At 36.4% G+C, this 66,629-nt stretch overlaps 4 protein-coding genes and 2 pseudogenes across 4 annotated transcripts in view; 3 read left to right on the top strand and 3 right to left on the bottom strand.

Moving 5' to 3' along the window:
• The window catches only part of LOC132308505 (universal stress protein PHOS32-like), a 7,544-nt gene extending 3,421 nt beyond the window's left edge, over window positions 1-4,123 (top strand). The window contains exons 2-3 of the mRNA XM_059806599.1: window positions 3,397-3,442; window positions 3,863-4,123. Of these exons, the coding sequence (XP_059662582.1) occupies window positions 3,397-3,404 (8 nt within the window). The 3' untranslated portion in view covers window positions 3,405-3,442; window positions 3,863-4,123. The remainder of the gene's footprint in view (window positions 1-3,396; window positions 3,443-3,862) is intronic.
• Window positions 4,124-8,205: 4,082 nt separating this feature from the next.
• On the bottom strand, window positions 8,206-9,268 carry LOC132308504 (zinc finger protein CONSTANS-LIKE 4-like). The gene has a single exon (XM_059806597.1). It carries the CDS (start codon window positions 9,108-9,110, stop codon window positions 8,502-8,504), a length of 609 nt encoding a protein of 202 aa, XP_059662580.1. The 5' UTR covers window positions 9,111-9,268; the 3' UTR covers window positions 8,206-8,501.
• A 2,467-nt stretch (window positions 9,269-11,735) lies between these two features.
• Window positions 11,736-12,638, bottom strand: LOC132310474 (calcium-binding protein PBP1-like). Its single transcript, XM_059808646.1, has one exon. The coding sequence runs from the start codon at window positions 12,385-12,387 to the stop codon at window positions 12,043-12,045; it is 345 nt and encodes a 114-aa protein (XP_059664629.1). The 5' UTR covers window positions 12,388-12,638; the 3' UTR covers window positions 11,736-12,042.
• A 17,208-nt stretch (window positions 12,639-29,846) lies between these two features.
• Window positions 29,847-36,679, top strand: LOC132308501 (G-type lectin S-receptor-like serine/threonine-protein kinase At4g27290; annotated as a pseudogene).
• Window positions 36,680-46,298: 9,619 nt separating this feature from the next.
• On the bottom strand, window positions 46,299-50,319 carry LOC132308500 (G-type lectin S-receptor-like serine/threonine-protein kinase At4g27290; annotated as a pseudogene).
• A 4,290-nt stretch (window positions 50,320-54,609) lies between these two features.
• On the top strand, window positions 54,610-57,950 carry LOC132308499 (G-type lectin S-receptor-like serine/threonine-protein kinase At4g27290). Its single transcript, XM_059806592.1, has 7 exons — window positions 54,610-56,026; window positions 56,131-56,259; window positions 56,359-56,468; window positions 56,546-56,756; window positions 56,921-57,155; window positions 57,235-57,385; window positions 57,471-57,950. The coding sequence occupies exons 1-7, from the start codon at window positions 54,748-54,750 to the stop codon at window positions 57,780-57,782; spliced, it is 2,427 nt and encodes an 808-aa protein (XP_059662575.1). The 5' UTR covers window positions 54,610-54,747; the 3' UTR covers window positions 57,783-57,950.
• The last annotated feature ends 8,679 nt before the right edge of the window (window positions 57,951-66,629 follow it).

Below are 66,629 nucleotides of genomic sequence, written 5' to 3'. Positions count from 1 at the left end.
AAAAAATGACTTATGTAGTTATGTAGCACAAACACATTTTAGAAGAAACAATGTCCTATAATCCTGAAATCAATATGAGCAAACTCAAAAGTGTCAAATCTTTCTTATTCTAAGAAAAATGGAAATTGTATGCATGACGGTGACAAGTAAAAATGCAATGGACACTTCTTAAGAATCTAATCGTAAAAATATAGCATGAGAGTGGCTGTGGAAATTTAATATTATAACCTTTATGATATTTCTTTAGTCTAATCATTAACTCTATAAATTATATTATTCAAAATTATATTGTTCTCTTATTCAATAAATGTATATACACAGAAATTTATATTTATATATCGCTGTATCCATGCCGTGTCCATATCCTAACATTTTAGGATCTGCTGTATTGACGCATCTGTTTGTATTGTGTGCATATTTTGTTTCTGTGTCTTTGGCACTCAATTTAGAGCCTGTTTAGAACTTATACCTTGGGAGAACAGAAGTGATCACAACAAAATATTTATACAATGCCATGTCCACATCGAGTCCATATCTTTTTTTCTTTAGGATTGCTGCATCAACATACCCGTTTTGTATTTTGTGCACATGCCATTTCTAATTTTTTGTGCTTTTGCTACATAGTTCAGTCTTTGTTGATAACTTATACCTAAAGAGAGAAGTGTACTGCAATCAATATTTTTCATAAGGGTGCCTGCAGTTATCATAAGTATGCTTTTACACATACCTACATGCTTGAAAGTATACTAGAAATTTGTATACATGTACAAACATCTTTGCGTACATGTATATAATAGAAAAGCATAATACATATCTATATATTCCTGTCCTTGCTGTACGCGTGTCCTCTTGTTTTAAGAATGTGCTGTGTTTGGTTGACTGTATAATATTGTTTCTGTGGCTTGACTCCTATCATGCAGCAATATCAATGGTCTAAAAGACTGATATTTTTTCTATTACAACATGATGAAACTACGCAAGTAAAAATGTCTGCTAGACGAATCATGCACTTTGTAGCCTTATTCATTGAAGGTACATGGCTTTGATTTCAAATCTGTTGGTCTTGTTTTATGGCATTGGATAGTGATAGCTGGACCAGAACTCATACTTAGATATTATGGCTAGGTGTGGTTTGGAGTGAACAGCTACATATCTGTTGAGGGTGGCAGATTATTGGCACTTGTTGTAAATGCCTCCATCATGTAACTAGGGAGCATTTTGCTTCGGAAATGGAGAGGAATGTTCTTCCGTTGAGAGTGGTCAATTGATTGTACTTGTTGTAACTACATCCATTCCATTACCAGTATGCATTATGTATGCAACTCTAGAAATCACATTATGTAAGCTACTTCCATCATATTGTAGAACTCTCTTGTATCACATTTTACCCAAAATTTGCAACTCGGAAAAACTATTTTGGAAACTTCAGACAAATGAGATGAGGATAAGTTCACTGTCTAAAGCGTGATAATTGACCAAAAGAAAGGCTTTTATTTTGTAATTTAAGATCGGGTAAAGTATAGAAAATACCCTTTATAGTATGCTTATAGTGTGTAATGTGTATCACACCCCTCGTGTGCGGAAAACACCCCTAAGGTATCATATTGTGCAAATAAGTTCTACCTGACACATTTAAGGTAGAGTATGCCTAAATTGTCCTTACATACGCATTATACATATTATTTTAAAAAACATGATTTTGTGAAATGACGGAAAAGGGTACACACGGTCACACACAGTGTGTGTATACGAACACAGTCACCTCATTGCCTTCGTCCTCACAGTTGGCGCTGAACCAGTCACACAGTGTGTGTGTATATGTATATTTTTGTTATTATTTTAGTACAAGGATTAACCCTAAGGCCAAATCCTATTACCCTGTTTGATGGTTATGCCCGCGTCTCGTCCGTCTTGCTTGCGGTGTCGCAGGGCTTTCGGCTGGAATGACGATTGGACTCGATGGTGATGCTGGTATTGGGTAGTGGCTGCCTACATATATCTTCCTTTTCTATTGATGTACTTCATTGTTTTAGTTATAATCTATTTTAAACCCTAAGACCGTTTTTTAAGGAAAATGAAATTAGATAACATTAGATACACCCAATACCACTCTAAACCCAATAATCCACCAAAATAAAAATCAAACGGAAAAGTGACCAATACGCAATGATGAGATGACATCAATATGAATATGCCTATTGGTCACACAAATCAAATTTAGTAGTGATTTATAAGTATTTCTGAACCATTTGAAGGTCCAGAGAGCACAATTTTGGCCTTTGCATTAATCCCTCCATGCAGAATCTTCCCAATCTTGATCCTCTGTTCTCTCAAAAACCCATTAAGATCTTGGCCGCCGAACCCATCAACCACATTGAATACCTTCCCATTCGAATTGTGCTTTTCTGAAATCTTATCAAACGAAATGAAATGGACGACGATGAAAAGGACCTCCGTTGAGCCGACTCGACTGAGCTCCTCGGTGGCGCTGTGGTGGCGGCTTATGTTGGATTGTGTTATCGTGCACATAACACCCCTCTACTATGAAATTATTATCATACACACTTCCTTGGGCATTTTCGGAAGAGTAAAAGGGCAAAATGGACATTACAACATGACCTTATGTCAGATCTTTGCAAAACGTAATTTGAGGGGTGATTCCGCTCAATTTTTAAAGAGTAAGGGGGTTAATAATACTTTTTAAAATAGGAGGTGAAAGTACTATGTGGAGTATACTTTAGGAATGTTTTCTTCACTTTACCCTTTAAGATCTGAAGCATTAGGAGCTAGGCAGAATACAGCTTAATGTTTTAGTTCTGTTTGTTATTTTCAAAAGCAAATTGGCAATGGAATGGGTACTTTATAGTGCTTTGATCCGAGAAAATCAGCCATGAGTGTGTAAATTGACTTGTTTACGTAAATCATGGTATCTTTAATATTTCTATGAGAAATTAAACATGTCCTGCGTTGGGAGTCCTAACTGCAAGTTGAACTCTTGAGACTTCTTAGCAAGTATTTTCTGATCTTCCGTATTTGTTTCTTGCATCATTTTTTTTTTTTGAATTGTAATTGGAGTCTTTTATCTATTTTTTGTTTATTTTTTTTCTCTTTATTTATTTATTTTTATTTGATAAAGTAGAACAGGGTCACTTAAAAAATTGAAACACAAGCACATGTTTCTTAAACTTCCTTATAAAAACTAACCAAAAATGTAGCATTTATATATGTTGGAATTGTTATCGTATGCATATCATTATTACAACAACGGTTTGATTTTTTTGAAATTGATTTAGTGTTGCTTCTCAGGATTATGGTTGGAGGCTAGATTAATTTGTTTCTATTTGGTTCACCTCCTTTTAAAGTGACTTTATTGTATGTTTATTCTTTTTGTGGCAGAAACCTAGCTGAAACTTGGGGTCGGGGTGTGTTCTCGTAATTGCAGGTATGCATTTTAGTAAGATCTATTCTATTATGAGCGCACTTTCACAGTGAGCTCATGACCTCAGCAGCTGAGTGTAATATCATAGCATTCTCGATCTAGCTGCTGAGCGTGCGAGATCATGTGAAAGTGCCTACTCACTAATGATTCGCGTTTTCCTTCTATATTTGAAATCCTGCTCCTTCCTTGCAACTGTCTCCTAAATTGTTTTAGCAGTCCCTCCTAATTAGATATTTAGATCTTGACAGCCCATTAGTTTTTCTTGCCTTAGACTCGAAATTTAACTACCATAGAAACAACACGCAAGCACACTGCAAGCCACATAACGCAACCATCTGTTATAAATTTATGTCTCTAATCATGTGGCAGTTGACTCCATGTCTTTGAAACTCTTATGATGTTTCTGGCCTTTTGCTGCTGTAGGTGTAGACGGCGTTGGAGTCTGCAAACCTAAAATGACTTGTTTGAGAACTGATTAGTCAATCTTGATTGTTGGATTTATGTCATGTATATGAACAATGTACTCACTTATGAATGTCAACTCTGGGAAGTTGTATCTTGTATGGTTGATGAGTTTTTGTTATATTCATAATTCACCAGGTCTACCAAAAACATCATACTTAATCTGTGATATGTTGGATCAATCCATTTTATTTAATATGTACTTGATGCTCGGTTCTGTTTTGTTTTGCAATGTTCTTGATCTAGCCAATTAGGACCTTCTATGGTCCATATAGATAGTGGCTTAGGCTAATTAAGATTCAACATGTGTGTAAATATTTGTCTTCAAAATTTGATTTTTTTATTTTTTTTTATTTTTTTTTACCTAGTATGGAAAATGAATTTGAACGTTCAGGTAATAATATATGCATGAATATCGGTTGGTCCGTGTTAACCATGTAGGGCGATAAATGGATGATCTGTATCATGGAATAATTATAGTCAATGTATAATTATAGTTGTTGCATTAAAAACTTCAGATTTGTAATATCAATTTTTAATATGACATAATCTTTTATATATCAGTGTGTGTATATATATATGGGTAAATTGCATTAACACCCTCTGGGATTTTGGTTAATGTCACTCATATGCGGGTCAACAATTTTTTTTAACAATAGCTCTTTTGTTATCAAAAGTCATAATTCACAAAATATCAATCATGTTAATTGACAAAACTATCCTCATCATTAAGCTTATTTCTCTATTTTAATTTTTAACTCTTTTTTTTGGTTCATTTTAGTAGTAGCAAAATACGATCCCTGTTATGGGGGTGGCTAAATGATTTTGGGGGCAGTGATGGGGATTAATATTGAAGATTCCCATGGTTATGGGATAGGGTAGGATGGGGAAAGATCAACCCCCGATTATAGTGATAAATTACAATTTTGTATTTATACTTTATTTTATATTCAATAATAGAATTATTACTCTCTCGGTGGATGTAAAAAAAATTGACTTGAAGGTTCAGTTAAATTCATATTTACCAAATTTCTAATATATACATACATAAAACCAAACATCTAATATATACGTACATAAAACTTTCGTATACAACATATCGAATCTATAAAAATGACCCAAAACGGAAAGAATTATAAGAAAAGATGGAGATATATATATATATATAGAGAGAGAGAAATATATATACATATACATTATATATTTGCTAATTTTGTTTTGATTGCTTTGATTTCCTTAGCACATATTTGTATATATATAAAGAGAACGGTGAAAAAAAAAAAAAAAAACAGAATAGAGCCTTAGTCACTTTTTTTTTTCGGTTCAATCCTTCTCCTTAAAATTTAAGGTTTGGGGAGTAAGATTTAGTTTGTGGTGCATACTTATCAATAAAAAAAATAAAAAGTAAAAAAGATTTAGTTTGTGGTGTAAGAATTAAAGTTGTTTAATTCGATCGATCGTAAATAGGTTTCGAAATTTTCGATTTGGAAAAGTTTTGAGAATCGAGTAATTTTGATCAATTTTTATGGTAGGGATATAGTAACCCTAATAATCTATATATGATTTATTTTTCTTTATAAGTAGCATGTTTTGTATACATATTTTAAACTTGTAACAGTTTTTCATTAATTTTTAGGTTTCTAGCATTACAGTTTTTTTCCTTTTTTATTTTCCGAAAAAGGATATATATATATATAAATGAGCTTTGATATATACTCCGTGTGTGTGTGTATATATATGTAGAAAAAGGAGCGTTGACTATTTTAATTAGTTGGTGGTGATTTATTTCCTTATTTTTTTATACAGTAAAATATAAATTGAAGAAACAGTATGGTGATATGGGAAAAAAATAGAAGAGAGATTAGTACTGTATATAATAAGAGAGAGGGACGTAGAGCCGAAAAAATTAAGAGAGAGACGGAGAGAATAAGACAGAAGAGAGAGAAAAAAAAAAGTAGGGGTGCAATTTTGGTTGGAAAACTAGAACTCAACTCGAGTTTAGTCCGATTTTTAGCGAGTTTGGACAATTATTTTTACAATTAGAGTTAGGTTTGGGTTAAAAATTTTCAACCCGAATTATAATATTATTTTCATATATATTTTTACCTTAAAATACATTATATATAATATTTAAACTATGATCACATTTTTTCTTTTCAACTTCTTTTGTTAAATCTTAACTTATTGTATGTTAACATTTAGGAGAATTAATTTTTTAAGAATTTGTTTGTAATTTGTTAAAATTTTACAAAAAGTCTTTCAACTTTTTCTTGTTTAAGAGTAATTTAATCTAAAAATAATTCAAGATCATATTGAATTTTCGGTGTGAAGATTAGTCATATAAGTAATCCGAATTAACTTGAAGTTTTAACAAGAAATCTAAACCCGAGTTACAAGCTCGAATTTAAAAATAAAAGGATGGGTTAGGCTTGGGTTGAGTAATTTGGATTGAAGATAAGGTTAGAGTTGGGCTTGAATTTAACATTTTATATGATGGGTTGGGTTCAAGTTATACCTCAAACTCGTTCAACCCACCCGAGTTGCAGCCCTATTAAAAAGGAAGGAGAGAGAGTCGGACAGAAACAAGAAAGAAAAGGGAAAATATTAGGTAGTCCAGGGACTGGAATAGATGAGGGAGAAGAAGGGTAGAAAGAGAACTAATGGTTGTTTGGTGATCAGATAAAGATTATTGTTGAAAATAAATATTTAATATTTAATTGGACTAATTTAAATAGGGTTATGAAATATATTTATATGTATAATAAAATTATATTACTATTTTATTATCGTAATTTTGTTGTGTTCGTGTATTATTTTTTATTTTTTATAAATTTATATGTGTAGGAAGTTGAAGAGTGAGGGGGGGAAGATAGAGAGTTATCACAGGTAGGGATGACAATTTTCTCCAACTCGGCGGGTTTCCACCGTTTCCACGGCCTGCTCCTGATGGGGCAGGTTTGGTAATAATTAAATACCGAAGCGGGTTTGGAGCCGGTGCGAATTTAGTGATGAACACGCCTCGCCCTGATTATATATAACTTTAAAAATTTTATGTATATATAAAATATAAATTTAATATATTAAAGAATTGTGTTATTTTGTTGGAAGTGTCCACTTAATATATTAATATATATTCACTACGTAGTAATTTAAAACTTAAGTCAGCTTATTTATTAGCAAAATTTGAGCACATTTGGTTATTTTATTTTTGTTACTAAATAATAAAAATGGCATAACCCGTCCCACCCAGCCCCCGCTCTGTAATTAAACGGAGTACACGGGGTGGAGTTAGTACTTTGTCTGCCGAAATAGGGGTTGGACGGAATTTGAGCACATTTGGTTATTTTATTTTTGTTACTAAATAATAAAAATGACATAACCCGTCCCACCTCGCTCCCACTCTGTAATTAAACGAAGTACACGGGGCGGAGTTAGTACTTTGTCTGTCGAAATAGGGACTGGACGAAAATGATATATCAATTATAAATCCGTTCCAGAATAAAAGCATAGTTGGTATGACAAATTTTCTAATGGGGTGAAATAGAGTTTCGCTAACTCCACTTGTTGACATCCCTGATCACATGAAAAAATAAAAAGAAAGCAGAGAGGAGAGAGATAAAAAAAAGGGGGAAGACAGAGAGAAAATAGAGAAAAAAAAAAGCGGGAAAGAGAGAGAATATAGAGGAGAGAGAAAAATGGTTTCACTTTTTATCCATTACTGACCCACTTATTTAAATTTGGATGGGTGTCCAGATAATTTAATTGTAGTGTCCGATCTTGAACAGTTTATTAGATTTAGACATAAATTACTACTCTTAATATAATATTAAACAAATTCTAATTGATTCTATTTCAATCACTTAAATATCCCCACACGTTGTTTTTAGAGTCATCCGTAGTTGTTACACATTTACAAAACAATTTGTTACCTCCATCTTCAAGCAACTTCTAAAGAAAAAAAGTTGGGGAGTTTATGGAACCTAGTAACTCTAGTTGTTGAAAACGACGTGTACATACATTATAAATTTATTAATATATTCACAATGTTGAGCGCAAATAATTTTTTTGGAGGAGTGTGTGAGCTAACAAAGAATTATTATTATTTATTTATTAGTGTGTGTGTATATTCTCTTCTCTTAATCTAACGTGAGTGAGAATCGAGGAGCTAAATGGTCCCAAATGGGTTCCACGTTCAGCATCCAAGTTGATGAATTGCTGTATATGGATAAAATTTATTGTGGGGTGGTTTTTTCTATTTTAATCCTCTATTTCCTAATCATGCAGCAGTTAATTGGAGGAATTAATGGATATTTAAACAGGAATTAAGTGCATTATTAAAATAGTCTGTTGCTTGAATTGTACAATGGAAGACCAACACGGCTTAGAGTTAGAGAGGTGCAAAACAAAATAAGAGGGATGAGGTTTGGGATCGGGATTAATGGAAACGAAATCATGCAGTTGCAGTATTTTTGCATAGATATTGCATATGTACATGATGCTTGCCGATGCGTCGTCCTTTCCGGTGCTTATGCTTTGCTGCTGGTGTCTTTTGACTTCACAAACACTAACTATGGTCGCCGCAGTCCTAGAGTAGTCTGCTTCATCTGGTTGAATCATTTGGTTTGTTCTTCTTATCTTCTTCAGAGGGAGAGAGATTACTGACTTGGCAATTGGGATGTGCATTCTCACACACAGGTGCAGCCGAGAATGATGTGCAGGAAGAGAGCTGATGTTCTTCGTCACTTGGGGAAGAAGAAGTGGCGAGAGGAGTGGAGGACCAAGGAACTACTTGATTCTCTCCTTGGTCTTCCAATTCCTCCTCATCATCTCCATCAGACTCTACCTCACTATCTTCGTACTCCTCCTCGTCATATTCAGTACTAGTTTCGTCGTCGTCTTCATTTAGTAGCGGTGGAGTCTGTTGTGTGCCGCCGATGTTGTCATGTTGTGTAGTAGTAGTAGTAGTAGTAGAGTAGTAGTTATGAACACAAGTGTGACATACAGATAGAGTAGTAGTTGGGGTAAGCTTAGGTCCGGAAGCTTTCCATGGGGTGGGAGATTGACAGACATGACACACAAGATTCCTGGAGTGCTTGGCCACCAGGAAGTTTGCACTATGAACTTTCTCGTCACACCCCCAACACAGACTGGCTCCATCTGCGTCGCAGTACATCCTCGCCGGAAATCTACACAGCTCGCACCCCTTCATCGCTTCGCTCTCTAGAATTTCGTCACCGGCTGTATTGGCAAGGGGATGAAGTATGCTTGTTACTTGAGCTTGAGTGGGTTAGGTAGCATGTGAATAGATATAGATGGGGTGTGGGAATTTTATCACTACACCAAATTGACACTTGTCCTTGGTTGAAGGTTTGATCCTATTCTTTTTTGTTCATCTACTTGTATGCCACGTATATTGGAGACGGTGTTTAGGTTCGTCGTTTTACCAACACACTCATATTTTCTAGAGGAGCCGCATTTGTTGATGACTGCTCAGAGACATGGTCCATTTTCAACCTTGGCCTACATGGCAATCTCTTGTCCACGTAAAGCCGTGAGCCACGTGATGCCCGCATGAAGGATGTTCCATTATGCATATGACTTGGCACTTGACCCCACACTTACATGTGTCTCGCCCCTTTTTATATTCTATAATTATCCATATCCATACTGTTACAGTACTACATCACTTTAGTGTGGATAAGATCAACAAAACCAAATAGATGTAATGTATGGGAGGGATGAGTTTGGAAAAATAAAAAAATAGTATGGGCTCCATTGGTTGGTGTACCCACGTGAATACATTCCATTTGGCACCCTACAATCCATTGTTTTAGCATATATGATGATGTTACTCACGTGGGGTGATATGTCCTCGCTAAAGCCACAACTTATGTTTGACACAGACACAGACACAGACGGGTACTCTGTATGAAGACCGGTGAAGGAAGGGAGAAGGTTCGACGTACACAGAATGGGATGTGAGCCCCACTCACCTAAAACCCCATCTCAACGCGGAACAATGATAATGCACAAAACAAACATAACCCCTAAAACCCAACAAGTGTTAGAAAGATGCACGTTAACGTGCATCTAATGACTGATTCAATATTTCAAAACACAATGACGAAGTAATTGACACTTTGAAAATGTTGGGTTCAATATATGGTTTATATACAATTTTAAAAGAATGAGATTCTAATGCTTATCAATTATTAATTGGTGTGGTAAGATGACCTGTAACTGTCTAACATCTGTTTATAGAATTCGCTCGTATTGCCAAAAAAAAACAAGTAAAAAGCAACTAGTGTTGGGCTTTGGCAAGGACTACATGAAAATGGGCCAGTCCAATTACATCAAATATACCCATTTCGTTGAAATCACGGGCTGCAATGTGGCTGGTCCAGGAGATTTCCATAGAAGACCATCCCATCCCTCCATCTATGAAAGCAAAAACAAAAAGAAGCTGATACCGTAGACATATTCCAACTCTACGACCAGTGATGGAATAGCTCCTATCTCATGAAGGGTTTCACGACCGATGATCAAATTTTAGTTTATTATTATTATTTTTATTACCAATCTTGAAAATGATTTGCACAAAAATTGGTACCTTTAGAAACAAAAATGGTACAACCTCATTGAAAATAGTAAAAATAGTTTGGGAAACATCAACAATCTTTCTTCATATTCACATTTGACTTTCAAACGGTGTATATATATATATATATATATATATATACCTTGACTCTATATTACAATTTAACCTTGCATCAATTAAAGAGTAGGGTCGTGAATTCGGTGGGTTTGTGTAGTGCTGCATCTAATGATCAAAAGCATTCGGACACGTGATCCACGGCTCATCGAATCCACTTTTAACACCATTATTGGATAACCAGTGCGCGCGGATCAATAATTAATTTATGTACCCTTTTTGTCCCTTTAGAGAGGAGAGCTTTCTTCCTCAATATGGTAGGTTAAGTGGAGAAATGTACCACCATATTGAGGATGTAGGTTAAGAAGAAAAGAAAAAAACACAAGACAGTATGCTGAAATTTCATGAAATCCACTGCGCTTCACAAGAGTACCCTCAAATTATGCCTTTCAAAGATGAAAACCAACAAGCATATCAAATTTTTTTTAGTACTACTTGATATACCTTTGATCAAAAGAATCTTTAAATTTTCGTCCATTTTGAGAAGTTTGAAGAAAGTTTGATTTTTTTTTTTTTTTTTTTTTTTTTTTTTTTTTTTTTTTCATAAGTTAGAGCAATTCACTCACGCACTTCTGAGACTTGAAATTCCTTATCTCCATTTAAAAAATAAGGTTTTGGTATCGCTAGGTTATTGATAAATTTGAAGAAAGTTTAATTTCAAAATTATGTAATTCAAAAATAAGCTTGTGTAAACCTTAATTTTGGATCCTTAAAGCAGTTGAATCAGAAGAATATCTTTTATGTAAAGATGATACATAGTCAAGATATTTATAAAATCAATACAATAAAAATCTTTGGTTCCCCCAACTTTTCCTGTCTGTGTAATGAGTGTTGGAAAATCAATAAAATAAAATTTTCTGCACATGCACAAATTACCAAAAGAAAAAAAAAGTGCACACATTCCAAAATGATCCGAGGGAGCCATGCAACACTCATTACCCGGAAGGTTCTCATGTCACGGGAAAGAAATACGTACGCAAACGAAACGACCTTAGGTTAACAGCACCAACATGCATGAAAGATAGATCGATGCAATGGTTTCAACTAATTAATATAATTGATAAAAGTGTTTCTTACAAGTTAAAACTATATTATATTAACAATGGTTTGAAATCGCTTCTCTACTACAATTCGTACGGCTAGCTTTCGACAATACCAGACTGGTAAAAGAGTAATACCATCATGAAATCTGAATTGGTAGCAGCATCAAAAGTTATGATGACACTTCAACACACCTACAGAGTGTGCACACTATGATCTCTATCTAATTACATGTCTAGTTATGCTAGTCCAAAATCACAAAAAAATGCACCATACTGAAAAGTTAAAAAGCATCTTTTATTTCAACCCAAATTCTGAAAGTTGAGATTAAAAATAGTACATGATGAGAGATCACAAATACATATATGATCAATTTACACGTACAGAGTTACACCAATACACCCATCTCGTCCATCCATCTATGGGATCCGTCCATCAACCCGGGACTCAACCTGAACATGAGAATGCAGAACTCCATCTGATTCAGAGCTCCGTCTCCATCCAAGTCTCCTTCTCTCAGCATGTACACAATCTCGTCATCTCCCATCTCATTCAATCCCAGCAGAAATGTGCATCTCCTCAAGCTCTCGAATGTGATCAGTCCCTTCTCCACATCCATCAGCAGACAAAACCCATTGCATAGCTCCCCCATGAACCCATCCGAACCCAATCTCTCGATCATCGATGGAAAGTAGTCTTCAAACAGAAATGGATCATCATGAAAAGCTGCCATTGTTAGTACTCGACCTTGCTTTAATAATATGTTACTTCCACCAAAGAGTACGTAGTGTGTAACTGTGTAAGCTAGTAGCTAGTGTAAAATGTTTTTGAAAAAGAGATAGAGATGGTGATTAAATAAGAGATCGAGGAGAGTAGGTATTGAAGCTAACAAAAGATCGAAATATATAAGAAAATTAAACAGGGTTTGTTGTGAGCTTCGGGCAACTTCCTTTGGTTGCATTCCGGTCGGACGATCACTTTCCTCGAAATTGCATGGCTTTGAGAATCTTCATTCTATATAAATAAATAAACTCAGCCTAGTCAATAATTACATAAAAGCCATAACTCGTGGATGTCATGGTAGCTAGCTAGAAAGGGACGTGCATCTTCTCCGATACTCTTTTTCTCCGATGATCTCAAGGACTACATTTAAGAGCGAGGACGGAGCTAGGGGCCAGGGCCCCATGCTTTTTGAATTTTTTTAATACTATTCCTTAAATATTAATTAATTTATAAATATTACTCTTAAATATCATTAAAAATTTCAATTGGCCCTCCAATTTTTTCAAAACAATTACCCAAAGTAGAGAGTTTGAAAATTAACCTCCAAAGAGAGAGTTCAAAAATAAATTTAGTATGTGTCTTATTAAAATTTAAAAAAAAATTCTACTTGAAACTTTTTAACCATGCTTTTAAAAACTCTAATATTGTAAAGAAATTCGTTATTATTATTGTTGTTATTATAACACGTTGTTAATTTATTTACATACAATATCTATAATATTAATTCAAGAGAGGAAAAAAATGGATAAAAATCAATAATGTTCCATCATGTTTAATAAAAAAGCTTTAAGCATTTTTTGTCAAACATTTTTGTACAATGATAACTACAAGAAAAATATCTAAAATTATATAACAATCGTTATTGACATTTTGTTTAATTTAAAATTATTTTATTTAGTTAAAATTAATTATTTTTTTCTAATCTTTCATCTAGGTATATATTTCCCAAGTGAAATCAAAGTACTTAAAATTTTTCTTGCAAAAATTAGATTTTGAAAAACTGAAACAATTGATAAAGAAATTTTGATCATCTAATAATACTTATTTATGTACATCTTATCTTTTTAATTGTAACTCATCTATTTTTCTCTATATTTTCCTTTCTAATATCAATTTTTCGTCTATTATTAAGTTTTATTTTTCTCATTTTTAAATCTTCTCAAAGTATATATACTATGACTAGCATTTATAAAAAATCATATTACAATTGATTTATAAAATTTTCAAACTTTAGTTACATAGTACAAATCCGACCTCCAACTTAAAATTTTTGGCTCTGATTCCTTGTTTAAGAGTAATGTTATCATGAATGTCCTCATATGATAAACACTCACATCTTTATTTAACTATTGAATTGAGAGAGATTTATAAAAAATCAAATGAATCATTTAATAAGTGAGTTAATTCATTAGTTCAGAAATTTTAAGACTCTCATGTATAAGTGTAATCTAAATGTCATAAAAAATATCACATAATTATTTTTGTTTGTACGTAACACAGTGAATACACTTACATTTTTTTTTTTTTTCCCCACCCTGTGAATACAGTTACACAAATGATAATATGACACTCACTTCGTTTTTTTCCTATCATTGAAAATGCATTGGATAAAGGCATTGAAGAGGATCCAGATTCAAATCCAAACCATGATTCTATATGTGTATATATATTTATGTTGTTTATTTTATGTTTCATTAATGGTTGGTCTTTATAAAAGACCCTCTTCACTATCACGATATTCGGCCAATGTGATTATCTCGCCTCTTCAAAAAGAACTCTGCTATATAAGCCGAGGAATTCGCTCGGCTTCTAAGTCCATACAATTGCATCTAACAATTGAAAAATAACATTCAGGAGAATCATTTTTTCTATAAAAAAAAAAAGAAAAAAAGAAAAAAAGTTAGAAGCTTTATATCTTCAGCATGTGAAATGAGTGGCGAACTAATTAATCAGTCTATCAATCTAATCCGAAAAAGACACTACCAATTGATACTTTACTGGGATCAAAATTTCAAAGTATTAGATCCCAAAGCCGCATTTATTGGACTTTTGTTCCATGGGAATTGAATCCAGTTGTAGTTGATATATCCTGTAACTTATACAAAATTTAGCTGGATCTCTCTTATCACTTGAGTACAAATTTTACCTGCACGTACGTACCCCCCCGTACTATACTGTCAATTTGATTAATATCCTCCTATTCGATCTGTTCTATTTATTATTATGACATGCTGTCTACTCAAACAAATCAATAAACCTAACTTCCTAAATCAATGAAATTACATCATTATCTTTCAATCACAAGTAGGTGCTGGTCTCAAACTCAGCAATTATTTCTAAAAATGCCCTTAAACTTCAATTCTGATGAGTCATTATGCCATTTTGTTTTATTTGTATAAGAAAAGAAAAAAAAAAAAAAAAAAATCAAATGAGTAAACGATCGAGTTCAAATATCACTTTCTTTTTCCACTAATTTGGGGCACACATCTAGCCCTCCTTCACCAGTCTTTTTTATGATAATTTAGGTTCGAGGAAGCTTCTTGAGTGAGGTAACATAACAATCAGCAGCAGTATTTTTTTTTTTATTTTTTCATTAAAAACGTTAAAAGTGAAGAATCTGTGAAGGTGAAGGTGTGGGAACTGAAAAATATTTGGTTGGTGTTTTGTCGCATATCTTGGACAAGAGGAAATTTCAGTGCAGTTTCCTCCCTCAGTATAAGTACACATACAATCATCATCGTATGTGCTATCTTATAAGCAAGTACATACTTGAGTGAATTAATTTTGAAGAATAAAGAAGCACGAGACCTACACTGATGTGATGTAACTAGTAGATCGATGTTGATGTGTTTGTGTTTTGTGAATCTAAATCTAAAGTTGTAGCTTCATACATAAATCCAATACCATATATATCTAACATATATCTGATCACTATGCACTGAAAACCTTGATCATTCTCATCTTCAAATTTACGTAGCTAAACCAGCTCTATCGATCTCCAAAGAAAAAAAAAAAGAAAAAAAGAAAAAAGAAAAAAGAGAGGGTAAATTTAAGATGCAATCTTGGCCCTAGTGTTTGGCCACATGCAAAATGCTTGTACATGGGACACTGGATCGTATCTGATGCTTTACCATATTATTAGACACTGTCAAACGGGGAAGTGTAATTGCTCTCTATCTTGAGGAAGATTAGTGTAATTGTGCTGCATGTGTCACCGTTTAATTTCTCTCATAGTTTCTGCCATGCAAACCATGAAATACTATAAATTTAATAATTATATACAGAGAATGAAAAATTATTATTCAGAAAATGCAGAAGCTTCAAATTGTTGGCCTATCAGAGTGCTATATACATATATATATATGCAGCTTAGGACACTGTGTATCTTGCTCTACCCTGAACTAACACTAGTTAAACCATAATTAAGGTGGATTGTAAATGTCCCTCAACTAATTAAGGCAGCGGATTCCTCAAATGCAAAATTTCGAAAGCAAGAACTGAACCTTACATTTGGGGATACTTCAAAATACATAATATTACAGAATCAATGTTATATGAGTCTCACTGTGTTATGTTGAATACATGGATTTTGTAATATTCTGTAATACTAAGCATACAAACAACTCTAAGGTAGCAAATAAACTTGGGGAAGGAGGGTTTGATTCCTTAATTATAAAAGGCGACAAATGTCTATGTAAATTATAGAAAAATAAAAAATAAGAATCCAGTAGTGGTTTCCATTATGGATGGGATGAAATATGATACTCGAATATCAACTAACTCATCACCGGCCCATTGATATTCTGGGAAAATTCCAAATGGACAGGACAGTAAAGAAACTATTATCTGGACAATGATTCCATTGATATTCTAGGGAAATTCCAAATGGACAGGACAGTGAAGAAACTATATATTATCTGGACAACGATTATTGTTGGAGTTTGAAAATGAGGTTATTCATTCCAAATTTCAACATAGGAAACTTTCAAAAACAAAAAAAAAAAAAAATATAATAATCAACATAGGAACCTTGTTAGACTTCTGGAGTACTACTACTAGTATAGATTGAAGAATAAATAAAAATGGTTTCAATTTATGAATACATGCCATGCCTAGCAAAAGAGCCATGATAGGAAGTTGGCTTCCAAATAATTTTGCCTAGCTTTAGATGCATGCATTCTTTGTTTTGTTAATTTCTTGATAATAAAGACTGATTTGTGCCTCGATCTGCTTGTTAACAAAGTCAGCATTTCCGAAAAATGTCTTGCAGATCCAACCAAAACAAGTGCTGTTAAATCTTTGAAAGTTTTTCAAGGGCATGATCAAGGACTTCACTGCTATTATCTGTTAGACATCGTAGGTACAAAATATCACCTAAAAAAACAGATCCTTTCTATTTTCACTCCTCCTTTTATTTATATAGTTCCTTACCTTTCTTGTCCTAGTTCCTTTTTTGACTTCCAGGTGTTGGGTTTCATGGGCTCAATTCCATTCGGGCCTAATTCCTCGCATATCTAGCATGGGCCCAGATGGCCTCTTCTTAGACCTGGTCTCTTTTTTGGGCTGGACAGTGACAATGGGCTTGGAAGAATTCTCTCTTATTGGGCCTGATGGATCTGCCCCTTCAGATATATTGTAATATAAAGAAGGAGAGGAATGAAAAGTTTACGGTTGAAATACCAAACATTCATAAAGAGTTGTACATATTCATGAATAGTCATATTCATACTCTATAAAATGGGTATTTGGTTCGGAAATTATGTACAACATGATATATAATTCTCTCTCTATATCTCTTTGAGTGTTACTATTTTTAGTCATATTTATAAACAGTTCATTTAATGGAATTCTTTAGTATTGCTAATTGCAGATTCCTGTTTTGTTAATTGTATCATGAAGGTGTTTTGCTATGAAACTTGATAGCAAACTTAATTAGAGTGTGGAAAAATAACACCTTAAGAAAAGTGATTACACGTCTAAAAACCACTATTACCTTTGTCAAGCCGGTGCATTTGCCTCAACGTTATCGGTAAAGAATTATCTGTGAGTGTGATCTCAAAGATAGCAACATTTTTTCAGATGATCAGCCCCCAAAATCTTGGGGAGGACCAGAAAATTGTACTCAGTTTATTTGTCATGGGCTGGGCCAATCCTCTCTTGGGCCACTTTCATTTGGTTTTTGGGGATTTTAACTAAGTAGTGGGCCTAGGACAATTGCATTGGAAAATAGAAGATCATCCTACCACAAAGTGGAAAGTGAAGTATGGAGCAATAGAGAAGCTAGGAATTGTGTTTGGCATGAATTAAGCATTGTCCATTGCCATTTCTGGTTTTCCATTCAGTCCATTCCAAGCGATACATGAGATTTCTCAGAATGGTGGACTGAAATTTGACTGAAGGGTAGTAGTTCTAGGTGTTGAAGAAGATGAGTGGTAAATTCTTTCAATTGGGCCACAGTAGATCATAAATAGGAAAAAAATAAAATAAAAATGGACCAACTTCTTATGGCTCTACGTTGCTAATTCATGAACTCGACAACTTTAAAATAGTTTCAAATTTCAAAGAATTTGCACACTCTCAAGAAACATAAAAGAGTTATAGACAAGGAAGCCTAGGTCCTTATAATTAACGTTCAATTGTCATTTTGAAATCAATGTAGGAGCAAAAATGCTGTGAATTGTGATAAGAATAGGGGCTTTTTGATGCAAATCCCAACTCCCAACTAAGGAGTGTAGTAAATTTTCAGTGACTTTAAAATAATTTTTATCTCAAAAGATGTTTTACGGAATTATTATTTTTAAATTAAATACAGTAATTTGATCAGGATGAGAAAGTAAAACCCTTTCTAAAACTAATAAAAAGGCTAAGGAAATTTCTTGGGGGTGTCAGTGTGAATCAGAGCGCCCTAACACTGACTACAAAAATGTGAAGTATGTTGAGTTGCAGACTCTCAACATTCGGGTACAATGTATAAAACTTGTATCTACCATCTAACATTGTTATAGTTACCACATTCTTTGATTGACATTCTTCCTTGTATGGATCAACGGAATCACTTTCTGCGAAGATCGAAACCCAGTTGTTTAGGCTGAGGTAAATGTAAATACAGCTGATGACATTGCTGACTTGTTTTATAGGAGTTTTTGAAAACATAGTAACCCCACTTGAACACTTGAGAGAGAGAACTAGAGGTACTGACATCAGGGGAGCCAGGATTCGACTTCAGGGGCCGGGGTTTTTTTTAAAAAAAAATAAGAATAAGAAGGAAAAAAAGAAAAGAAAAAGAAAAATGAATTTTGTAAGAGTATGATTAAATAAGGAAAATTTAACTTTTTTAAAAAAGTGATTAAAAAATTTAAAGACAAAAAGATAATATATATATATATATATATATATAAAAGAAAAAAAAAATTTTAAAAAAATTTAAAGAAAAAAAGAGAAAAAAAAAATATATATATATATATAAAAGAAAAAAAAAATTAAAACTATATATTTACATAGGGCGGGTAAGGCCGGCCCCACCCCTAATTGACATACTCTAGAAGGTTAAGATGGTGATTTAGATGAGAAAAAAAAAAAAAGTACACCCATGAATTCGAAATTATTTATTGTTAAATGTAAATGTTCAAAACTTACATCCGCCAATCATGTTACAAAGAAAGTCTTGCGATTTATTGAAGAATCAAGTGTAAAAAACTCTGTTGATATATAGATTTTATGCAAAATTAGTATTTATTTTTTGAAATTACGTATGCAAGTTTTTAAAATTTAAAAAAAATACAAATAAGTTCCTCTAACTACTATTCAATCAAAATTGAAATAAAATAAAATTTGAAACCCTAATTTACCCTCCCTTCCTATTATGCCCTTTTCTAAAGGGCTCCCGGCCGCCACATCACTGCTCCACCACCCCCACACCCAAGCCATCACTGGTTGCATTTTTATTTATCCAAAAAAAAATAAATAAATAAAAACAAAAAAAAAAAAGGGAGAGAGAGTGAAACTGGGTTTGATCCAACAATCCCTCCGGCGATGCGCAACGTCGGCGAGCAAGGAATCTGATCGGCAGTGATGCAGGACGGAACGACGGGCAAGGACGGCGGTGCTCTGATCTTACCGGCGTTCCTCGCCGAGCTCCTCCTTGTTAGCCGGAAGCTCACTATAACAAGCACTTGCTCATGGGATATCCAGACCCGGTTCCTCGCCTTCCTCCGCCGTAGATCGACGCCGTTAAGAGACAGTTCCCGTCGGCCTTCACCATCCTCATCACTGCCGGACTCCTTGCATCGCCGTTTCTTACCGCCACCGTGCCGTACCCAAAATCGGATCACCGTCACCACTGCGCGTAGATCTAACGCGCTTTTCACGCTCGCGCGCGCGCCACCTTCTTCTTCAGCAATTCCCAGTCTTCCTCGGCAACCATAACCCTTCACCGCCGCAGAGATGATTGCCTTGCACAGAGGAGATGATCCGTAGTCATTTGATGTAGTTGCCTATACAAATCCTAAAAGCCCAAACCCATTTTGTTGAAATTCTGTTGAGAAGAGTAACAGTAACAAAAATTCAAACAAGCCTTTTTGAGGTTCTTCAGAACAGAGAGTTCCATCTGTGCTCACACACAATCTCTTTAGCGAATGGGTAAATATCACCAAACTCAAATCCTATTAAATGAAGAACAAAACTTGATACAAAAAGTATTTTGTAGAATCAAACCATTACATTGAAATACTTCTTCAACAGAACCAAGAGATGGGGGTTGGTGGTGATGTGAAGTGGAGCGGCGCCCACTCTTGATTTGCTGAGAATTCTGTAAAGAGGAGAATGATCACCAACCTCAAATTCAAATATGATGATATTTATGGCTGGGAATGTTACCTATTCTTTCATCAGATAATGAGGATTGCCCTTGAGAAGCCGACGATGCGTGGCTGCCTGAATTTTGTGGGTGAGTTTGGAAATTGTATATCTATAGAGGGTATTAATGTCTTTTATTTAAACAGATTATTTGCACCAAATTAATAATATAAATTAATAATATAGGAGAATTTTTTTACCACATAAAAATTGATATATCCTACACCAATAGTAGGGATTAAATTTTTTTTTTTTTTTTTTTTAGCACTTAACCCTTTATTGAATCATTGTCAAGCCAGAAGCTAGCACTACTGATGTAATGGGTTATCATTTTGGTTCATTTTCTTGGTTTGAATTTTCAGACTGTTCAAATCGGCTTTTTCTTTGTATAAAACACATGGAGTGCTACATTGCATTTTTGGAATAATTTTTTTCATTTTAAATCTATGATATATTTTACATAAATAATTTTAAAAGAATTAAACTATATTGCGCGCATTGTACAAATGTTATAAAGGAGCACCTAATTAAGGCCTTTTTGCAGCAATGATCCTCTCATAAGCCTCTCTGTTAGTGGTTTTATTAGTTTTAATTAACCTCTTTAAGAAGAATCTAGGAATATTCATTAATATTGAGTTCTATTTGAAATAAAAACACAAAATACTAAATTAGAATTATCAAAACTACCAAGTTAAGTTTAGTTAGAGAGCCTTTAAGCCAACACTTGCGATGAAAGTAAAAAAATTGTATATCCATAAAATGAATGTTGCAGCAAGAAAATAAAGAAATACCATATTTATTTTTTTATCCCAAATTGAAGTGTCCTTTTCTAAAAACTTATCTGTAACGACTCAAAACTAATACTTTTAAATAAAAAAATTCGGCATAACCTTCCCTAAAAATGAACCTACCGCAACCTATTTAAATGCATAATTAACCTGTCATGCAACTAATTTCCGAATTCACGACAACAAAAGATAATGATACAACTTACTAATCTAGACAATGCTTCAAGCTAGGATTATCCTTACATTCATCAACAAGTTACATATCATCAAGTTCGCATCCCATATGTCATCAAGTATCATAAGTGTATTACATGATCATGGTTCTTCAAAAGAAATTTACATCATTACACCTTTGGAATTTTACAAAAATGAGGGATGAACAAAGGAGTAGTCTATTACAAAATAACAAGAAAAATGCTCCTCTAGCAACTTTCAAAGTTGGGGTGGATTGTCGTCCACCGGTTCTTTTCCAAGACCTGAAAATATATATATATATATATATAGATATAGGGGTGAGCATATAGCTCAACAGAGACACTTAAGACACAATTCTTGTGTCCTAGTGAATCCAATCAAAGCATAGGCCAATGGGAGATAGGGATCATACAACATAGGGGATCAAATACAACATACAAGTCAATTCCAAGTATAAACAATGCAACGCAATGAAATGAAATGCAATGCATGTCAATAACACTCCCCATTCTCATTCTCAAAATCATCACTTTCAAACGTTAATACAGTCCGCCCTTTGGTAACCCCGCCGCGACACGAGAGGAGGATTGGCTAGTGTCCCTGACCCTTGGTAACCCCGCTGCGTCATTATGGGGCCCAGCTAGCTCAACCACGCTATGGCGACTTCCAAGTCCCCTCTAGGCTATATTAACCTCCGGCCCGTTGGTAACCCCGCAGCGACCGAGTTTATCAAAACCAATTTTTCCAAACACATCACCCAAAATTCCCATTTTTATTTTCAAACACCAACATCCCTTCCTATGCAACCCAATAAAATGTATGTATCTCACATGATGTCAATACAATGATAAATGGGAATTTAACACTCTACAACAAGTACCATTTTATACAACATTATAGCATGCTTGTAAAATAATAATCATGATAGAAACTCACTATATAAATGTGCTATCCATTCAATCAAGTAACATATATTCACATAACATGGCATATTCTCAAATATCTCAGTTTAAACAAGAATCGAAGCAATCAAACATGCTGTAACACAATTAGAAAAGCATGATTCAATATGGAACAAGATTCCATGGCTTAAGATGTCCCTACCTCAAGATTGCACCAAAACCCTAGAAAATGGGTCCTCAAATTCGAGCTCCCAAAGAGGACCAAAAGCTGGAATTTCTGATACTGGCACGTAGGGCTCGTCGTGCTCGTCGTTTTGCCTCAAACGGCACCTAAATCCGGCAAGGATTGAGAGAGTAATCAAGGGTTAAAGCTTGAAGTGAAAAAAAGAAAAAAAAAGAAAGAGAAGGAGCCGAGAGACAAACAGAGAGATGGACGCGAGAGAGAGAAGATGGGGTTACAGTGAAAAAAAACATGGTCTTAACATTTGTGGGTCCCACTTTTTTTTTTTTTTTTTTAATATTTCTTTTCTTTTTTTCTTTTTTTTTTTTCTTAATACACACCGCACACACAGACATATATATATATATATATATATATATATATATATATATATATATATATAAAAAGGCACAAACATTATACTCTCCCCAACTTTAAAAGATTTCGTCCCCGAAATCAAGACATACCTGAGGAAGAAAACAACTCTAGATACTTGGAGCGAACCTCCTGTTCAAGCTCCCAAGTAGCTTCCTCGACTCCGTGGTGTCTCCAAAGGATTTTCACCATTGGTATCGTCTTGTTCCTCAACACCTTCTGTTGTGTGTCAAGAATCTGAACTGGTCCTTCCTCGTAGGAAACATCCTCATCAATGTCCACATCTACCCAACTCAAAATGTGAGATGGATCTGGTTCGTACTTCCGTAACATCGATACATGGAAAATATTGTGGACCCTATCCAACTGTGGTGACAAAGCAAGCCTGTAGGCAACCTATCCTACTCGGTCCAAAATCTCAAACGGTCCAATAAATCGTGGCGACAACTTGCCACTTTTTCCGAATCTCATCAATCCCTTCCGTGGAGAAACCTGTAGAAAAACGTGGTCTCCCACCTCAAAGGATAACGATCGTCTCCGCTTATCCGCATAGCTCTTCTGTCGGCTCTGAGCTATAAGTGACCTCTGTCTTATCAACTTAATCTTCTCAGTAGTCTCGAGTACAATGTCGGGTCCTAAGGCAGTTGTCTCACCTACCTGAGTCCAACAAACAGGAGACCTACAAGGTCTACCATACAACGCCTCAAATGGAGCCATCTGGATACTCGCTTGATAACTGTTGTTGTAGGCAAACTCAATAAGTGGAAGGTGATCCTCCCAACTACCTCCCAAATCAAGTACACATGTCCAAAGCATATCCTCCAAAATCTGGATAGTACGCTCCGACTGACCGTCCGTCTGTGGATGGAATGCCGTACTAAGATGCAACGCTGAACCAAACGCTACTTGAAGTCCTTCCCAGAACTTCGAAGTGAACTTAGCATCCCTATCTGACACAATGGTTACAGGAACTCCATGCAACCTTACAATCTCCTTCACATAAAGAACACCAAGCTTCTCTGCATCATCTGTTGCCTTAATAGGCAAAAAGTGAGCCGTCTTGGTCAATCTGTCAATGATGACCCATACGGCCTCATTGCCCCTTCTTGACCTTGGAAAACCTGTCACAAAATCCATAGCAATATGCTCCCATTTCCATTGCGCTACAGGTAATAGTTGCAACAAACCAGCTGGCCTCTGATGCTCGGCCTTCACCTGCTGACAGGTAAGGCATCTAGCCACAAACTATGCAACATCTTTCTTCATCCCGTTCCACCAATACTGACGTCTTAAATTGTGATACATCTTGGTACCACCTGGATGAACTGCAAAACGGGAAGTATGAAACTCCCGTAAGACGTCCTCACGACAAACCGTAGGAACCACTAACAAACCCCTGAACCGTAGACCCCCATCTGCATGCAAGGCCCAATCTTTCACTGTCTCACCACTAGAGATCAAAGCGTGGATGGCATCTAAGTCCGGGTCCTGTCTCTGTGACTCAATCACTCGTACAACAAGAGTAGGCTGAGCCACAAGACTAAATAAGAATGCCGACTCACTACAACCATCATCATCACAACACTGTAATCCCATCTCTGCCAGATCTTCAAGTATCTTCCACTTCCGAATAGCTAAGCTGGCCAAAGTTCCACGAGATTTTCGGCTTAAGGCATCAGCTACAACATTTGCCTTGCCCGGATGATACTGCAAATCAAAGTTGTAGTCCTCCAAGAATTCGACCTATCGCCTCTGTCTGTTGTTCAAGTCCTTTTAGGAGAAAAGGTACTTGAGACTTTTGTGATCTGAAAATACCTCGAATCTCTCACCATACAAGTAATGTCTCCAACACTTTAAGGCAAATACAACTGCCGCTAACTCCAGATCATAAGTAGGGTAGTTAAGCTCGTGAGTCTTCAACTGTCGAGACCCATAAGCCACTACTCTACCATCCTGCATCAACACACATCCCAACCCGTCACGTGAAGCATCACAATAGATCACATAACCCAAGCCATGCTCAGGTATCACTAACACTGGAGCTGTAGTCAATCTCGTCTTCAACTCCTAAAAAGATGAATCATAGGCCTCATTCCAGACAAACTTGACCCCTTTCCGGGTCAAACGGGTCACAGGAGCTGCCAAATGGGAGAAATCCTTCACAAATCTCCGATAGTGACCCGCTAAACCAAGGAAACTGCGGATCTCAAACACATTCTTGGGTCGCTCCCAAGTCAAAACTGCTTCAACCTTTGATGGATCAACTGATACTCCACCTTCTGAAACAACATGCCCCAAAAACTTCACCTCCTGTAGCCAAAACTCACATTTCTCGTATTTGGCATACAATCGGTGCTCTCGCAAAATCTGTAAAACAATACTCAAATGGACCTCGTGATCTTCCCGAGTCCGTGAGTACACAAGAATGTCATCCACGAAAACTACCACAAACTGGTCCAAGTAATCGTGAAAGACGCGGTTCATCAAGTCCATGAATGCCGCTGGCGCATTAGTTAAGCCAAAAGGCATAACAAGGAACTCATAGTGTCCATACCGTGTACGGAATGCTGTCTTCGGGATATCCTCATCCCTAACCCGCAACTGATAATAGCCAGACCTCAAGTCAATTTTCGAGAAACAACTGGCTCCCCTCAACTGATCAAATAAATCATCTATCCTTGGCAAAGGATACTTGTTCTTGATGGTGGTATGATTTAACTTCCGATAATCGATGCACAACCTCAAAGAACCATCTTTCTTCTTAGCAAACAAGACCGGTGCGCCCCATGGTGACACACTCGGTCGGATGAAGCCTTTCATCCTCAAATCATCAAGCTGTCTTTTTAATTCCTCCAATTCAACTGGTGCCATACGATACGGTGCCATAGAAATCGGCGCGATACCTGGCATTAAATCAATAGAGAACTCCACTCCTCGGTGTGGAGGCAACTCTGTCAAATCCTCCGTAAACACGTCCAGAAAATCACAAACAACCGCAGGATAATCCTCTTTCCCAACATCATCTTCTTCGGCTATAAGGCTAGCCAAGAAGTAATCACCATGACTTCGTCCACAAACTCCATAAATCGATGAAATGTGGGAATCACTCCGATCTCCCACGAAAAAGAAATAGTTTCCTTCTGGAGTGCAAACTGTAATTCTCCCTTTGAAACAATCGATCGTGGCATGAAAGAAGGCCAGCCAATCCATCCCAAGAATGACATCAAAGTTAGTCATCTCTAGGAGGATAAGGTCAAACATAAAGGTCCGCCCGGCTATCACAATGGAGCAATCCCGCACAACTCGGCTCAATGACATTGAAACCCCAACTGGCGTATCAACACATAATGCCCGATCCATGAAACTAACCTCTAACCCCGATGCAAGTGCAAATGATGATGAAATGAAAGAATGAGATGCACCAGAGTCAAACAAAACATGGGCCCAACAACCAAACACTGGAAATATACCTTGAAGAACTGACGGTCCAGAATATGCATCGGTCTATGCCAGTGCAAAAACACGTCCCTGTGGTACTTGTGCCTGAGGACTGCCAACTTGAACACCTGACTGCTGCACTGACATAGTAGGAGTATCCCTCCTAACTGATCGTGAACCATGTGAAGACATAGTAGGCTGTGGTGGTGGTGGTCTGAAACCTGACTGAACTGTAGCCGATTGTGACGGCCTCTGCTGTGACCCTCTGCCACTAATGATGCCTGCTCTCTGACTCAGACAATCACGAATCAAGTGACCCTGCTGGCCACACCCATAACAAGCCTTCGGAGCTGACGAAACTGAAGACGATCTCATCGGACAACTGGACTTGTAATGTCCGGGCTGCTGACACTGATAACAAACAACTGCACTCCTGTCAGATCCAGCTGACATAGGAGTGGTAGGAGCAGATCTTGTAGACTGTTGCCCCTGAAACTGAGATGGACTGCCCTTGTTCCTTTTCCAAGAAGATCCCTCTGAGGATGGCCCTGCACCCCTCTTTTGCTTCAATTGCTCTCTTCTTGCATCATTTTCTCTATTGTCAGCCTCCAGCATCAAAGCCCTTTCCACTGCTTCAGAGTAAACCTTAATAAACTGTGCCGTGAACAACGGCCTCATTCGATCATTAAGACCCGAGACAAACTTCCGAGTCTTGTTAGCTTCATCTCTCACCACTTCTGGAGCAAAACGGCAGAGTGAGGTGAACTTGTTCTCATACTCCGCCACTGACATGTTCCCTTGAATAAGATTATGAAACTGGTCTTGTAACTCCCATCTTTTGGAAAGTGGAAAGTACTTCTCATAAAACAGTTCCTTGAACCTGTCCCAACTCATCTCTTCAATCTTGTACTGGTTAGTGATCGACTTCCACCAAACCTTGGCATCCATAGTAAACTTGTAAGTTGCTAGGATGATCTTCAAGTGATCCTCTGTCATATCCATTGAGGTCAACTGAGTTTCGACTTGATCCATGTAGTTGTCAGCTACCATTGGGTCCGCACCGCCCTCAAACATAACTGGCATCAGCTGAGAAAACCCCTTAATGATCTTGAGACGCTTCTGAGCTGGAGTCTCCTCAACTCGAACTGTAGGTTGTGGTACCAACTGCGGCTGAGCAACAATAGTTGCTCTCACGGCATTTTGCAACAATCGATTCAACTCTAGTGCCATAGAACCTATACCCACTTCTACGGGTACAGGTGCTTCAACATTCTCTTTTCTTGGGGGAACAGCTCTTGGGGGAATCAAGTCCCTAAGAGGCATGTTCTCATCAACTGGCTCCGCCGGATTGGAGCTAGAGCTCTCACCAACATCGCCCCTTGTTGGCCTAAGGCCAACTTCTCTAGGTTCCTCACGCCATGACATTGTGCTATAAAACGAGAAAACGATTCAGAAACATGACACTAAGGTCCACTGTGGATGACTCAACAAGAATTAATACCGTACAACATTTAGCATGCAAGACTATGCAAGAAACATTTTAACATAAATAAGTAAGCAAGTAAGCACATAGGCAGTTAAGCATGCTCATTTAAATAAGATACCACGTAGCAAGTAGTCAAGTAAGCAATACAAACAACATCCCATGCGACTCTATGTAGGCCTCTACCCGTCGTCCTAAAGGTTTTCGAACCTTTGCTCTGGTACCAAATTTGTAACGACTCAAAACTAATACTTTTTAAACAAAAAAATTCGGCATAACCTCCCCTAAAAATGGACCTACCGCAACCTGTTTAAATGCATAATTAACCTGTCATGCAACTAATTTCTGAATTCACGGCAACAAAAGATAATGATACAACCTACTAATCTAGACAATGCTTTAAGCTAGGATTATCCTTCCATTCATCAACAAGTTACATATCATTAAGTTCGCATCCCATATGTCATCAAGTATCATAAGTGTATTACATGATCATGGTTCTTCAAAAGAAATTTACATCATTACACCTTTGGAATTTTACAAAAATGAGGGATGAACAAAGGAGTAGTCTATTACAAAATAACAAGGAAAATGCTCCTCTAGCAATTTTCAAAGTTGGGGTGGATTGTCGTCCACCGGTTCTTTTCCAAGACCTGAAAAAAAAAATATATATATATATATATATATATATATATATATATATATATATATATATATATATATATATATAGATATATGGGTGAGCATATAGCTCAGCAGAGACACTTAAGACACAATTCTTGTGTCCTAGTGAATCCAATCAAAGCATAGGCCAATGGGAGATAGGGATCATACAACATAGGGGATCAAATACAACATACAAGTCAATTCCAAGTATAAACAATGCAATGCAATGAAATGAAATGCAATGCATGTCAATGACACTCCCCATTCTCATTCTCAAAATCATCACTTTCAAACGTTAATACAGCCCGCCCTTTGGTAATCCCGTCGCGACACGAGATGAGGATTGGCTAGTGTCCCTGACCCTTGGTAACCCCGCGGTGTCATTATGGGGCCCAGCTAGCTCAACCACGCTAGGGCGACTCCCTAGTCCCCTCTAGGCTATATTAACCTCCGGCCCGTTGGTAACCCCGCAGCAACCGGGTTTATCAAAACCAATTTTTCCAAACACATCACCCAAAATTCCCATTTTTCTTTTCAAACACCAACATCCCTTCCTATGCAACCCAATAAAATGTATGTATCTTACATGATGTCAATACAATGATAAATGGGAAATTAACACTCTACAACAAGTACCATTTTATATAACATTATAGCATGCTTGTAAAATAATAATCATGATAGAAACTCACTATATAAACATGCTATCTATTCAATCAAGTAACATATATTCATATAACATGGCATATTCTCAAATATCTCAGTTTAAACAAGAATCAAAGCAATCAAACATGCTGTAACACAATTACAAGAGCATGATTCAATATGGAACAAGATTCCATGGCTTAAGATGTCCCTACCTCAAGATTGCACCAAAACCCTAGAAAATGGGTCATCAAATTCGAGCTCCCAAAGAGGACCAAAAGCTGAAATTTCTGATACTGGCACGTAGGGCTCGTCGTTTTGCCTCAAACGGCACCTAAATCCGGCAAGGATTGAGAGAGTAATCAAGGGTTAAAGCTTGAAGTGAAAAAAAGAAAAAAAGAAAAAAGAGAAGGAGCCGAGAGACAAACAGAGAGATGGACGCGAGAGAGAGAAGATGAGGTTACAGTGAAAAAAAACATGGTCTTAACATTTGTGGGTCCCACTTTTTTTTTTTTCTTAATACACACCGCACATAGACATATATATATATATAAAAAGGCAAAAACATTACACTATCTGTTAAAGAAGTAATTTTTAATTTTTTTATCGAGCGAAATATGATAAATAACTTAACCAAAATAGATGAATAAGTTATTTTTGTTAAATTTTAATAAATATATTTTTTGATAAATATTTTACCATAACGAAACTCTAAAAAATAAAAAAATATATTTTACATTAGTGTAAAATATTTTGTTTGTTTTTTTGTTTTTGTTTAATAAATTCAGTATAAGAATAATAAATTGAAAATGGTATAAGAAGAATATATTGACTTTTGATTTGAGGGCAATTATTTTGAGACAATCAAATGAGAAATGGTAAAAAGACGGGGGTGTATAAACCGCTAAAGGAGAAAAAGCATTGGTTTCTCTCATAAAATCATGTTCTTTTAAGATCGATTCGCTTCAAATCCATGCCCACCTCGTCCGTTCGTCACTCAGCAATCACTCTCACCTTCCTGTACGGTGTGCTCTCTGGACATCTACGTAATTTAGACTATTTCCGTCGAATTTTCTCTCACATTCAATGTTTCTCACTATAACACCATGATCAGAGCTTTTTTAAAAAAGCAATTCCCCTGAGGCGAGGTATGCTTCATTGTTTGCTGTTAAGATTTCTTCACTATTTGGAGGGTACAAATTCATGCTAGGATTTTGAGAGATGGGCATCAATCTGATAGGCTTTCTTTTGCTCACTACTTTGATGGACATGTACTGTAGTTGCCACTAGTGTGATGAAGCATGTCAGGTGTTTGACGATATCTCTGAAAGAGATGCCGTGGCTTGGAATGTCCTGATCTCTCTATAATGGAGGGGACGGTGGGTTGCTTCAATTATTACTATATATATATATATATATATTTCTGATTTATGACAATTAATTCTCAGTCGGCCAAAAGGGGTGATTTGCCACATTACCTTATGACGTGGAAAGAGAAAATATAGATTTTTCTGTGTCAGCCAAGCGTCTCGTGTATGTGTGTGTAAAAAGGGTAACAAGTGGGGAAACAAAGAGAGAATAAGAGAAATAAGGCTCAGAGCAATAACAAAGGAAGAAAGAATTCCTTTTTTTCACCAAAGATAACCTATTACAAATGTACTGCCTCTTTGTTCACCATTTCAAAACTTAAGTGTCCGTCTTCACATATTACAAATGTGCTGCCTCATAGTCATTTGCATGGATTCACACATTTTAAGTGCCCCAGCAAAGCCAACATGCATTCACACAGTTTCTTCAAAGCATTTTTAATAAGTGAACAACTTTTCTAATGTAATCATGATGTGGACTCCACCTATATGTAGTTATGTGCATATACATATAGATATTATATAGTATTCCGTCATGTCATAGATAAATCCTTGACTGGGGTTGAACTTAAATTAATGGCAACTGCTCTACTAATGCTTGCCATTGTTTAATTTTTTAATAAAGAGATGAAAATGAATACGCTAGTTATTATTCTTTTGTCTTGAAGAGGGAGAGACCAAGAGCTGTAAATGAAGGGCCTCCTCTGCCTCTTTTTCTGCAACTTTTTGATTTCATACTTGTTGAAGACCTCAGTTGCAGCTGACACATTAACATCTACCCAATCTATAAGCCACGACCAGACCTTAGTTTCATCAGACCAAATCTTCGAATTAGGCTTCTTTAGTCCTGGTGACTCCAAGTTCCAGTACCTTGGCATATGGTACAAAAACTTCCCAATTACAGTTGTCTGGGTAGCAAATAGAGATAACCCCATTACTGATTTGTTGGGGGCTTTGAGTATCAGCAAAGATGGAAGTTTTGTTCTACTTAATGGGAATGGCAGTGTTTTCTGGACTTCAAATTCCGCAGCAGCACCTAAGAGTCTTGTTGTACAGATATTGGATAATGGGAATTTTGTGCTAAGGGATACAAGCAATACTAATCCAGAAAGCTATATATGGCAAAGCTTTGATTATCCGACTGACACGCTGTTACCAGGCATGAAGCTGGGATGAGACTCGAAGGCAGGTCTAAATCGAAATCTTACTTGTTGGAGAAGCTCTGATGATCCTTCGCCTGGCAGTTATTCTTACAACATAGAACTTCATGGACTTCCTCAAACAGTTCTGCGCATGGGATCAAAAGTGCTGTACCGTAGTGGGATATGGTATGAAGATAGATTCAGTGGCCGTCCTGTTCAACTACAAGCTCAGTTTTTAAACCAATTTTTGTTTCAAATTCGGAGGAAATTTATTACATGTATGAAACTATAGATCATTCTATGCGATTGAGGCTTGTCATGGGTCAGTCAGGTCTTGTTCAACACTTCACATGGATGAGTCCTCAACTACAGTGGGTAGTTCTGTTTACAAGCCTGAGAGATCATTGTGACACTTATAACCTGTGTGGACCTTTCGGCCAGTGTGACATTAGTGAGTCAATGAACTGCAAGTGCATGACCGGGTTCATACCAAGATCACCCAACAATTGGGAAGTATATAATACGTAGGGCGGGTGCATTAGAACATTGCCACTGGATTGCAGAAAAGGAGAGGGTTTTGTGAAGTATACCCCGATGAAATTGCCAGATACATTGAATTTCTGGGTGAATGTGAATATGAGCACTAAAGAATGCAGAGAGGAGTGCTTGAAGAACTGCTCTTGTACTGCTTATGCTGAAATGGATACCAGTGGAAATGGAAAGGGCTGTGTGACCTGGTTGGGGGATCTGATCGATGTGAGAAAAGCTAATAATGGTTATGGGCAAGATCTTTATGTGCGGCTCTCTGCTCTAGCACTAAGTAGGCTAAAATTTCATCTTTTCCACATTAGAAAGTTCATTCATTGCACTCACTCTACTCTTCACTTAGATAACTCTAGGTTTGTGTCATAATTGATTCATATCTTCACTAAAACATATTTTTGTGCTTACACATGAGTTACGTCTGATTATTTTTCCTAACATGATTATTAGAGTCAATTGCTTATTCTCGTAAGAGAAAAAGAAGATTGAAGTTGATCACAGTCTTATCACCACTTTTTGCGACTCTGCTCCTGGGTTTTACTGGCTTGTGGCTTGTGCTAATGAAGAGGAAGATGAAGAAAACACACGGAGGTAATGTAGCAACCTATTCTTGCTTTTATGGTAACTCTCAAACGTTTTATCTTTAGTACTTCTATTTTTCCAAAAAGAACTTTATAAATTGTTTATGATTCATGAAAATGTTGAATAGTTTGATTTTTAATAACTTAGGTACCTCCCATATTTCTTCAACTTCATTATCAGGTTAACAAAATTATTGAGCTCATCTACGTGCTGTGACCACTAAACTTGTAGTCATTGAATGTTCAAGTGATGGAGGACAAAAAAATAAATAAATAAGGGTTTTAAAATATAAAATATAATATATATAATATGTAATAATAAAGGGAAAACACATGGGGTACACACCATAGATGTAAAAGGAGTGTTTCCCGTGTGCGTAGAGATATATATAACATATATGTTTTGTGTGGCTGTTGGGCTAAAACGTGAATGGAAACAAACACAAAGAAAGAAAGTCAAAAAGTGAAATAGTGAAGCATGAGATAAGGAATAGGAAAAGCAAACAGTGAACATGAAAACCTAGACAATTGGTTGAAATGTTTCCTAGGTGCATTTGATGTTTTTTTGAAAAATGTCAGTAATGAGCTGTCTAGGTGTTGCGATAGGCCGACTTAAGAATGCGAACCAATCTATGAAAGTTGAAGTGAAGAAAAAGTGACTCGTACATTTATTGTATTGTCGACTATAAATCCCTATAAAAGGATGGAACTTGAAGGGAAATTCATTCAATCATCTTGAAATGAAATTTTGATTAAGAAATTATACACATTTGAGTTTGAAGCTTCTGCGTTGTTGTTATGATCTTCAGCTTCGTCATCTAGTTAAGGATGACTGATTCCTGACCCGCCAACCCAACCCACTCATATCTCCTCCTTTTTATTAAAATTGGGTGAATCATTTTAAAATATTGGTGTAAAAGTCAGATTCAGAGTCTTTAAATGGGTTGAATAGCCCATATTTCACCCGTGCTATAAGAAAACCAGATAGGTTTTCCCAAATTCCCAACACTGCCTCACCCCTCTCTATATATGATTCTCTCTCCGACCCTCTCTAAATTTCTCTCTAAAATTTTCACTCTCTCTTCCATCTCTTACAATTCTCTTTCTTAGGTTCTCGTGCTCCCTCTCTAAGATTCTTTCTCCCTCTCTTCCGGGTCTCTCACAATCTCCTCTCTCTTCCTCAGTCTCTATTTGATGTTAGGTCAGATTTATGTGATGAAAGGGAGGTTTGAGGAAGCTGAGAGAGAGACCCAGAAAGGGCTGATACTGGAGTGGGTAGTCCTTGGGGACAAGAGAATGTCATGGGAAGGTTGGATAGCTTGGACTAGCCTTCTGTTGACGAAGGCAAAGGAGAAATCATGGCCAAACACTATACAATGTTACATACACACACACATAATGTGGCTAAGCTAAAAGTACAGATAAGATTAAATTCATTAGAAGATATGAAGAAATAGTGGTAATGGGTAAGAAATTAAAATGAAGTGTATTTTTTCAAGAAATTAAGGGCTTGCTTGGTTTGTCACTTAGAATGTGAGAATCAAAAAACTGTAAAAAAATTCTACTTGGTTAAAACTAAAAACTCAATTATAAAAACAGTTTTATAATTATCTGAAAACAGTTTTATGTTTTATGAGTTCTTGAAAACTGTTTTTGAGTGACAAATCAAGCAAGTCCTAAATTTTTGATCTAGACGGGTCTGGTCAATCTAAAGGATCGGCTTGTGATAAATGAATGATTCGAATTCTTGTAAATGGCTCAACTCTTAGCGCATGTCAACTTAGATTTTTAATGTGACGAGTGCAAAAAATACCTCTAAAGTTTACTCCGCGTAGCACTTTTACCCCCTATTTGAAAATGTGTGCAAAAACTCTCTTAATCTTTTCACATTGTGCAAAAATACCCCTCAATCAGAAATCTGACATAAATTAGTGCTTTCGAAAATGTTATACCCGCTTTGCCCTTTTACTCTTCTGAAAATACCCAAGGGAGTATATATGCTACTAATATCATAGTATACGGGTGTTATGTGCACATTTCCATATATATATATATATATATATATATATATTTAAACTTTTTTTTCTATATATATCTCTATTTTTCTTTTTTGAAACTTTGAGAATTTGTAAAATAAGGAATTGAATTTTTTGAGATTTCGTGTTTTATATTATTTTTTTTCTTTATTATTATTATTTTTTTGTACCAACATTGTTAAACAAAAAAAAAAAAAAAAAAAAAAAAAAGGAAAAAAATCTCAATATCCGTGTGTACTAGTTTTCAGAGTTTGGAACATATTTGTTTTATTTAGTTTGCACTTTATTTTCGTTTTTTATTTTCCATTTTCTATCTTTACTTTTATTTTTATTTTCTATCTTTATCTTTACTTGTCTATTGTCGGTGTCCTCTAATAGTGTCATTTTCGGTCATTTTATAAATTATTTATTTTTATATATTTTATAAAATGGTTCAGTAAGGGTCCCCTAAAGTTTTCAATTTGATGCAAATAGGTCCCTATGACAAATTTAAACCCTAAGTTGACTAAATTATTTATTTTATAAAATGGTTCAGTGAGGGTAATTCAGTCAACTTAGGGTTTAAATTTATTAGAGAGACCCATTTGCACGAAATTGAAATTTTAAGGGTGTTTTTTGCAAGTGAGGGGTGTGATATGCACTATAAACATACTTTAGGGGTGTTTTTTTGCACTTGGCCCATTTTTAACTTAAAATTTCATAGATTGTATTTAAAGTATTTTCGAAAAGATTGTAGGATTTACCTAATCAGTTCATTTTTTATCCATTTGTATATGATACGAATTAGTCCAAATTAAGAATGGCTTTTATGTTTTTATTTATTGAAGAATGGTTCATCGGCTCATGATGGATTGACCAAACACGTTTTACCCTGACCCATATTTGATCCATTACAAACGGGTTGAATATGGATCACGACCCATTTTGGACCACTCATATTTGACCTGGTCCAAACCCCGACCCAACCCGTCCATATTTGACTCGGTTCCTTTCTTTTGGAATGCTTATACTATTGAGCATGTTGAAGGATAGCATACCCTGTCATCATTGCTTACGTTTCTTTGAAAAAGTTTTATTGCTAAGCCTGCGAGTGACGGTCTACAAAAAGATTATAGTTGAATGTTTTTTCTAAATAAATTATTAACCTTTTTCTAGGTGAAGACTGGGAGTTGCCTCTATTTGATTTCTCCACCATTGTTACGGCTACTAACAACTTTTCCCTAGCAAATCTGCTTGGAGAGGGAGGCTTTGGTCCAGTTTACAAGGTTAATTGTGTAACATTTGGTCATTCATCTCACAAAGAAAGTATATGTCATCACTACGCATCTTGAAAATTGCAGGGAAATCTTTCCAATGGACAAGAAACAGCGGTGAAACGGCTGTCTAGGAATTCAGGACAGGGTCTTGACGAATTCAAGAATGAAATTGCTTTGATAGCCAAACTTCAGCATAGAAATCTTGTCAGGCTATTGGGCTGCAGCATTCAAAGAGAAGAAAGGATGCTAATCTACAAGTATATGCCCAACAAAAGCTTGGATTATTTCGTTTTTGGTATTAACCTATTAATTAGTCCTTTATATGCGTGATTAATATTATCACTTTAATCACTATGCTATTTCTTTGTTATTCAGTTCATGGAGGATAAAAAAAAAATTTAATGTGTGCAGATCAAAATCGCTGTTCTTTATTGCCATGGGGAAAGCGCTTTAACATTGTTATGGGAATTGCACGCGGTCTTCTCTACCTCCACCAAGACTCAAGGTTAAGAATTATTCACAGGGATTTAAAAACTAGCAATATATTGTTAGACAGTGAAATGAGCCCAAAAATTTCTGACTTCGGGTTGGCAAGAATTTTTGAAGGGGGCCAAATTTATGTTAAGACAAGAAGAGTTATTGGAACACAGTAAGTTGCTATATACAGAAACTAAAATTAGAAGTAATTTATATTAGATGCATTTATGAAGTGGCTATATGTGCCCCGAATATATGGTTGATGTAACGACTTGAAAAGATACCAAAATAATAATAAAAATCTATAAAAATTTTGGCATGACTTCCGCAAAAAATGTCCTTCAACAACCTATTGAAATACAAAAAAATAAATACAGTGGCCTCACTGAGCCTTAAATCTAATTTATTATGTCCCAACGCACAATTCAGATATTATACTACATTCCCAAAATGGTTACATACATACAAAAGTCCCGTTCCTCCATCTCATTCAAACATGGAACCCACTTAAGTTGCATCAAATTACAGTTCATAAAATGTAGCTAGAATTAAAAGTCCATAACTTACAACATTATACTAATTAAACTAAAGTGTCACAAGGTAGTTAATATTACATTTACAAAATATTAGAGTCTAATACAAAAGATAACAAAATAGAATGGATCTTCAAGCTCATTTAAACCTGTGGTGGACCGTCGTCCGCCACCTCTTTTCCATATCCTGAAAAAATGTTAAAAATAAGGGGGTGAGCATAAGCTCAGTAGGAAGTGTCTAAGACACACTTCTTTTGTCCCCGTGAATCCATACAATGAATAGATAAAAAGTGAACGGGATCATGCCATCGGAAAACACCCATTCTCAACCACAATAACAAGTATATAACAAATGTCAACCAATCACAAATTTACCACGATGTCATGAAGTGCAATGTTATGCAAATGTCACTCCCCATTTCCGAAACAATTCCGTTTCAATAACCAAACCATTAGTGTAGTCCGACCCAAGGCACCTTCATGGCGTCACGAAAGAAAGGTTGGTTAACTATCCACGACCACAAGGCACCTCCAAGGTGTCGCACCCGGCCTAGTTAACTCAACTACATTCCCTTCTAGACTACACCAACATCACGGACCACTAGGCACCTCCTAGGCGTCCGGTTTTCGCAACACTTTTAGAAAATATTTTCCCCAAAACAATTTTATTTGTTCTAACAATTATTTTTTCCACTTTCTCTTTCCCAATGGATGCATGAATACTTCATACTTCAAATCATTAATTTAACTATATGTTTTCACACATTTCCATTTATATTATCATCACAATTTAATGAAAATTTCTAAACATTCCTTTCCTTTATTTATTTATAACCATAGCATCCATTTTTCTTCAAGACAATAAATAAATAAATAAATAATCATGGAAACATACAACACATTAAACACTAAGCATGCTCATTTACCGTAATGAAAATAGACATGTATATGAACTCAAATAACACAAGGAGTACAATTATCATTGTAATTACAAAGAATTACAACAATAACAAGCTAAGTAATTAAAATTTAGCATGCTTAGAATCAAATTTAAGGGGAAAAATTCACCAAAGGCCAAGAAATTGTAAATTAGAACACCCATACCTCAAATTGATGAAAACCCCCAATTTGAGCCTAAGAACCCTAGAATTTCGAACTCCTTGGAGTGCACCAAATGATGATTGGTTCCTATCAAATTGACGGCCTCGACGAGCTCAACAATTTTGCTTCACAATGCTCTACCAAATTTTAAAGGAATAGAGCTAGATCAAGCTTTGAATGGTGAAAACAAAAATAAAACAAATATTCCAGAGAGAGAACATGGAAACTGCCGAGAGAGAGAATTAAAATGTGTATCTGTAATGGCCTTATGGCCTTTTTGATGTTTTTAATATAGTGGTGGGGCCCACTTGTTTTATTTCTTTTTCTTTTAACATTAATTTTATATAAATACATATATATCACAACATTACATTCTCCCCAACTTTAAAAGATTTCGTTCCCGAAATCAGGCCATACTTAAGGGAGAAAACAACTCTGGATACTTGGAGCGAATCTCCTGTTCGAGCTCCCAAGTAGCCTCCTCAACTCCATGATGCTTCCAAAGAACCTTTACCAACGATATCGTCTTTTTCCTCAACACCTTCTATTGTGTGTCAAGAATCTGAACTGGTCCCTCTTCGTAGGAAACATCCTCATCAATGTCCACATCAACCCAACTCAAAATATGAGACGGATCTGGCTCGTACTTCCGTAACATCGACACATGAAAGACATTATGAACCCTGTCCATCTGTGGTGGCAATGCTAGTCTGTAGGCAACCTCTCCTACGCGGTCCAAGATCTCAAAAGGTCCAATAAATCGTGGCGACAACTTGCCACTCTTCCCGAACCTCATCAACCCCTTCCTTGGAGAAACCCGAAGAAAAACATGGTCTCCCACCTCAAAGGATAGCGGTCGTCTCCGCCTATCTGCATAACTCTTCTGTCGGCTCTGAGCTGTAAGCAATCTCTGTCTGATCAGTTTAATCTTCTCGGTAGTCTCGAGTACAATGTCGGGTCCTAAGGCGATTGTCTCGCCCACCTCAGTCCAACAGACAGGAGACCTACAAGGTCTACCATACAACGCCTCAAATGGAGCCATCTGAATACTCGCCTGATAACTATTGTTGTAGGCAAACTCAATAAGTGGAAGGTGATCCTCCCAACTACCACCCAAGTCAAGTACACAGGCTAGAAACATATCCTCCAAGATCTGGATGGTACGCTCCGACTGGCCGTCCGTCTGTGGATGAAATGCAGTACTAAGGTGCAACGCTGAGCCAAACGCTGCTTGAAGTCCTTCCCAGAACTTCGAGGTGAACTTAGCATCCCTATCCGACACAATAGCCACTAGAATTCCGTGCAATCTCACAATCTCTTTCACATAAAGTACACCGAGTGTCTCTGCATCATCTGTTGCCTTAATAGGCAAGAAGTGAGCCGTCTTGGTCAATCTATCGATAATGACCCATACGGCTTCATTTCCCCTCCGTGACCTAGGAAGACCTGTCACAAAATCCATTGCAATCTCCTCCCATTTCCACTGCGCTACCGGCAACGGCTGTAATAAACCAGCTGGTCTCTGGTGCTCGGCCTTCACCTGCTGACAGGTAAGGCACTTAGCTACAAACTGTGCAACATCCTTCTTCATTCCATTCCACCAATACTGACGTCTCATATTGTGATACATTTTGGTACCACCTCGATGAACTGCAAAGCGGGAAGTATGAAACTCTTGTAAGACGTCCTCACGACAAACTGTAGGAACAACCAACAAACCTTTAAACCGTAGACCTCCATCTGCATGTAAGGTCCAATCCTTCACGGTCTCGCCACTGGAGATCAAAGTGTAAATGGCATCCAAATCTGAATCCTGTCTCTGTGACTCAATCACCCGTCTAACAAGAGTGGGTTGAGCCACGAGAGTAAACAAGAATGCTGACTCACTGCCACCATCATCATCATCAAAACAATACAATCCCATTTCAGCCAAATCTTTCAGCATCTTCCATTTCCGAATGGCTAAACTAGCCAAAGTCCCACGAGATTTTCGGCTTAAAGCATCAGCTACCACATTTGCTTTGCCAGGATGATACTGCAAATCAAAGTTATAATCTTCTAAGAATTCAACCCATCGCCTCTGTCTGTTATTCAAGTCCTTTTGGGAGAAAATGTACTTGAGACTCTTGTGGTCCGAGAACACCTCAAATCTCTCACCATACAAATAATGTCTCCAACACTTCAAAGCAAATACAACTGCCGCTAACTCTAAGTCATGAGTAGGGTAGTTAAGCTCGTGAGTCTTTAACTGTTGAGACCCATAAGCCACTACTCTATCATCTTGCATCAGTATACAACCCAAACCATCACGTGAGGCGTCACAATAGATCACATAACCTAAGCCACGCTCAGGTATCACCAGCACCGGAGCCGTAGTCAACCTTGTTTTCAACTCTTGAAAGGATGACTCACAGGCCTCATTCCATGCAAACTTGATCCCTTTCCTGGTCAATCTAGTCATAGGAGCTGCCAAACGGGAAAAATCCTTCACAAATCTCCGATAATAACCCGCTAGGCCAAGGAAACTCCGGATCTCAAAGACATTCTTGGGTTGCTCCCAACTCAAAACTGCCTCTATTTTTAAAGGATCAACTGAAACCCCACCTTCCGAGACAATATGTCCCAAAAATTTCACTTCTTGCAACCAAAACTCACACTTTTCATACTTGGCGTACAAACGGTGCTCCCGTAGAATCTGCAACACTATACTCAAATGGACCTCGTGCTCCTCCCGAGTCTATGAATACACAAGAATATCAACCACGAAAACTACCACAAACTGATCCAAGTAATCGCGGAAGACACGGTTCATTAAATCCATGAATGCCGCCGGCGCATTGGTTAAACCAAAAGGCATAACAAGAAACTCGTAATGTCCATACCGCATACGGAACGCGGTCTTTGGAATATCCTCCTCTCTAACCCGTAACTAATAATAGCCTGACCTCAAGTCAATCTTCGAAAAACAACTGGCTCCCCTCAACTGATCAAATAAATCATCTATCCTTGGTAAATGATACTTGTTCTTGATGGTGGCATGATTCAACTTTCGGTAATCAATGCACAACCTCAAAGAACCATCTTTCTTCTTAGCGAACAAGACCGGTGCATCCCACGGTGACACACTCGGTCGGATAAAGCCTTTCATCCTCAAATCATCAAGTTGCTTCTTCAAATTTTCTAATTCAATCGGTGCCATACGATACGGTGCCATAGAGATTGGCGCGGTACCAGGCATCAAATCAATAGCAAATTCCACCTCTCGGTGTGAAGGCAACTCAGTCAAGTCCTCCGGAAACACATCCAGAAAATCACGCACAACCGCTGGATAATCAACCCCATAAAACTCAACGTCATCATCGGCGAAAAGACTAGCCAAGAAGAATGTCTGCCGCTCTCGACCCCTAACACCATAAAATGAATGAGTGAGAGGATCACACCGATCTCCCACAAAACAAAAACAATCCCCATCCGGGGTACACACTGAAACTCTGCCCTTGAAACAATCAATGACAGCTTTGAAGGATGACAACCAGTCCATCCCAAGAATGACGTCAAATCCCGTCATCTCGAGAAGGATGAGATCGAACTCAAAAACACGTCCGGCAATTGTGATGGAACAACTCCTACAAACTCTACTAAGAGCAACTGAACCCTCGATAGGCGTGTCAACACAAAGCGGTCTGTCTAACTGACTGACCTCTAAACACAATGCCCGTGCAAATGATAAAGCAATGAATGAATAAGAAGCACCGGAATCAAACAATACACGAGCCCAAGAATGGGACACAAGAAACATACCCCTGACAACTGAAGGACTGGATCGTGACTCGGCTGGAGTGAGTGCAAACACGCGACCCTGGGTCCTCTGCCCCTGGGAACTGCCTGCCTGATTGCCAGACTGCTGAGTAGGTGCACTCGAAAAAGCTCCCCTACCAGGTCGAGAACTCTGGGCTGACATAGCTGGCTGAGACGACTGAGGTGGTGGTGGTGGTCGAAACCCTGACTGAACTGTGGCAGACTGCATCTGCCTCTGCTGTAAATCTCCACCTCTACCCAAACCATTGCCCCGCTGTGGACAATCTTTCACCCTATGGCCCTGCTGGCCACACCCGAAACATCTACCAGACGCCACCTGAATCTGAGTACACTGGGACTTGTGATGCCCTGGCTGCCCACACTTGAAACAAATCATCTGAGCTACCTGTGCCTGAGTGCATTGGGACTTGTAATGTCCCAACTGCCAGCATCTGAAACAAGTAACATTCGGTCTATAAGACCCCATGGACCTTGAAGCTGTGGGTGCAGATCTGACTGGCTGCTGTCCCCTGAACCCTGACTGCTCATGCTTCTGCTTCTTACTTGATTGACCTTCGGAGAAAGTACTCATACCCCTGTTGTGCTTGTAGGACTCCCTGATAGCCTTGTTGTCCTTACTCTCAGCCTCAACCACTAAAGCTTTTCGTACTGCTTTTGCATACTCTGTCGGTTCTGAAGCAGCTACAATTGGCCTAATGGTAAGATCAAGGCCATCAACAAATTTCTTTATCTTTCCTTCTTTATCATTAGCAATTCCCGGTGTAAACCTCAAAAGTGATGTAAACTTGTTTTCATACTCTGTAACTGTCATACTTCCTTGCTTTAACCCATCAAACTCCTTCTTTAGTTCCTTCCGCTTAGGCGCCGGAAAGTACTTCTCATAATACAACTTCTTGAATGTAGCATATGTCATAGTATCCAGATTATGGGTGTGAGAAACGGTCTTCCACCAAATCTCAGCATCACCTACAAAATTGTAAGTAGCCAATGTAATCTTCAATTTGTCCGTTACCAAATTCATGGCATTAATATGCTTTTCCACCCTATCCATGAAACTATCCGCAACAAGCGGATCTGGACCGCCCTCAAACAGAGTTGGCATCAATTTCACAAACTTTGCAATGTGGTAAAGAGTATCATCTAACTCATTTTTCTTTGGAGGTGGTGGTGGTGGTGTCGGTGGTGGCACAAACTGTGACAATGACGCACCTGTCGGTCGATATGCATCAAAAATAGCCTCCTGAACAGCTAACCTCAATTGTTCCCTATTTATCTGAAAAGGTGGGTCAACGGTCCCCCTCGCTTGTCCCTCTCTTGGTGGGACCAAATCACGCAATAAGATATCTTCCTCAACTTGCTCCTGATCCCTTTCCACGGGATTGGAGCTAGAACTTTCCCCGTGATCCCTTCGTGTTGCCATGAAGCTATAAGAAAAGGAAACGGATCAATTACGATGACACTAAAATACGCACGAGAACGGAGTCCTCACACGAATGACTTGACAAGAATGGAAACACATAAACACCTTCCATACTTCCAAAATACCCAACTAAGGATAAACATAATCATAATAATATACAACAACATTAACCACTTAACACGTAATGATATAAGCATTTAAACAATTAAGCATGCCTTTTAAATAATTAACACATAAACATATAAGCATGCAATCACGTAAGCAATTAAACAAGTAAGCAAATAACTCAACTCCCCATGCAATCCTAGGTAGGCCTCTACCTGTCGTCCTAATGGTATTCGAACCATCGCTCTGATACCAAATTTGTAACGACTTGAAAAGATACCAAAATAATAATAAAAACCTATAAAAATTTCTGCATGACTTCCGTAGAAAATGTCCCTCAACAACCTGTTGAAATACAAAAAAATAAATGCAGTGGCCTCACTGGGCCTTAAATCTAACTTATTCCGTCCCAATGCATAATTCAGATATTGTACTACATTCCCAAAATGGTTACATACATACAAAAGTTCCGTTCCTCCATCTCATCCAAACATGGAACCCACTTAAGTTACATCAAATTACAGTCCATAAAATGTAGCTAGAATTAAAAGTCCATAGCTTACAATATTATACTAATTAAACTAAAGTGTCACAAGGTAGTTAATATTACATTTACAAAATATTAGAGTCTAATACAAAAGATAACAAAATAGAATGGATCTTCAAGCTCATCTAAACCTGTGGTGGACCGTCGTCCGCCACCTCTTTTCCATATCCTGAAAAAATGTTAAAAATAAGGGGGTGAACATAAGCTCAGTAGGAAGTGTCTAAGACACATTTCTTATGTCCCCGTGAATCCATACAATGAATAGATAAAAAGTGAACGGGATCATGTCATCGGAAAACACCCATTCTCAACCACAATAACAAGTATATAACAAATATCAACCAATCACAAATTTACCACGATGTCATGAAGTGCAATGTTATGCAAATGTCACTCCACATTTCCGAAATAATTCCGTTTCAACAACCAAACCGTTAGTGTAGTCCGACCCAAGGCACCTCCATGGCGTCACGAAAGAAAGGTTGGTTAACTATCCACGACCACAAGGCACCTCCAAGGCGTCGCACCCGGCCTAGTTAACTCAACTACATTCCCTTCTAGACTACACCAACATCACGGACCACTAGGCGTCTCCTAAGCGTCCGGTTTTCGGAACACTTTTAGAAAATATTTTCCCCAAAATAATTTTATTTGTTCTAACAATTATTTTTCCCCCTTTCTCTTTTCCAATGAATGCATGAATACTTCATGCTTCAAATCATTAATTTAACTATATGTTTTCACACATTTCCATTTACATTATCATCACAATTTAATGAAAATTTCTAAACATTCATTTCCTTTATTTATTTATAACCATAGCATCCATTTTTCTTCAAGACAATAAATAAATAAATAATCATGGAAACATATAACACATTAAACATTAAGCATGCTCATTTACCGTAATGAAAATAGACATGTATATGAACTCAAATAACACAAGAAGTACAATTATCATTGTAATTACAAAGAACTACAACAATAACAAGCTAAGTAATTAAAATTTAGCATGCTTAGAATCAAATTTAAGGGGAAAAATTTACCAAAGGCCAAGAAATTGTAGATTAGAACATCCCTACCTCAAATTGATGAAAACCCCCAATTTGAGTCCAAGAACCCTAGAATTTCGAACTCCTTGGAGTGCACCAAATGATGATTGGTTCTTATCAAATTGACGGCCTCGACGAGCTCAACAATTTTGCTTCACAATGTTCTACCAAATTTTAAAGGAATAGAGCTAGATCAAGCTTTGAATGGTGAAAGCAAAAATAAAACAAATATTTCAGAGAGAGAACATGGAAACTGCCGAGAGAGAGAATTAAAATGTGTATCTGTAATGGCCTTATGGCCTTTTTGATGTTTTTAATATAGTGGTGGGGCCCACTTGTTTTATTTCTTTTTCTTTTAACATTAATTATATATATATACATATATATTACAACATTACAGTTGATGGGAAATTTTTGGTAAAATCTGATGTCTTCAGCTTCGGCGCCCTTTTATTAGAAATAGTGAGTGGTAAAAAGAACATAGGGTTTTCTCATCCGGAGCACAATCATAACTTATTGGGACATGTAAGCAACTCTCTTATCTCTCTCGGACTCCTGAACACACACTAGTGCACCTTTGTAACACTGGCCTTTTGATTTTAATGGCTTAGAACAAGGATTAATTGCAATTGTATTAGGCATGGATCCTTTGGCGCGAGGACAAGTCCTTGGAACTGATGGATGAATGTTTGAAGGATTCGTGCCTTGAAACATCTCAAGTGCTGAGATGTATCCAAGTGGGTCTCTTATGTGTTCAAAAGCACCCAGAAGACAGACCAGAAATGTCATCTGTTGTTCCCATGTTGCGTGACGAAGGACCGGCATTACCTCAACCAAAGCAGCCCGGCTTCTTCTTTGGAAGGAGTTCCGGTGATGCTGAAGCAGTAGGTACAGACACAGCGAACTTCCATACAATTGATGCAGAAACTATAACAATCCTGGAACCTCGATAGAGAATCCATGCAATTCAACAATTCAGCTAAAACATTAGTAGTTTCCAGACATTAATGTAATCACTTATATCCTATTTTAGAGAAAGGAAAAAACAGAAGGCTAAACTGAAACCACCAGACTCAATCCTATGCTCATTGTACTTTCTTTTGGTCTCCAAATATGGTTAAAAATAAAAGTACCTTTGCCTGCTTCAACAGAAATTCCAAACTGAGTTCTTAATCTTATTCATCTCTTATTGTATCTTTGCATTAATCTTTACGATTGGAATGTCTGCATCTACTTCTTCTGTTTCTGATTGGAATGAGCTGTAATATGACGCATTTATTTGTCTTTAAAACTAATACTGTAAAAGGATAATGAAATTTCCTGCGGATGTGAACCATCGCCATGACACCGATTAGATTAATAAAAGTTGTAAATTTAAATTTTTTACATTTTACAAATTACATGCAGTGTCTACATTCATACCAACATTCTCTTATTAATGCAATTTAAGTCTGCAATGCATAAAGCTTCTATCTACCATCTAACATTGTTATAGTTACTGCATTCTTTGATTGGTCTTCTTCCTCATATAAATTTGTAAAACCTGGCTGTTTAGGCCGAGGTAAATGCACACCTTCATTACCCAACATAAATACAACTGATGACATTGCTGGCCTGTCTTGTGGGAGTTTTTGAACACATAGAAGTTCCACTTGAACACATCTTACTACTTCATATTCAACGAATGAATCCCTTGAAGATGCATCCATTACTTGTAAGGCCTTTTCTTCATTCCACAATAACCATGCCTGAATCAGTTTGAAAATCACAATTTTAGTTATCGGATAACTTTAATTTAGTCATCAGACCGAGAGAGAGTAACTTTAATTTAGTCATCAGACCGAGAGAGAGAGAGAGAGAGAGAGAGAGAGAGAGAGAGAGAGAAGTACTCACATACCCCAGAAGGTTATGATGGTGATCTGGATGAGAAAACCGTCTGTTCTTTTTGCCACTCACTATCTCTACAAGCAGTACTCCAAAGCTAAAGACGTCAGATTTAACTGAAAATATCCCATCAAGCGCACATGCTGGGGACGTATAGCCATTGCATTATGCATAAAATGTAAGTTCTAGTGAAAATACATTTCTCAGATTAAATATTAGAGAACTTACTATGTTCCAATAACTCGCTTTGTAATTGCACAACTCTGATCCCCTCCAAAAATTCTTGCTAAACCGAAATCTGAAATTTTAGGTATCATATTGCTGTCTAGTAAGATATTGCTTGTTTTGAGATCCCTGTGGATAATTCTTAGTCTAGAATCTTGGTGGAGATATAGAAGTCCTCGTGCAACCCCCATAACAATGTCAAAGCGCTTTTGCCATGGTAACACCATGTTGCTACTTTGATCTGCACCATTCATATTCACTCCTAGTGAATCTCAAGATTAAATCCAGTTCACCCAAAAATCATGGAATCCATACAAGCATATATTTCATTTCACACAATTAGGTAAAATTTTTGTTCAGAAAAATGATTAAACCAGCTAATGAAAGGTTAATAGGATTTTACCAAATATAAAATAGTCCAGGCTTTTGTTGGCCATGTACTCATAGATTAACATCCATTCTTCCCTTTGAACACAACACCCCAATAGCCTGACAAGGTTTTTATGTTGAAGTTTCGCAATCAAACCAACTTCATTCTTAAATTCTTCAAGACCCTGTCTTGAGGTCTTTGAAAGCCTCTTCACTGCTATTTCTTGTCCCATTGGAAGATTTCCCTGCATATTGTCATATTCATGATAAATTTAATATTTTAATTTGCAAGATGCACAATTATGCCATGGACTTTTTGTTAAGCAATTAAAATACTTAAACATTGCACAGTTTTAGTTTACCTTGTGAACCGAACCAAAGCCACCCGCTCCAAGCATGTTTGTGTGACAGAAGTTGTTTGTTGCGGTAGCAATGGTAGCAAAATCAAATAATGGTAACTCCCACTCTTCGCCTAAAATGAATCAATAGTCATCTTGCAAGCTGAACTTGGACAAAATTATATAACTCTAGTCTTTTCCTAAATGTTATGAGCAAAGGTGGACATATATGCTCACCTGTTCTCTCTTTTCTCATCCTCCAGATGATACACCATAACACTGATCCCAGCACTAGCATTCCAGAAATCGCTGTTAACACTACGATTATCATTTGCCTTTTCTTCCTACTCAGGCGACGAAGAGAATCTATAACACACAAAATCAAGAACATATAAGTAATTTGATCAGAACAGGACCATTATGTAGATAAAGATCATCGACACTGTGGCTAATTTATTGTCAAAAACACCAAAGAATATGAACTACACTTGCCTAGTTCTGAAGCTGCTAATCGTATATAGATGGCTTGTTCACTATCTTCTTCAGTAATTGCTCTAATATCAATAAGATCCTTGAACCACATCAAACAGCCAATATCCCCTGCACTTATGTTCGGATTAGCATAAGCGGTGCAAGAACAGTTCTTCATGCACACTGCTCTGCATTCCCTGGCACTCATGCTCATATTTAACCAAAACACAAGAAAATCAGGCAATTTTACCCTCACAACCTTGACAAATCCCTCTCCTCTTTGGCAATTCAATGTTGTTCTCCTTATGCATCCATTGGACCAATCAAGCATGCCCCATTCTTCTTGTGATTTAGGAACAAACCCCTTCAAACACTCGCAGATTGCTGGTCTATTGATTCTGCAAATACTGTTAGCACCACATTGTCCATAATTGTAACAGTGATCGTTCGGTATAGTATACATGAGAATCCATTCTGCGCTCTTTCCTCCAAGTATATACCGATGGAGCAAGCCTGATCCATTCACCACTACTCTTGTAGGAATCGAATCATTGTGATGCTCATAAAAATTATAAAACTTGGCCTCATTAGCAACCAATACCGGTTCAAAAGCTGGAATAGTGACCAAAGGAAGGGCAGTAAATCGAAGTCCATTCCATGGTCCAGTCCGGAACTTTTTGACCATTCCCATGCTGACAACCAGTTGAGGCAAGCCGATATTTTGAAGTTTGTAGGTGAAATCTCCAGTTGATGGGTCATCAGTGCTTTTCCAGGATGACAAATATTGGTCTAGGCCAGTGTCCCAGTTTAATCCCATCTTCATACCTTGTAATAGTGTATTGCCCGGGTAATCAAAGCTCTGCCAAACATAGCTTTGATAATTAATTGAGCTTGTGTTGTCTCTAACAACAAGGTTCCCAGATTCTAGGAGCTGTGCCACTGGATTTTCTGCTACTCTTGATGAATTGGAGGACTAGATAACACTCCTGGTTTGGTTTAGGAGAACAAGTGTTCCACTTTTGGCGATGGTTAAGACTCCATCTGAATCTGTGAATGGGTTGTCTTTGTTTGCAACCCAAACAACTACATCTGGAGTTTTCTTGTACCATATTCCTAGGTACCTATTCCTGGAGCTGCCTGGAGAGAAGAAACCAAGTTCAAATCTTTGGCCTGTGGAAATTAAAGACTGTCCATCATTGATTGATTGGTTTAGACTTATGGTATTGGATGCAATGGAGAATTCCAAAAACAACAAGATGTAGATCACAGCATAGGAGAAGGTGAAGAAAGGATGTGTTTCCATTCACATTTCTCTTGGGAAAGATTGAAGGATTCACTTTTATTTGGTATTAAAATTTCTTACGGAAACCCTTCAATATAAGGTTTTTTTGGTAAGGGCTTCCATATAAGTTACAGATGGTCTCAGAGCCTGTGAATTCTTCAGAGGCATATAGAAAAATAACAAGAAAGTGCAGTAGGGTCAGCTGACTCCACTGGACCCTGTGTGGCTCCGACACTATTTCTACACGTATCCCCCCGAACAGCAGTCTTACAAGGCAGGCAATTGTTTGAATCGTTGTCAAAGCCAGGAGGACAGATGTTACTGGGTGATCATTCTGGTTCATTTTCTTGGTTTGAATTTTCAAACTGCTACATGCTTACAGAAAAATAACAAGAACGTGCAGTAGGTGCAGCTGACCCTACTGGACCCTGTGTGGCTCCGCCACTATTTCTACACATATCGACCCGAACAGCAGTCTTACGAGGCAGGCAATTGTTTGAATCGTTGTCAAAGCCAGGAGGACAGATGTTAATGGGTGATGATTCTGATTCATTTTCTTGGTTTGAATTTTCAAACCGCTACATGCTTAGTTTAGTTGTAAACCTGAGATATATTTTAGATTTTCGTTTGTCATTTTGTACATATGATATCAAGGATCACCTAAGGCCTATTTGCAGCAATGATCCTCTCATTACCCTATGTTAATTAATCTCTTAAGAAAGTAGGAATATCCATTGGCAACCAATAATCATATGGAGTAGTATTTTGTTATGATTGTAATTAAAATACGTTATTAGAAGCACTGCCCTCGCTGTCCACCTCCAGGCTCCAGGTCAAATGCATTTTAGCTATGCACACTAATTTCTTCTTTAGTCCCCACTACCATCTGTCTTCTTATTTAAAACGCGGGGTTTACTTTGAAGTCTATAAAAGGAACTTGGCTGTCTATACTCTATAGTCATTGAAAATGATGTCTTTCATTGGTTTTGTAATCAGGAAAAAAATACCTGTCAATCTTTTTCCACCCGAAATTAGGCTCCGTTTGTTTCGGTATGTAAAATGTTTATTTGCTTTATTCATTATTCATTTTGTTGATGTGCATCTATACGTTCATATATCTAGTATGCCCTTCAAAATGAATAATGTGACTAATATGTTCTTACCCTTATATCTAAGCAAAAATACTGCAAGCTTATGCCAAGAAAATTCACCTCAAGATCAGGAATGAAAAAAGAAGCACACAAAACACATTTTCCTTATTCAAGGACCGTATTTGAAACAGAGCAATTCATTTTTCTGTTTTTCTTTTAGGAAACATAGGTGTACAGGGCAATTGTCATTTGACTTGGCAGGAACATAAGAATCAAATGACCACAAAAAAGGTAATTAATTCTCTAGCAAAAAATAAATAAGACAAAGCATTGAAGAACAACTATATCCATTAACCTTCCATACCAATGATAATGAAAGAATGGCACTTACCAAACAAGCTAATGAGTTGATAAAACTGCATGCACTTGAAAGGTCTATGACGACGGTATCACACTATAAACATGTAACATCTGAAAATCTTGGGCTATCCAAACACAAAGGGCTTGGTTTGGGAAAAAAAAAGATCGGTCAACGTAAACAGAGGGCTACCCCATCTCAAAAAGCCTGATGATTTCACAAGAAATGGTTGAATCTGCGGAGAGCTACACAAGATCAGCACCAGGAAGTGGTAGTGAAGACATAAGCAAAGGTTGTAGCATTTCCTGAACCAAGAATACGTACACAAGGCAAGGAAGGATCCGTGACGGGTTCAATATCAAGGAAGCTGAAATCAAATGCACCAGACACTCACTTCAAACTCAACACAACCCACAATCCATCCCAACATGGAACAGGAATAACCCACAAATCTTGCTCAATCGAAAAACCTAGAAATCCAATAGCGAATGTTAGACAATCTCTCTCTAAGCTAACTAAGTCTGATTTGGTGCCAAAAATAAATAATGTTAAAAGGTAAATGGGGGATGAGGGTCCATTGGCATTTTGCATATGATATTTTGTTAAAGAGTAGTAGCGTGACTAGTGATGGTCACTCAAAAAGTTACATTGTCTGATAGAATATTTTTGATAAATTATTTATGTAAAATATAATTAAGTAGAGCCCTCCATATAAATGATCAATTAAAATATAGGTTTGACAATTGCACTGGTTTAAAAATTATTGGAAAACCATCTCCATTATAACTCATGAGGGTTTTAAAAATTTTTGCAAAATAAATAAATAAATATATAAACAAAAAATCAGTAGTATATAATAGTAAAAGAAATTTAGCAGGGGCAATTTCATTGACCATCCAAACACATAGCAGCCACAAAGATTTGAATACCGGACTTCTCTTAGGAGAGAAGGGCTTTTACCAGGGCTAGTGCCCATTTGGTACCACTCATGAGTAATAGGCCCACTCATGTATTTGCGTGAGTACTGGATCATCATGTTTGTGGGCCTAATTAGTACTATGCATTGGTTACAAAATTTAAACTACAGCGTTAAAGTTGGGTCAAAAAATAGGCCCACAAAAATGATGATCCAGAACACTAATTTGGATGATCTTGGCCCAATTATTTTAAAACTTTAAAATATCAACTATTTGACCCAAGAAAAGTCTAAAACCTTTTATCTTCAACATGGAAAAGGGCAAAATGCTATCCTTCAGGAATTTTGATTTGTGTTTTTATCTTGAATTAGGTGATTATTTATTTGCCAGCTTATTTGGCTACTTTTAAAAGTAATTTTTTTATATAGAAAATATCTTAATATAAGAAAGAGAGAAAAAAATAGCAAAACTTACTATTATAACTTCATTTGGAAACCCTTTCTATTAACTTTTCAAATAATTAAATTAAAAGTTACAATTTTTTACCAATGATCTCTTTCTCGTGAGTAAGAACCCCTCCTATTAATTCGTCAAATAATTAAAACTAGATGCTAAGATTTTTTGCCATGAACAAATGACCTTTTTCTTATGAATAAAAATCCTAATTTACATAATTTGATTTGATATTTTCTGTTTAAGGTTAAATTTGAAAGAAATACGCAATATATAGAGTAATTGAAAAATAAAAAGAGTGCATAAGAGTGTGTATATATATATATATATATTTGTATATATAACAAAAAGATATTAGTAGAGAAAAACAAATTAGAGATTGAGAGAAAAACCTAGTGTAATTTCTTCGATCCTTCATTTTCTTTCAAATGATAGTTTGCTAAAATAGAAAACATAAATATAAAGTGTAATATCTATTAAAATAAAGAACACTAATTTTTTTTTTATTTTATTATTTTCACATCAAATTCAAAATTAAATTTTAAATTTTAATTCGAGATGTGTAGCACTGCTACTTCAACATACCTAATAGGTTTTTTTTTTTTTTTTTCTTTTTTTTTTTTTTTAAATTAGCTTTAGGATGTGGTTGCTGAATCCAGGAAGTTACCGAGTAAAACGAATCCTCCGTTTATTCTCCTGAGCTGCTATAGTTAATACACATGGAATCATGGATTGATTCAAGAACCGACAACATTAATAGAATGTAATCTGTAATTTTATTCCGAATTTCTAACTATCTAGTACACATATTAGAATTTTACTTCCTGCTTTTTTATTTAATTTTGAGTACTTCATATCTAACTACTTCAATTTAAGCCTGCAAATAATGGCACTAAACTGAAGCAGTCATCCTAATAGGTTGGTGATATTTTTGGTCACACCAAAAACTAAAATCCTCTGCCCGGTCAGATAACCACTCAAAATGGTGAAAATTTGTCAAACAAAGTCATCTTATTTCCCGGTGGATTACAAGAGTTTGTCAAAATTAGAGTCATCTTGTTTCCCAGTGGTCTTCCCATCCCTCCTTCTATGCTTCCTTTCCTTTTAAATAATCAATCAGATTAGGTAGGTTTGGTTTTGACAAAAGAACATGACAATTATCAAGTTTAGTTTTTTTTTTTTTTTTATGCCTCATTATTCTCATTACTATGCAACTAGTTTGTCAGTTTGTGACGGTCACACTTCAGAAACTAAAAAAGTTGCAACCCTTATCCAGCAACACCACATGCCTCCTGGAATTTGGGACTTCTGAATTAGTGTTTCATGCTAGAATTATTGTGAAAAATAAGTTTTTTGCTTTAATCAAATGAAGAATGTAACCGATGATTTTGTATACTAGTCATCACGAGTGGTGTTAATTTATTATGTTGATAGGGATTCATATCAATCTCGATTGCACAAATGCTAAATTAGATCCAAGGGTGCACAATCCTCACATGTGTTCGCCATCAAACATGTGAGAATTGTGAACGTACAGGGAGGTGCAGTACAGCACCTTATCCAAGCTCCACACGTTAACAAGTACATCATCTGCTGACTCACTACAATAGGGTAGCTCCACGTGAACTATGGAGCTTCAATCAATACATAGTTTCATGGTTCAACGGATGCAATTAATGTCTCGAATAAAGCAGTCAGACTACTTATGTACGGTCTCCCAACTAAAATAATTACTTAGCTGATATAACCAGGTTGCACCAAAATTATGACTTGGTTGCTTAACCACCACCTACTCACAGGTTGTACTTAGTTTTGAATCCATCTCTGTTCAGTAGCATTTAAATGTACCCCAAAGTCTCCTTTTCTTTTTCCTTCCACTTAGATTAAGATTTTATTTTAAAAGTATTTATTTCTTTATTTTTATCCTGACAAATTTAAAAGTCTCCCTCAAACATGAGAATACCTAGAAAAAATAATAGACTCTACCAAATAGATCACACTGAATAATATCTGTTTTACTTTTTCAAAATATAAGAAGAAGACAAGAGTCATTGTCCCCTACACTTGATAATTGACTCTAGGTAAGTGTGGGTCCATTCTAGAAAAATAACTCTATTCAACATGAGGCGCCTGTAGTACCCTATAGCCCCCGTAAGCCTTCGATCATGACGTTTTAATTTCCTCTCTACCAAGTATCAACAACACACACAACCTCAAATGAGTGATGTTATTGTTACATCATGTCCAGCGTTACATCATAAAATCATACTACATATATGCACAAATGAATCAAAAGGAGGGTTGAATTATAGATCATACTGTTGTTTAGCATAACAAGTCTATACATTCATTTTGGTGAATTTAAAAAAAAAAAAAAATGGGTAGTTTTGCTTCCTCGTTCTTCTCTCTCTCACTGATCTGTTTCATTATGTTCTTCAAATTCTGCATCGCCTCTGACACTTTAACTTCAAACCAATCCATCAGTGATGAAGAGACTTTAGTTTCCTCAGGTCAAATATATGAACTGGGCTTCTTCTCTCCTGGCAGCAGCAAGAATAGGTTTCTGGGAATATGGTACAAGAATGATCCACTTATAGCTGTTTGGGTTGCAAACAGAAACAACCCGATTACAGATTCAACTGGAGTTTTAACAGTCACCAACAATGGAACACTTGTTCTTCACACACAAACGAAGGGCCTAATTATCTGGTCTACCAATACATCAAGAGCATCAGAAAGTCCCATTTTGCAGATGTTAGACACTGGAAACCTTGTCATACTCGACAAGAATAGCAGAGATTTGATTTGGCAGAGCTTCGATTATCCATCCGATACACGGTTACCAGATATGAAGATGGGACACTACTGCTTAAACGATGATCTAGACCGATATTTGGTGTCGTGGAAAAGTGCTGATGATCCATCTCCTGGAGACTTCACTTACAGAATTGAAAATCATGGGCTGCCTCAGTTTGTTATATTCAAGGGATTAGTGAAGACATATCGGTCTGCAGCATGGAATGGAGTTCAATTCACTGCTCATTCCGCTAATCAAAATCCGTTGTTTTCACCTGTTTTTGTTTTCAATGATGACAAGTTGTGTTATGTGTATGACCGTTACAATCACTCAGTTGTTACAAGACTAACCTTGAATCAGTCCGGTGTGCTTCAACGCTACAGAGTGAATGAAACTAGCATGAAATGGTCTCTGATGTTCAGTGTACCAAGGGATCAGTGTGACAATTATGGGCAGTGTGGAGCTAATGGGGTTTGCAAAATTTCCAAAATTCCAGCATGTGAGTGTTTGGAAGGGTTCATTCCCAAATCACAAGAAGAATGGGGAAATCTTGATTGGTCTAGTGGATGCGTGAGGAAGACACCGGTGGTGGGTTGCCGGATTAAAGAGGGGTTTTTGAAGGTTGAGGGGGTGAAATTGCCTGATTTTTTGCAGTTCTATTTCAACAAGAATATGAGCCTTAAGGAGTGCAAGGCAGAGTGCTTAAAGAACTGTTCTTGCACGGCCTGTACTAATTCGAACATTACTCAAGGTGGCAGTGGCTGTTTGATGTGGTTCGGAGCTCTGACTGATGTAAAAGAACTCAATGGTGAAGCTAGCAGGCGAGATATTTACATCCGGTTGGCAGCTTCCGACTTGGGTAAGCAAGTGTATTTGATTTTTAACTTAAATGTCACAACATTAAATTTACTAAACAAAAGAAATTTGTACAATATGATTGTAATGTTTTATTAATGTTTTTAGAATCTAACGGGGATTCAAGTAAGAAGAAAATATTGGTGATTGCTCTTGTGGTATCAATCGCTTCTGGAATTCTTATGTTGGGCTTGGTATTATGGTATTTTAAATGGAAGAAGAGAATAAACAGAAACGGTCAGCATACTTGTCACCTCTGCTTACATTTTTCTTAATTTTTTTTTTTATTTTATCATAAGAATGCTGTTCCTAAACAAATTATTGATCCTATTTTAGGTGAAGATTTGGATTTACCTTTATTTGATTTGGCTACCATTACTAACGCGACAAATAACTTCTCTGATGCAAACTTGCTTGGAGAGGGAGGCTTTGGTCCAGTTTACAAGGTACTAGGTCACATTTTTCTCATTTATTGAACAAACAAGTGTATGTCATCATTGTGAATCTTGTATATAAAATGCAGGGAAATATTTCAAATGGACAAGAAATTGCAGTGAAGAGGCTGTCCAAGGATTCAGGACAGGGCATTAACGAATTTAAGAATGAAGTTGCTTTGATAGCCAAACTTCAGCATAGGAATCTGGTCAGGCTTGTGGGCTGCTGCATTCAAAGAGAAGAAAGGATGTTGATCTATGAGTACATGCCCAACAAAAGCTTGGATCATTTCATTTTTGGTCTCAACTCGGAGCCCTTTATACGCTTGGCTATTTTATTCACCTCTCTTAATGCTATTTCTTTGCAACTTAGTTTGTGCTACTAAATGAAGTCTCTGCTTGATTTCAAAGGTATACATATTTTATATTAGTTAGATTTACAATAGGTGGAAATGGATGTGCAGATCAAAATGGTGGCGCATTGCCATGGCAAATGCGCTTTGACATTGTTATGGGGATTGCACGAGGACTTCTCTACCTCCACCAAGACTCAAGATTACGAATCATTCATAGGGATCTCAAAGCGAGCAACATTTTGCTAGATAGTGAAATGAACCCAAGAATTTCTGACTTTGGGTTAGCAAGAATTGTCGAAGGGAACCAAGTTTATGCAACAACTCAGAGAGTTATTGGAACATAGTGAGTTCTACAAACTAAAATCAGAAGGTTTATCATGCATTATATTTTTCAAAAATTAATATTTGATCACTTCATGCAGTGGCTATATGTCCCCTGAGTATGCAATTGATGGAACGTTCTCTATGAAATCTGATATCTTCAGCTTTGGTGTGCTTTTATTAGAGATAGTGAGTGGTAAAAAGAACAGAGGGTTTTCTCATTCAAAGCACCACCATAACCTTTTGGGACATGTAAGCAAGTCTCTCTCTCTCTCTCTCTCCATCTTCCTTTTGCATGTGAATGGCTAATAAGCATAATAATTGGAATTTGTCCTAGGCATGGATGCTGTGGCAAGAAGATCAGGCTTTGGAACTAATGGATGCATGTTTGAGGGATTCATGTGTTGAGTGTCAGGTAGTGAGATGTATCCAATTGGGACTCCTTTGTGTTCAAAAACTACCAGAAGACAGGCCACCGATGTCATCTGTAGTTTTCATGTTGGGTCATGAGGAAGCTTCATTGCCTCAACCTAAGCAGCCTGGCTTCTTCACAGAAAGACGTTCAAATGAGGCTGATTATTCAGTATCAAGAGAAACTGATCTCTATACTGGGGATGCAGAGACTATTACAACGCTGCAACCTAGATAGAGAGATTTAACTAATGCAATGCCCTTATTTTGTCAAAGAGTTTAGAATTAGTATTTTTACTTAAATGTGATTTCAGGAACTTTAAACTAGTAATATTTGCAAAGTTGTTCTTTTTTAGGAACAAAAGCTCCATTAAAAATCACACAGCTCAATGTTGGTTTTCTTGTACTGTCGGGGTGTTGGATTGCTTCTCATGTCTGAAAACTCATATTCGAGCCTTGCACTCTCCCCTATCAACTAATTACTAACATTTTTGTCCTTAATTAAAAAAAAAAAAAATTGTTAATTTTGTTCCAATACCTTATCTGCTCAACATAATGAATAATGATATTCAGGGCCACTAATTTAACCAAATTTTCACACTAATTAATTAATTAATTTGATTAATGACACTCAACATAATGAATAATGATATTCAGGACCACTAATTTAACCAAATTTTCACACTATTTGTAACGATCCCAAAACTAATGCCAAGAATTTTTTTAACAAAAAAAAATTCGGCATAACCTCCCCTAAAAATGGACCTACCGCAACCTGTTTAAATGCATATTTAACCTGTCATACAACTAATTTCTGAATTCACGGCAACAAAAGATAATGATACAACCTACTAATCTAGACAATGCTTCAAGCTAGGATTATCATTCCATTCATCAACAAGTTACATATCATCAAGTTCGCATCCCATATGTCATCAAGTATCATAAGTGTATTACATGATCATGGTTCTTCAAAAGAAATTTACATCATTACACCTTTGGAATTTTACAAAAATGAGGGATGAACAAAGGAGTAGTCTATTACAAAATAACAAGGAAAATGCTCCTCTAGCAACTTTCAAAGTTGGGGTGGGTTGTCGTCCACCGGTTCTTTTCCAAGACCTAAAAAAATATATATATAGATATAGGGGTGAGCATATAACTCAGCAGAGACACTTAAGACACAAATCTTGTGTCCTTGTGAATTCAAGCAAAGCATAGGCCAATGGGAGATAGGGATCATACAACGTAGGGGATCAAATACAACATACAATTCAATTCCAATTATAAACAATGCAATGTAATGCAATGAAATGCAATGCATGTCAATGACACTCCCCATTTTCATTCTCAAAACCATCACTTTTAAACGTTAATACAGCCCGCCCTTTGGTAACCCCGCCGCGACACGAGAGGAGGATTGGCTAGTGTCCCTGACCCTTAGTAACCCTGCGGCGTCATTATAGGGCCCAGCTAGCTCAACCACACTAGGGCGACTCCCTAGTCCCCTCTAGGCTATATTAACCTCCGGCCCGTTGGTAACCCCGCAGCGACCGGGTTTCTCATAAAATCATTTCATCAAAAACTCCCGAAATTTCCCCTTTTTGAAGTAAATCAATTCTTTCCCTTTTCCTGCCCAATGTTAATGCATGAATACCTCAATGACATACACAAGTTCATCATTCCATACTTTATCCAATTTAAGCAACATGGCATAATTCGCAAGAATAATCAAGAAAGTCATAACATGCTTATACATAACAAGTTCTAGCACAATGAACATATATAATCAAGTCCTAAACATGCTTCACATAGAACAATCAACAAATATAGTCACACAACTAACATATATGCATACATATCAACAATTCTCTAGATTTTAAACAACTAATCAAATTAAACAACAATTAGAGGCAATTAACTCACTAAGGTACAAGATTTCATGAATTAAGGGCCCCTACCTCAAGATTGCACCAAAACCCTAGAAAATGGGTCCCCAAATTCGAGCTCCAAGGAAGACTCAAAACTGGAAATTGATGGTATGGATGTATAGAGCTTGACACGAGCTTCGTTTTGCCTCAAACGGAACCTAATTCCAACAAGAAATAAGAGAAAAATAAGAGAAAAATGAGCTTACGGGTTGAGAGAGAGATGCACGAAGAGAGAGAAAGGGAATCAGGAAAATGAGACCAACTTTATGGTGTTGACCCTTTTCTAAAGTGCCTTATGGGCCCCACCATTAAATTATTTTTCTTTTACTTTTATAATACACTACACATACACAATAAATACACAGACATCACACTATTTAATTAATTAATTAATTTAATTAATGACATAAAGTGAAATCCTTCACTTTCGACCTTAATTAATTTATTTTGGCAAATAGACGAAAAGTCATTTTCTATGTTAATTAATAGAAGACTTGGAATAGTGCTGAATGTAAATTACATAATGGGCCTTTGGCCAAAACAGCCCAATACTTGAGTCCAACCTTATAAGAAAAGGCTTGCATGAATTCTAAGACTTCTATTGGATTGAGGAATTTAGAGGAATTTGGAGAGAAAAGAAAAGGAAGAATAGTGATGAGTGTTTTTGGATAGGAGGAATAGGAGAGAAAATAAAGGATTTGGAGAGATTTGGAGGGATAACAATCCCTCAATCCCTCCAAATCCCTTATTTGGAATCCCTCCAAAATTGACAAAATTTGGAGGGATTTGGAAAGAAATGGAGCAAATTTATAGAAGGGGCAAGAGACAGTAGGCGAAAGCTATATATATGTATATGCCGATATATATATATATGTAATTTGGGAAGGCTAATATATATATATAGTTTGGTTTTGATTTTTGGAACAATCTGAAATGATATGCCGAGATATGGGTTTTGATGTTCTGATTCTTATAGATTTTGTAGTTTCCAGTTGGAGAGAGAGGGAGAGAAAGAGAGAGAAAACGATGGAGGCGAGAGAGAGAGATAGAGAATATATATGTAGTTTGGGGAGGCTGAAATATATATATATAGTTTGGTTTTGATTTTTGGAACAATATGAAATGATATGCCGAGATATGGGTTTTGATTTTCTGATTCTTGTAGATTTTGTAGTTTCCAGTTAGAGAGAGAGAGAGAGATAGAGGGAATGATGGAGGCGAGAGAGAGAGAGAGAATATATATGAAGTTTGGGGAGGCTGAAATATATATATATAGTTTGGTTTTGATTTTTGGAACAATTTGAAATGATATGCCGAGATATGGGTTTTGATGTTCTGATTCTTGTAGATTTTGTAGTTTCCAGTTGGAGAAAGAGAGAACGATGGAGGCGAGAGAAAGAGACAGAGAACGATGGAGGCGATTGGGAGGCTGAAATGATTTTGCCCTATTAACCCTACTAAAAAGGGTAAGATGGTAATTTTATTATTATCTTTTCCTTTCTTTTCTCTCATTTGTGTTATCCAAACAACAATATTGCCAATTTCTTTCTTTTTTCTCAAATCTATCCAAACATGAATATAAACTATAGCTATCCTTTCATTTCATTTCATTGCTTTTTTCTTATAATCCTTTCCTTTCTTTTCTCTCTATCCAAACGAAGACTAAAAAAATTATATAATATTAGACTATATAAAGGTCAAAAATGATTTAACCCGTTTTAAATGGGTAAACCGGGTAAAACCCATCTAAAATCTCCACTACCCAACCTCCATTTCAAAACCCTAGTTGCCTCAACCACCACCACCACCATCGCTCCCCACGCTGTCTATATGTCTCTTCTTTCTATCCACCCTAATCGGTGGTAGGTAGTAGTGGCGTTTCGGGTGTTGCAGAGATCTGTGTATGTGAGGAGGAGGAAAGAGAGGAAGTGGCGTTTCGGATGTTGCAGAGATCTATCCACCCTAATCGGTGGTAGGTGGTAGTGGCGTTTCGGGTGTTGCAGAGATCTGTGTATGTGAGGAGGAGGAAAGAGAGGATGGTGCTGGGTGAATGAAACACTCACCCGACCTGAACGAATCAACCATGAGTGATATCTCAATGAATAATTGGAAGTCTATATATATATATAGAGAGAGAGAGAATGAGAGAGATAGAGATCAAGTGCCCTAAAAATAAAGTCAAAAGGTACAGATTGAGCAAGCTAATGGAAAATTAAATACGCAATCGAACGCGATGAGTGTGAAAGTTGAAGAACAACAACATACGGCCATGAAAGAGGCTGTGACGGTTCTCAGGTGCCAATTTCTCTACCATTTTATTGTGTGTTTTGTTTGTTCACAGTTTTTTTAAATGGGTTCTATTCAGACCCGGTTCAAAACGATTCAATCCATAGTCTCTTTTAAAGTTTGTAATAATATTTTAAATATTTTAATAGGCTTCGTTTGGTTAGATGGAATCAACTAGAAAAGAAAGGAAAGAGAAATTTTTTAAATTTTTTTAGAGTTTGGATAGATGGAAAAAGAATCGTAATAGAAAAAATACTTTCCCACATTAAGCTACTTTCTCCCAAAACTTTTCTCACACAAAACACAGGGAAATAATATTTTCTCGTGAAAACTGCTTCTTTTTATTTGAAATTCCTATTTTATCCAATAGCTGAACCATGTAAAATAATTAATTTCTTTATTTTCTAACTGAGTTTCTTTTCTACTAGAGGCAAGTTCTCTAACAATTTATATTTTAGTGGACTCTATAAGACAACTTCTCTCTAAACATGTTCTCTTGCAATACTATTTGGACGATTTTTTTTTTTTTTTTTTTTTTGAGTTCCAAATATATACATTGTATCATATATATTATACACCTCTTTTATATAGATAGAGAATATATATATATATTTCTCTTTTTGTGTTCTTGGTTGAAAGCCCATGAGCCCAAATTTTTTTAAATTTTTTATTTTTATTTTTAAGCTTCGTTATTTCTCTTAAATGAATAGATAGTTTTGCTTCTATAGTTCTACCTAAGAAGTTTTGAAGTATTGTTTTAATTTAAACAATATAAATAATTATATTATTAAAATTTAACAATTCATCATTTTATTAAAACTTTGAATAAAATAAACATCATCGAACACAAATTTATTTATTTTTTTAGTATTTGAAATCATAAGGGTAATTTTGGTATGCACAATCACTTTCTTTTCATTTTCATGCTATCCAAACTAACAAACTAATATTTTTATACAATTTTCCTGAATAAATTTTCATGCTAACCAAATGTTTCATAGAAAATAACTTTTTTTTTTCATTTACTTCACTTTTTTTTCTTTTTTCATTTCTTTTCTTTCCTCGCTTATTTCTATCTAACCAAACGGGACCATAACGTTTAGTTTGTTTTTATGTAAAATATTTTTTAAAAATTAAGTTTTTTATTTTATTTTATTTTTTGGTATTAGGTAGGCCATAGTTCAGATCGGTTTGGTTTGGGGATAAAGATCAAGCCGAATCTATCCCTGCAAAAATTGAAACCGAACCGATCCGTGGGGCCTTCAACCCGAACCAAACCGATCCGTTAAGTAGGATCGGATTAGTTCGGTTTGGGAATAAAGATTAAGCCGAACCTGTCCCCGCAAAAATTGAAACCGAACCGATCCGTGGGGCCTTCAATCATAACCAAACCGATTAGTTAAGTAACGGATCGGTTTGGTTTCTGCAGATTGGGCTGATTGGGCTTTGTCAATCTTGTTCATTTTTTTAAAAAAAAAATATGAATACAAAATCAATTATATTTACAAGGAAAAAGAAAGAAGCAAGGAAACCCTAAAAGAGAAAAAATAAAAAGAATTAAAATTTCAGAAAAAGCAAAACACCTCCTCAATCCGAGATAGAGTTTCATATTGGTCTATTTTGCAATGAAAAACTTTAACTTTACATCTTGGCAATGGATTTCTTGTCTTGACAAAGGATAATAAACTGAAGGTCTACTAGCACTGGCCTGAATCGCACTTCAACGACCTGAGAGATCGGCGGCGTTCATCGAACCCTCCGTGATGGCATACACAGTGGAGCCCGAAGCCACACAGTTACAGTTCAGCCACGGGATGGCCGTCGGCAGCGTCGTCTTCCAGAATAAAAAGATCCATCAATGTGTTATGGTGATTAACAGAAAATATTGATGTTATTTACAAAAAACGTTCAGAGAAGAGGACAATAAGAAGATCCATGCAAAAAAATTGTGTACTCACCGGAAAAGAGGTAGATCCACTCGAAGAGGTTGCTGTTGCTTCGATATGCAGAGGTCGCCATTGCTTCGAATCTGGTAAACAATGGATTGAGAGGTGATAGATTGAGAGGCGAGGGATAGGGAGGCGAAGAGTGAACAAAAACAGAGGTGAAGAGTGAAGAGTGAAGACTGTCACAGAGCCGAAGATAACTAAAGTCTAGAGAAGAGGGTGAAAAGAGAAGAGGCGAGAGAGAGACGCGGCTGTAATAACTAATGAGATGTCTGATGAGAGTAATGAGTTATTGGAGCTAGGGTTAGAATAATGAATAAAAAAAAGAAAAGAAAAAATAAATACAAATATGGTAATAAGTATACTGTATATTCAATATTATGTGTATGTGTGTATATATATATATAATATATTAATCACGGTTCAGTTTGGATTGACTAACGATTCGGATTGGCAACGGATCGGTTTGGATCTGTCAACGGTTCGGATTGGTTTTTTCAGAGGCTAATCCGTTAATCGAACCGCGAATACTGGATTGCAACTTTTCCAAACCATCAGCGAACCATGAGATCTGAAAACCGAACCAAACCACACAGATCGGATTGGTTCGGACCGGATTGACGGATTGACGAATTATTTGCTCACCCTAATATTAGGTTGTCGTAAACATTTACAGAAGAAAATAAAATATTAGCCCCATCTCCTATCTTGACCTGACACAGCAAATGTAAGAATAAAATACTTAATAAAGAAAAAATTTCTAAAAAAAAAATTTTTAAATTGAGTCTCAGTGTTAATATTTGTTTGGTTCATATTGTTGAGAAACGTGCTAGTTTTAAAAACTTTTCTAGGGATTTTCAAACACAGATCTTGATTCATCATATAGAGACAAGTTTTATACAAAAATAAAATATGATGTATCATTCAATTAACAGATTTAATACTTACATCAAAGGTCTGAGTAAACCTTTAAATCTTTCCTCTAAAGTAAATGTTCTTACTTATTGTAGATCCCTTAGCAAGATGCCTTCTCCTTGGATCTCCATCTTCTTGGTAATTGTTTTACCTTTAGGAATCACTCATAAGCCTCTATGAATGACCTTGAAGAACTAAGCTTATGGGAGCCTCCATAAATGAGACCACTAACTCTAATTTTCTAGAGAGAGAAAATATATTCCTTTTTCCTTCTTCCAAAAAAAATCACCCCTAAAATATACATAGACCATATATATATATAGGCAACATGAAGATAAAGAAAAGAAAACAATAAATCATTCTCAATCTCTAATTTACATGTCTCAAATCTAATAGGATTCCAATATCAAGTTGGGCTATGAGTGAGAATCATTTGGTCTTATTATTTTATTGGCTACAATAAATTAATAATTGGCCCAATCCATGGACCTAATCCAATCAATTCATAAATTAATTTCTACTCCAGTAAAAAAAATTAATTGAACTCCAATTAAATAATAAATAACCTTTAAATCAATGTTGCACTTTGACCTCTCTATGCATAATTAGTTATCGGATAAATAAAGCCATCAATCCGACTACTTAATTAATATATTTATTTTAGTACCTTTGATTATTTCTGGCTCGATTACAATAAAATATTTGTTTGACAAAAATAATAATTTAAATAAATAAATATATAATAAATCATTTTGTCTAAAAACACACGAAGACCTTCGAATTTACTTTGTGATCAACCATAATCAATAGAAAATAAATACAAGTAGCAATGATGCAAATATTGAAAATATAACCCTCTAACTATTAATTACATAACTACCTAAAGTGTCGGTCTAAGGATCCCGAAGTATCTGCCAAACAAATCAAAGTAATTATTAATTAATAAAAGAGTTTATACTTTTCCCATACTTAAGAGTCAAATGCCATGACGGTGATAGGGAGCAATTGCATACGACGACTCTCGCAATATATCTCAACCTAACGTGGATCCAGTTCAAGTCTTAATTAATTATGAGTCCATCCATAATTACCGACTATGAACAATTTATGATTGTTATTTATATTCATGTATTGATCGCCATCACATACATATATAAATATCTCTTGCAATCAAGTGGATACTATCAATTCTATAATGAATCGAAATATAATACATTGAATTCACCAATTGTATAAAGTATAAATATTTCAGAAATATCAGGAACATATGTCACTATAATCCAAATAAGAATTTGTTATGCCAAGACATATAAATCCAAACACATATCACCTACCTTTAGAAAATTTATTATTAAATGTCTCAATTTTATTCAGCATTTTAGATGCGTGATTGCTTGTGATTGCTAATTGGTCTGGACTTTTTCCCATATAAGATAGATACCACGGGACTCTTTAACAAATTCAACAATCAACCTCTCCCAAAGGGGAGGAAAGCTGGTACCTCTAGAGCCTATTGGTATAATTGATAAAAGAGAATCCTTAGATCAAATCCACCTTTGTCCACACCATCACAATAGGTACCTTTGATTATTTCTGGCTCGATCACAATAAAATATTTGTTTGACAAAAATAATAATTTAAATAAGTAAATATATAATAAATCATTTTGTCCAAAAACACACGAAGGCCTTCGAATTTACTTTGTGATCAACCATAATCAATATAAAATAAATACAAATAGCAATGATGCAAATATTGAAAATATAACATTCTAACTATTAATTACATAACTATCCAAAGTGTCAGTATAAGGATCCCGAAGTATCCGCCGAACAAATCAAAGTAATTATTAATTAATGAAAGAGTTTATACTTTTATCATGCTTAAGAGTCAAATGCCATGATGGTTATAGAGAGCAATTGCATACGACGGCTCTCGCAATATATCTCAACCTAAAGCGGATCCAGTTCAAATCTTAATTAATTATGAGTCCATTCATAATTACCG

The sequence above is a fragment of the Cornus florida genome, unplaced genomic scaffold, assembly GCF_030987335.1.
Source record: "Cornus florida cultivar Cherokee Brave unplaced genomic scaffold, ASM3098733v1 CherokeeBrave_3.0.0_Hap2_Chr05, whole genome shotgun sequence".
Taxonomy (NCBI): Eukaryota; Viridiplantae; Streptophyta; class Magnoliopsida; order Cornales; family Cornaceae; genus Cornus; species Cornus florida.
Note: the sequence above shows the minus strand (reverse complement) of the source record. Positions and strands in the feature narration are given on the sequence as shown.

Coding starts and splice junctions, on each gene's coding strand:
- LOC132308499 (XM_059806592.1), top strand. CDS start 54,748: ATGGGTAGTTTTGCTTCCTCGTTCTTCTCTCTCTCACTGATCTGTTTC. Junction 56,260..56,358: donor GAAGAGAATAAACAGAAACG/GTCAGCATACTT, acceptor ATCCTATTTTAG/GTGAAGATTTGGATTTACCT. Junction 56,757..56,920: donor CTTGGATCATTTCATTTTTG/GTCTCAACTCGG, acceptor ATGGATGTGCAG/ATCAAAATGGTGGCGCATTG.
- LOC132308504 (XM_059806597.1), bottom strand. CDS start 9,110: ATGAAGGGGTGCGAGCTGTGTAGATTTCCGGCGAGGATGTACTGCGAC.
- LOC132310474 (XM_059808646.1), bottom strand. CDS start 12,387: ATGGCAGCTTTTCATGATGATCCATTTCTGTTTGAAGACTACTTTCCA.